General features: G+C 35.7%; 7 protein-coding genes across 11 annotated transcripts in view; 5 read left to right on the top strand and 2 right to left on the bottom strand.

The window, feature by feature from the left end:
- LOC107865670 (extensin-2) overlaps positions 1 to 290 on the bottom strand; it is a 4,479-nt gene extending 4,189 nt beyond the window's left edge. The window contains exon 1 of the mRNA XM_047408821.1: positions 1 to 290. This exon is cut by the window's left edge and continues 359 nt beyond it. Within this exon, the coding sequence (XP_047264777.1) occupies positions 1 to 157 (157 nt within the window). The 5' untranslated portion in view covers positions 158 to 290.
- Positions 291 to 11,750: 11,460 nt separating this feature from the next.
- On the top strand, positions 11,751 to 22,371 carry LOC107864408 (CMP-sialic acid transporter 2). 2 transcript variants are annotated; one of them, XM_016710760.2, is made up of 17 exons: positions 11,751 to 12,229; positions 12,469 to 12,552; positions 13,616 to 13,822; positions 14,156 to 14,272; positions 14,359 to 14,415; positions 15,435 to 15,512; positions 16,546 to 16,590; positions 18,536 to 18,595; positions 18,692 to 18,814; positions 18,943 to 19,020; positions 19,657 to 19,726; positions 20,395 to 20,502; positions 20,670 to 20,803; positions 20,944 to 21,023; positions 21,166 to 21,214; positions 21,305 to 21,368; positions 22,008 to 22,371. In XM_016710760.2, the coding sequence occupies exons 3-16, from the start codon at positions 13,655 to 13,657 to the stop codon at positions 21,353 to 21,355; spliced, it is 1,218 nt and encodes a 405-aa protein (XP_016566246.1). In that variant the 5' UTR covers positions 11,751 to 12,229; positions 12,469 to 12,552; positions 13,616 to 13,654; the 3' UTR covers positions 21,356 to 21,368; positions 22,008 to 22,371. The 2 variants fall into 2 exon arrangements, with proteins under 2 accessions (XP_016566246.1, XP_016566247.1); XM_016710761.2 differs by lacking the exon at positions 12,469 to 12,552 and having other exon boundaries at positions 11,871 to 12,229.
- Positions 22,372 to 22,617: 246 nt separating this feature from the next.
- On the top strand, positions 22,618 to 32,242 carry LOC107864407. 3 transcript variants are annotated; one of them, XR_001672638.2, is made up of 8 exons: positions 22,618 to 23,821; positions 24,392 to 24,447; positions 26,823 to 26,932; positions 27,021 to 27,180; positions 29,737 to 29,829; positions 30,198 to 30,329; positions 31,828 to 32,044; positions 32,125 to 32,242. XR_001672638.2 is itself a non-coding variant. In XM_016710759.2 (7 exons), the coding sequence occupies exons 1-7, from the start codon at positions 23,080 to 23,082 to the stop codon at positions 31,876 to 31,878; spliced, it is 1,344 nt and encodes a 447-aa protein (XP_016566245.1). In that variant the 5' UTR covers positions 22,618 to 23,079; the 3' UTR covers positions 31,879 to 32,085. The 3 variants fall into 3 exon arrangements, 1 of the variants encoding a protein (XP_016566245.1); XR_007053270.1 differs by having other exon boundaries at positions 22,818 to 23,821; positions 30,198 to 30,908; positions 30,992 to 32,044; XM_016710759.2 differs by lacking the exon at positions 32,125 to 32,242 and having other exon boundaries at positions 31,828 to 32,085.
- A 344-nt stretch (positions 32,243 to 32,586) lies between these two features.
- Positions 32,587 to 34,484, bottom strand: LOC107864409 (chitinase-like protein 1). The gene is made up of 4 exons (XM_016710762.2): positions 34,208 to 34,484; positions 33,692 to 34,097; positions 33,438 to 33,597; positions 32,587 to 33,119 (listed from the first exon to the last, which is right to left on the bottom strand). Exons 1-4 carry the CDS (start codon positions 34,262 to 34,264, stop codon positions 32,705 to 32,707), a joined length of 1,038 nt encoding a protein of 345 aa, XP_016566248.1. The 5' UTR covers positions 34,265 to 34,484; the 3' UTR covers positions 32,587 to 32,704.
- A 6,339-nt stretch (positions 34,485 to 40,823) lies between these two features.
- On the top strand, positions 40,824 to 50,087 carry LOC107864406 (plant UBX domain-containing protein 11). The gene is made up of 10 exons (XM_016710757.2): positions 40,824 to 41,144; positions 42,002 to 42,101; positions 42,832 to 42,884; positions 43,214 to 43,295; positions 44,208 to 44,273; positions 44,393 to 44,460; positions 46,648 to 46,854; positions 46,931 to 47,426; positions 48,474 to 48,734; positions 49,630 to 50,087. The coding sequence occupies exons 2-10, from the start codon at positions 42,002 to 42,004 to the stop codon at positions 49,851 to 49,853; spliced, it is 1,557 nt and encodes a 518-aa protein (XP_016566243.1). The 5' UTR covers positions 40,824 to 41,144; the 3' UTR covers positions 49,854 to 50,087.
- A 909-nt stretch (positions 50,088 to 50,996) lies between these two features.
- Positions 50,997 to 56,633, top strand: LOC107864405. Its single transcript, XM_016710756.2, has 4 exons — positions 50,997 to 51,793; positions 54,002 to 54,248; positions 55,558 to 55,735; positions 55,985 to 56,633. The coding sequence occupies exons 1-4, from the start codon at positions 51,265 to 51,267 to the stop codon at positions 56,483 to 56,485; spliced, it is 1,455 nt and encodes a 484-aa protein (XP_016566242.1). The 5' UTR covers positions 50,997 to 51,264; the 3' UTR covers positions 56,486 to 56,633.
- Positions 56,634 to 57,472: 839 nt separating this feature from the next.
- LOC107864403 (PTI1-like tyrosine-protein kinase 1) lies at positions 57,473 to 68,428 on the top strand. 2 transcript variants are annotated; one of them, XM_016710753.2, is made up of 8 exons: positions 57,473 to 57,728; positions 58,242 to 58,416; positions 63,032 to 63,285; positions 63,381 to 63,507; positions 63,604 to 63,877; positions 67,569 to 67,701; positions 67,830 to 67,913; positions 68,136 to 68,428. In XM_016710753.2, exons 1-8 carry the CDS (start codon positions 57,696 to 57,698, stop codon positions 68,253 to 68,255), a joined length of 1,200 nt encoding a protein of 399 aa, XP_016566239.1. In that variant the 5' UTR covers positions 57,473 to 57,695; the 3' UTR covers positions 68,256 to 68,428. The 2 variants fall into 2 exon arrangements, with proteins under 2 accessions (XP_016566239.1, XP_016566240.1); XM_016710754.2 differs by having other exon boundaries at positions 57,474 to 57,728; positions 67,830 to 67,956; positions 68,136 to 68,267.
- Positions 68,429 to 70,234: the final 1,806 nt, after the last annotated feature.

Raw genomic sequence — 70,234 nt, 5'->3', positions numbered from 1 at the left:
GGGGTGGCGACTTGTACTCGTAAGGTGGTGGAGGTGGAGAAGCATATACATAAGGATCAGCAGAAACAACATTAGCAACAGCCAAAATGGCCGCCAATGCCACTAAGATATGTGGCAAATGACGACCCCTACCGGGGCCGCCACCAAGAAGCCTCATTGCTAGCTGGAAAATTGCACCACCAGCTCCTCAAAGATGGCTATAGATCAGACTCTTTCGACTAGTAGTTAGTCAGAAAGTAAAGAGGAAGAGAAATTAGTGGTTTAGTTAGAGAGGTGATGACTTAATTCGCAGCAATGAGCAAAGTATTTATAGTAACACTCTTAGTATAAAGCAGTCGTTGGTGTGGAGCTGTCAATTGCCACCAATTCAGTTTGTCTGATTGTGAATAAAGACTTTTCAAAAAATGAACTCTATACAGCTGGACTTAATCAAAAACTTTTTAAAAAAAACATTTCCATTACTTAATCATTCTGCAATTTCCATTGTCTTACAAGTGGTTACCTGCTACATATATGTATATACTATTAGATTTACAAAAAGAACATAACAATATGTACAGAGACGCATGCTATAATTGTGAAAGGGAAACGGAGCGTCTTTAATTTTAACTAACATTTTCACTCTTCAATATACATGCTATTACTCAATAATTTGTGTTGTCTCTATATTAAAGTCTAATAATGAACATACTGAGATCATAGAATTTGGTCTTTATTAATTGTTGTCTTCAATTTCCTAGCAGCCATGGTGGGGTTGGAGTTGGAGGTGGGGGTCCTATGGAATAAGGGTTGGTGGAGTTGCCTTTAATTTGGATATATTTTCCCATTTCTTGTTCAAAGGGTTCAATAATCAAACCTTACTTATTCATGTAATCATTTTATCTTCAAAGAGACATTAAAAAAGTTCAATTCTCTCAAACAGTTGAGTATCATCGCCAGCAGTTGATAGATTGAGAATTCGAGTCATCTCAAAAAGTAATTAAGTGAAAACACTACTAATTCTCCCTAAATTAAAGTCAAATTCTCACTTAAAAAAGCCAATGAACAAAAATCTTATCTTCTTTCTTTTTTTGGTTTCTTACCCGATGTCCGGTACCCACATTAGAGCCTCCACTAATCCGGATCGCGGACTGCAGGCCCATTCTAGGATTGATGCTCCCAACATAATTTTCTCCATACCAAGGACTCGAAGTCGAAACCTCTGATTAAAGATGGAATAATCCTACCACTACACCACAACTCATATTAGTTATCTTCTCCTTCTATATTTGCACGTGGTACCTCAAATATGGTTACATAGATTAACTCATTAAAGTTAAAATACATCAAATTTACCCTTTCTTTAACTTTAAGAATATTGAACAAGAGATTATTTCAGATTTTTAGGCAGTAACATTTTAAAACTCAAATCATTGAAGTTGAGGGACTCTACAGTATCACATTTAACTCGGTGAATTAGAGAAAAATATTTACTCCATCTTCACGACAAAACAATAAATATGCATGCTTCGTTCATGTGATATACGTACATACGTTTCACTATATTGATCGATTTGTAACTTAACGATTAAATTATTTATTAACTTGATGTATACACTAATTAAGATCGAATAGATATTTTCTTGAAAAAGAGCACCAAGCTGGGGCCGGTGTGTATTTTCTTGATCATAGCTTCAATAAAAAGTAACCCTTAACTATGGAAAATGCATATATAGTTCGAAAGTTATGTTTAATTTGTTGAATTAATATCGATGCATGCTATTGAAAATTATTTCTTTGCCAACTGGAAATATGGAAATAGTCCACAAGAAACCTTTGAAGGGGACATTTTGTTTGACATTAAAACCTCAACAATTCCAAATGGAACTCTCTTATTGTTTTCGTACATACATGATGAATAAATAATAGTAAATAGAAGTTAGAAATATTATTTTTATTGTTGTTTCTTCATTATCAATTAACTAAAGAATTAGCATTTTGTCTACTTGAGACATTACTGAAAATTTAATATACATGAAATTAAAATATTATAATAACTTGTTTATGGAGACTTGGTATGCACTAATACTACTAATTCAAAATTTATAATACCACGTTTATTATGTAATGTGAAAGTTCCTTTTTCATGGTATAGTATATATCATTGGTGAATGGTGGTGTATATATACATAAAGAAATTATGCTGAAAATGTATTTTTTTATTTTTTTTTGGTTTTTCTCTTCATTTTTGTATAGTATCAGAAAGAGAATGACTGGGTATAACCAACTACTATTACTAATTCCAAATATACAAGCCGACACAATGTTAATACTTAATTAATTACTAATTAGTTGACTTTATTTTGCTTCTATATTCCGTTACGCCACCTTTTTTACAAATATTTTAAAAGATCTATAAACCAATGATACTTTCCTTTCAGAAAATTTCATTTTCTATCCCTCCATTTTCTAATAATACAAATTACTAGAAATCTTCCTTTAGTTAAAAGTTTAATCCAAATATACCATTTATTTGATGTTTGCAGTAGTGTTAACTGTTAACACAGTCTGAGCAAAACAGATATAGTACATTTAATTATTTCTTGGTGTAAGTCCTTGTAAAACTAAAACAATAGAAAACCTTTAAATAATTAATTAATATGATGCCTTTTGTAAGCCCTCAAAGTAGACAGATTCGAGTTGGAATTTGGGAGAAGTTGACTCAGTTGATAACGTTCTCTTTCCAACCGTTTAATTCAAATTTTCACCCAGAGATAAATTCAATATTTTAAATCTTCACCCATAATTTAAAATAATTAGTTAATTAGTGTGATCTAATTCTATGTGTACATGATTTCTTCTATTGAATCAAAACTTTGATCATTCAATTTTACTGCTTCCAAAAGATGAATCATGTCACTTGAAATTTAAGAAATTAAAGTGAATTATCTAAAAACAAATTGTTAGTTTAGTTTATTTTCTTGTATTGACTCAAAAGCAATAATGGATATGGTTGAATTAACTTACCAAACTTGTTCTAGATCCACATCTATTATTTTGAACCGATTCGATCACTTTTTAAGAAATTTTTACATGGTTACTAACTTATAGGATTCATTCAAAAGGGATCTTAGGTGTAATTTATAGGGCATGTGAACTCATGCTTTTTCCGTAAAACTAAATATTATATGTATATATTTTCTAGAATTAATCTAATATCACCTGTTGGCACGCACCCAAGCTACTAAAAGACTTGACGGTGCATTAAGTTAAAGCTTAGTATAATCATTTACCAAGAGGACTAAAGATCAATCCCCCCTTCTTCGTTTTTTAGTAGTACACTTATAATTTAGAAATTCTAAAATCGCCTCATTAGTACCTATACATACTTTAAAATATATTTACCAAGAATCCGATTCGTATATAGATATTTAATTAATAAATCAAGAATCATACAAGCCTTTGTGATCCACTACTACTCCACTGTGAAAGACTTGTTAATTAGGATACATAGTTTTCTTTTCCATATATGTATAATGTATATTTCAAACAATATAGTGATATGCAATTTTTTGGTCCTGCATGTGAAGGCAATTCATTATTTTTTAAATTATGTTCAATGGTGATCGATCTAAGTGTCGAACAGCAAAGAAATATGTAAACACACACTCAACAATTAATAACATGATAGAAAGAGGTAACAAAAAGGGCATTTTATACGTAGCTTTTTTGTTGTTCGATCGTTTTCAAATAAAAAAAATCCTGCCTAGTTTCTTAAGTCCCCCACTCATCATTGTGAGAATTATTCGTATAATGCTTGCAAGCAATCCCTCAATACTAAAAATTTAAGCGTAGTAATATGAACTGCGTACACTCAATTCTCTCGCGTTGCTGGTATGATTTCAAAATTATAATGAACTAATAAACAATATTTCTACGTCACCATCAAAGGATGTGGTGCAGTGAATGAAACTGCTCCTCCCTTAACCGGAGGTTTCGGGTTCGAGCCCTGGGTATGGAAAAATCTTTGGTAGAGAATGCTTCCTCCGAATAGGCCCTACGCGGTACGAATCTGAATTAGTCGGGCTCCAATACGGATATCGAACACCAAATGAAAAATCAAAAAAAATATTTCTACGTCTAAGGAGAAGAAGAGTAGAAAGTATATCCGTGAGGGAGAGATAAGGTTGGATCTAATGAATCCTAATAAGAAATGAGTTTGAATTTGAAAAAGAATATTTGAATCTTGAAATTATATTTACACAATAATTTTGTTCTAAAGAAATTAAATTGAAATTTTGTAAAATTTAATACACACATATATAATAGTATTTTTTACTTGATCATAATAAACTATATTGTTTGAGGTAACGGTTACTGGTTTTCACGTTCCCCAAGCAAATTACATACTATTTCTTTAATGTGTAACTTCTTTCGATAAAACAGAATACGATACAGTACTTTATTCATAATGTAAATCAAAATGCTTTTCATTTTTAAATCCTTAACCAGAGATAATTATATTAGCACTTCTCTTTATGTTCCCATATTTACTAGAGAGCAGCAATCTATACGATCCAATTGAAATAATTTGGTGACATGTGAAAATTGATAAAGCAAATTTTTGGATGATAGTAAATCAGATAACGTAACAAAGAGAAATATATCAAAGTGATGACATAATAAAATAATGTGGATTGATCAATTGACATTCATATTAGCAATTTCATGATAAAAAAAAGTGTAAAAAATATTTAGAGAAAATTCTCCTCCTAAAAAAATTTTTCCAACGCTAAAAGAACTACATATCATTTTTTTTTCCATTAAAAAAAAAAAAAGCCAAAAGGTAAGAAAATGATAACATTTCATTAACATTTGTATCCAAATAAAATGTTCAAATTTAAAGCATATACGATATTTTGATATTGACTCCCTTCAATATATTGATTTAATTTTAATATGGAGATCAGGGTGTGCTAGAATAATGCCTCAACACACATTGCCCACCTCTATGATTTTCAAGAGAAATTTGCATAAATATATAAAGTTTATTTCAAGTATAATTGACAATATAATCACATGGAGGATCATGGTTTACCAATTATTATATTATCATCTTCGTAGAAGGTATGTCTCATTATATTATATGTATTGTTCGTCAACGTATCTTATATGGTTACAAATAAATAAACATGATCTACTTGTTTCGTTTGTAATTTTTTTTTTTTTTTTTTGGTCAAATTTGTAATCTGTTTTAGCTTGTCGTCTAGACTTCTTCAATAATTTTTTTAAAATAAGAGGGAAATAAAAATTAAATACAGACAATCAATAAATCTGCATCTTACAATCAAAATAAAAAGAAACATTTTGGAGTACTATAATGTGTATGAGCTTTTGCTAAACATTTTGAAACTTTTCTCTATTTCAATCATGTAAATAATATCGTAGTGTCACCAGGTTTGTGATGGAGTGGTATGCATTCTTAATTAGAAGTTTCGTGCTGAAGCCCTGGACATAAAGTTGTATTTTTTAGGAAATGCCGTTTATCTCTCATTCCGGTGCAAGGTTGAATTTAGTCGATCCAGAATATAAGTATTACAGAATATAAGTATTAGACACCGAGTGAGAGAGCAAGAAAACAAATATTTCAACAAGTTCCTAAACATATGAGAGGATAATTATCTTAATTTACGAAATAAAATACTCTTTCTCTTTCAATTTGGATGTTCAAAAAATAAAAAGTAAAAAGAATTGTACATCGACATCCAAAATTTGCATCTTCAAAAAAATTTTATGTAAAATTTTTGGTCAACGTAAATTGTCCAATTATTGAAAAGGAATTATACATTATTATATCCCATCTGGTTTTGAAGGGATAATGAAGGTAATATTTTTAAAACAACCTATTATTCATACAACTAACATTAACCTACAAATTGATATCTCAATTAAAGAAAAATTGATCTAGAATAATCGGTAATGTTCATTTTATTTTTCTCCTTCCATCATGGTCCAATTCTTTTGTCACATAGTACAATGCTTCAAATTAACAAAAAAAAAAAAACATTTAAAAAGAGAAAGAAAAGAAAGAACATTTTTTGCTGAAAATTGAGTGGACCTAATTCATGTGGAAAATATTTGTGTAGTATATTATGGATTTGACAATGATAGTAGTTAGTACAAAATCACATGGTATTGTAATTTTTTTTCTTCTCTTAATTATAACAACTCATAATAGGCTTGAAAAAGGACTTGTAAAGCTAATAGTCTTGTTTAAAAAGTATTTAAGAATCTTAATAATATGTAGAGGTGTCCCTTAACACGACATTGACTAAATTTTGTTGGGGTGGGTGGATTCTTTTTCAAGGTCAATAAATGACAGAAAGAAAGAATAATAGTAGTAATTTGCGATCAAATTAGTTTTAGAATAAGCTTATTCCATGTTTATTTGAAATAAAATAAATGATATAACTTATCTCAAAATTATAATTATTATTTTTGTCCCATCTTGAGGGTGAGATAACTTGTTTCCCAGAACAACTCGTAAAAGTTATAGTATACTCCATCCATCCCAATTTATGTGTTACTTTCTGATTTCAAGATAAATTGTCATGTAATGTAACTAGCATCCAATGCTAGCTGAACAGTATAAAACCTAAAGAATGTATTGGTGTGGGAAATTTTAATAGCTCAATCAGTTGACTATATATATTCGAATTATTACTTTATTGGTGAGAGTTCGATTTTTCACCTTGTAATTCCCTCTCTCATTTCCCCATTCCCGACCCCTAATTTGTTTTTATTTTTTAAAAGAAACTCAATCTTTTTAATTAGACGAGTTAGACGGATACATTTTTTTTATATGTGTATATGTATATGTATATATGTGTGTATGTACATATGATACTGTAACAACTATATTTTGTATGCATTGAACATTTACTTTTTGTCACTACTATAAATATAAATTTTTTTCCGTCGCGAATAAATGAAAAATTTATGTTATAAAATATAGTTTTTCCACCCTATTTTTACCTAACCGGCTCACTGGAAAAATACATGATGGAAATAGATTCTCATCGAAATATAAAAAGCTTTCCAATTTTTTCTATGTAAAAATTAATTAGATGATCAAACTATATATCATTAACCTCTATGAATATAATATCTAACATGATAAGATGATTAAATCCACTCCCCAAACCAAGGGGTGGGGGAGGGGGGGGGGGAGGCGAGATACATATGAATGGATGGAAGCCATCAGCTTTCAGTTATCACCTAACACTCTTCCTATTGCCTTTGTTTCCAAGTGGCCTTAATTAATTATATTAGTCATATAAAATTAATTAATATTTTGAAATAATAATAAAAAATAGAATATTTTTCAGTTAAAAAATTTATAAGAAAAAAAATAATATTTTTAGAAAAGGACCGAATGATTCAAGTTGGAAACTATATCAGTATTGTATATGAACTGTATCAATATGATATATCGACTGTATCTGAACTACATGGACCAACATGACCCAAATTAGGAAACAATTATAATGTGAAAATAAAATAGTCGACTGACTATTTTTTGACAAAATATCAAACTTGAACAATTTGTTTTAAAAATGACCATGCAATATATTTTTCCCTAAAATTAATCAGGTAGTCCTTTTTCTTCTTGTTTTAACCCTTTAAGTTTTGCCTTTTGATTGGATCATTAAGCATTATTATTATATTATATGACTTGACTGGAACCTAGCTAGCTAATTGATCTCCCACAAAAAAACGTTTTTGTTGAAAATTGGCATGCATATATGTATGCTTCTGTTTCACCAACCTAAAAGAGAATAATTCTGTATGTAGCTAGGATTAATTATTATAATTATGAAATGACCCTAGAGATTAAACTGCATCCTACAATCATGAATAATGTTATAGGAGTATATAGTTTTCTAATTTATTAAGCTCATGAATGAATGTATCCTAAAGGTGGGACTACCAAGGGGGGAAATTAAGCTTATAATGTACTACTACTATATATTTAGGGATGGAAGTTTGGTATTCGGTTCGATATTTTAAAAGTTGGAATTTGATAATTAGGTAATTGGTATTTGAACATAGATACCGCATACCATACTTATAAACATCGGTTCGATAATCGGTAAATTAAACTTCGGTTCAGTACGGTATTTGGTAATACCATATTATAGTTGGAGATGTGCAAATGTACATTTAAACTTCAAAGAGTACATTTAATAGAAACCCTATTTAGTATTCTTTTGTTGCTTTTTACGAATATATTACCAAGGTTCAAGAGATTCTTTAGGATAACTAATACTATTGGATTGGGTTAGACACACACACACATATATATATATATATATTCGATATTCGATAAATACCGAATACCAAAACGATATTAATATCATGGACCAAATTCTGATCTCGAATACCAAAATATTGAAATTTAACTCTCGAATATCATACCAAATACCAAATTACCGAATACCAATTACCAAATTTTTCGATTCAATTCGGTAATTTGATTTTCAATATTTTATACTCAGCCCTATATATATCAGTGTTCATCTCAAATATATATGCTACCAATCCATCTCAATCACTAATCACAATTGTTATTTCTAAATTCTTTTAATTCATGTAACGTTGTTTTTTTATGTTGATATGCATGTTTGCATATATATTTTTAAAAGAAAACTCTGAATTATATCTTACTATTCTTCTTGTCCTTGTCATCAATATTGTTTATTGCCAATTGATTTTAAAGCAGTTAAGTTTTGAATTTTTCTCCTCCTTTTTACTCGATCAAATCGGTAGTTAAAACGTAATACTTAACGTGTAATTATTAACTAACTGTGATGCAAGCTGACTTACTTTTACAGACAATTAATTACTACTTATATTTTCTTTCTCCAATCTACTAAGAAAATATATATTACTTATCTCGTGTACGTGTTTTCTTTTTCTTTTTATACTATACTACTCGAGAAAAAACAAAAAAAAGTTGGAATTAATTAATTACAATGTGAAGTTCTTAAAAGATTATCAATTAGCTGGGTACCATAAAATTTGGACTCGAGATTTGGCTTTTCCCTTTTTGTTCTTAAAATTAAAATTTCACAATTAAAAGATGTGCAGTGAATTGATTAACTAATTAAAAATCAAATCACTAACTTCATTTTCAATCTAAAAGAACACCGAAAAAGGGAAAGACGTTTTCATGATATGATATACTACTATTTATTTTTCTTCGTTAAACATATACTGTCAAGTAAAAGTTACGTACTGAAAGAAAATAAATTATTATTGATTGGTTGATAACTTTTAGGAGCCGTAAAATTAATGAACTTATTGATTAGATAGTATTCTTTCGGTCCATTTCTACTCGACTATTATTGACTTGACTCACCTCGTAAAAACCAATAAATATACTGACAATTTCACTATATCACCATATAATAATAATAATAGATGGAGGGAGTAGTAAACTTAACCAATTTAGAAAGAAAAAAGAAAGTGGATCTAAGTACTACTTGTATATATTGGCATGAAATTATTGGTTAGTAATAAGAAACGACCTGAATTAAGCATGGTTAAATTTAGAGTTTTTATTACTTAATCATGATTAATTAATATATATTTTACTTGATTTAATTGCTTAATTATGGTAAAAAACATTAATTTGATTTGATGCATATACTGGATGCGTGTAAGGTTTTTACCATTAAGCACCCTCTAATTTGATAAATTATCCTCTTATTTTTAGCATAAAAGTGACAAGGACCTCCCAACTAATACTACATATTTAGCTTCTAGAACAAGAGATCAGACTTATTATATTAATTATATTTCTTTTTCTTAACAAAACAGTCAATGTCATTTGATTTAATTTTGTTGCAAGAAAGTCATGTATTAATCTTTAAAATTAAGACTTCGAAGAACAATTTGTTATAAATAGGAGTATTTTTTTTCCCTTTTCAAAATCAACCTTTGGTTTAATTTTGAAAAGCAGTTAAAACAAACACATTGGACTTCTGTTTTAAAAGTATAACGAATTAAATATAGATACAATGTAGATAAATTCAACGTATACACTATTAAGTTAAATTGAAAGCTCATTACATAACCCGCACTTAAGATTATACATAGTTAGTTCATGACGTAATTATCATAATTACTGACGAAATTAAATAAATCAATAGATATAAAATATATCAGTGCATGGAACTTAAATAATTTATTTTTCTAAGTAAAATGGTTTCACAATCGAAAAGTTGTTTGTTTATTTTTAAGATAGATATGATTATGAAAATATATTTTCCTCATCAATCTCCATCCCTGTATGGTCTACAAAATAATACAAAATCCAAAACCTATCTCATCAAAACTATTTACATGCATATTCGAATGAATTATTAGTATATATCTTAAGCTAAGTAATATCTTGTTGATCCTTCTAATCAACCGTTTTCTTTTTGGAAATAATTTATACTTTAAATTATTTAAATCATGGAAAATCAAAGCCAACAATATCAAAAGGCACATTATACTATACTATGTATCATCCATGTGGAGAAGCGTGACAACCTTATTTCTTTTGGCGTCTAAACTGTCTAAACAAGAATTCTTGAATGGTGCACAACCAGGAACAACCAGTTCAGATATTCACGATCAAGAAATAATGAATTCTCTTTCGAATAGGAAGCCTGGAATGCCAACAGGCGTCTATTATTGAATTCACCCGACCCCCTGACTTGTTCAACATGAATGAGTGAATTTATTTGCCATTTGATAAGTTTATTTAAAATACTAGAATCTATTTAGTTTTTTTTTTTTTTTTCTCTTTTCAACTTCACCAATTGTTTTACATGTTAATAGTGTAGGAAAAAAGAAAAAATAAGATAAACATACATCTTAACTTATCATATTTATACAAATCTGCATCCTTACAAAGTAATTAAAAAAATCTCAACTAATTATGTATCTTCATTGGATGTATTAGGAGTTAATTATGTATCTCAACATACTCAAAATCGAAATAAAATATATATTTGTTGGATATATTATGTATCTCGATAGACCTAAAACGAAAAAAATGTATCAAAAGCTAATTATGTATTTCGACAGTCCCAAAATAAAAGTGGGAGGGCCTTTGGATTCTGCACATGCACAGATTGTGGATCCAAGTTCTGTTCTTTCCTTCCTTTTACCCAAACTATGAAAGAAGGAAAAGCCCAATAAAGAAACTTAAGACAGAAATGGGCTAGTCCACAAAGGGCCCAAGAAAGAAATTTAATACAGAAAGGGGCTAGTCCAACCACAATGGGCCTTATGAACTTCTCCCAATAGAGCTACTTTCTTATTTTGGCCCAACTCATTTTAATCAAGATCCATAGCAGATTGCTACATGGACATACTTAATTATCTCCATATTGTATGGTACAAGATTAATTTGATAGTATTTAAAATTATGCCAAAATATTATTACATGATCATCTTTTTCCTCTAAGCATGATTTTATAAGTTAAATAATCACATTGTTATTGTACGAGATACTTCGAATTATTGAGTTTACCAAACTACAAAATTTAGAAGATAAACGTATTTATATTTATTTGAACATCCTGCTTTGCGTTTTTGCTACAAAAGTTGATTATTTGAGAGTGACTTTCTATGCAACTTGCAATTCACATATCTAAGGACTGATTTATTTGCCGCTTTATATTATATCTTCTTTATGAAATTTTGATTGATGAATTTCCCATATTTTATTTCGTCATCATATACATTTCATAGTTTTAGTTTTGTGAAAGAAAACTGAATTGCCCTGCTACTACTAACTACTCTTTACGTGACAAGAACTTCACACCTGTTATGTTTTACCATGGAAGCAAAGTGACACACAAACTTAACACCAAATAAATTGCAACTCCCTTTAGTATTATAAAAATATTATTATAATATAGTAAGCAATTAAATATAAATAAAGTAAATAAAATTAGCTCTTTCCCAACTCACTCATATCCCCAGCCCCCTTCTGCATCAAAGAAAAAAGGAGAGTTCAATTCCTTCATATTGGATTTGCCCTAAATCTCCAATTATTACTAAATCTACTACAATTGTTGTTACTTGTCTCAGCTCAACTTAATTCCGTCGGTCGGAGTTATCTGGATCTGGCCGGAATATTCTGTCCATTTCCCGCCAACATATATTTATTCGTTAAGTAATTAATTCACAGGTTAGTTTTTTTTTAATTATGGGAATTCTTTCTGTTAAATGTAAGATTGACATGTAGATCTATTTGATGTTACATTTTTGTTAATCAAAATGATTGATCTGTGTTCAATTCAATATTTTCTGGATGTGAATTAGTTGTTGTCATCCCAAAAAGATTTGATTTTTGTTGGTTTTATTTATACTGAGATCTATGCTTTATGAATTTTGCATTTGGATGATCTCTGCTTTTGTTCATGTTAGGGAGAGAGGTGAAGTGACCTTTTTATACTGCTCAATAACTGCAGCTGCTGTAACAATTGAAAAAAGAATAAGTGCATTTGTTCAGTAAGTTACTTATTCAGCAATGTCTTTTATATATAGTACTACGTGTATGCAGATGGTGTTGTGCATTTGTAATAGTGATGTTTCATTTTTGAGCAACTATACACAATAGGTGTGTGCATACTATTACTGATATGTCATGTTGGCAGTGCATTAAGCTAAGTTGCTCGGACTCGGGTGCGGGTATTTGAGACGGGTGCGGATCCGAGAGTCGGATTCGGCAAAATTTAAATTTTAAATTCAGGGGTGCGAATTCGAGTATGGATACAGGTGCAGGGATTCGGCTAAAAAAATTAAAATAATATAAAAATAGAGTTCTAAAGATATTCTAGGTTAAGCTCTTATGTTACTTTACTCTTTTTAGCTACTTTTGCAATTAGTTTTACTTTTTCAACCAGGAGTACTATTAGGAGTTACGTTGTTTTGGAAAAAGTACGGCGTAAGAATTTGAATCTCAATTTTCCCCCTCAAATGTGCTCTATTTGGTCAAGGTATCCGGATTCATTTGACTGAATCTGAGACACAAGAAGCACCCACACCCGCGTCAGCGTCGCGTCGAGACGGGTTCGGGCACAAAATCGGAGAGTCCACGCAACATAGGCATTAAGTGCCATACTCACGTTACACCCATTTGACATGGGTGTGTCTAGGGAATGAATGAATGAATGAGATATGCAATATAGATCGTTATGCTGCAGATGTGGTTTGGGTTGATGGTAGTTACATAACAGGGTGGAGAAAATGTAGGATTTGGGTGACCTGTGCATGTATCTCACTTGATTTGTTTAAGCTGTTTGAACTGACTATTATAATGTGCCATTAAATGGTATATGGAATAGTCTTGAAATGATGCGAATGAGCTATATAATTCTGTTAAATTATAGTATTTGACAAGTACACTACCAGAACTTTCTCTTACTCTGTCACCTTACTTTGTTTGTTTATTTATTCCTCTTCATCAAAAGGAAAAAAAAGAAGAAGAAGAAAACTTTGTTTGTTTACTTGTTTTCTCTTTCATTTTTTTGTTCTAATAAATGGTTGTACTCACCATGTTTCTTTCATTTAGCTGAATTTTCTCTAGAGCTGAAATCCTAAGCTGTCGCTGATGAAGAACGGTATGGCAGAATGCGCTGTCTGCCATTCCAGGCTGGTTTCTCCAACTGTAAAGACTATTTCAAGGGCATATGATCGACACAGAAGCAAGATTTCATCAAAACAACGTGCCCTTAATGTCCTATTGGTTGTAGGAGATTGTATGCTGGTTGGCTTACAGGTAGCGGTCTTTTTCAGATGTTCTAACTGTTTACTTGTCTTCTTCTCAGTTCTCGTAAGAGAAGTTATTTATTTTTGCATGGAAATGATAATATCCTACCAGTAAAGTGTATATACTTACGAAGCTTCTTGATGTCGTGTGGATTGTGCTCTTTCCCTAACAATCACCATTTGTTTTGGTTCTTGTTAAAATTTTCTGCTTTCTATTGAATATTGTTAATTATAGCTGTCACCACATATCTTTTGCCAGTTGCATCTATCAGCAAAGCATTTAAATTTGCTGCTTAAAAATGAGAAAGACATGCTTGACCAAGCATTTTATTTTCCGTTTCAGCCTGTTTTAGTATTTATGTCGAAAGTGGATGGAAAATTCAAGTTTAGTCCTGTAAGTGTCAACTTCTTGACGGAGGCGACAAAAGTTGTCTTTGCAATAATAATGCTTTTAATCCAGGTACACTATTTTTATGTTTTTGATTTTACTCTTACAATTTTCTTTTCGATAGCTCAAACATGTTTCTTTTTGGATTGTTTCTGCAGGCCAGGCATCAAAAGGTTGGAGAAAAACCACTTCTTTCAATATCCACATTTGTACAGGTAAAATGCAAAAGACATGCTGAACATTGATATATTTTGAACCGACCTTGGAAGTTAGAACCTTCTCATATTTCTACATAGTGTTGAACTGCAAGTTTTGTCTTGCCTGAGATTTCGTGGACCGAGCATGGAAGTCGGACCCTCTTCATATTTCCACTGTTATTTCTCACATATATGTAATGCTAAGCTGCCAAGTTTTGTTGCAGATGAGTTTTGTCTTCTCCATATAGACAATTCAAGTTTGCACTTGGCCAGAAAAAGAAAACTTCACGCTTTTTACCTAGCTTTGCTCCTTTTCTTTCAATTGTCAGTTCGTCTGATGTGAAATGGGAACATCATTTAAGTGACTAATTGATGCTTGCAAATAACTGGGTTTCCTCTTCTGAAGCTTCTAATGTGACCTAAGGTCCATAAACAACAAGACTAAGTCAGCGGGGGTTGGGGAGGGAAAAAAAGGGTAAGTGTAGCGTATTTATTGTAAGAGCTCCAGTTGTAGTCACTCAGCAAATGAAAAAGATGGATCTCCAGTTGTTGCCGTTCGCAGTTGTGTATGTGGTTGGCAACCTGATAAATGCCAGTAAATAGCTCCGGCCGAGTCATGAAACAATTGATACATATTTTTGACGCCTGCTTGGTATCTAGTTATGAATATTTGACTTACAAAAAAGATTCAAAAGACTTCTGATACCTAGTGGATTGTTGACTGCACAAGAGCTTCCACTTTTCTTTATTGCGCTGTTTGATCCATTTAAAAATCGACTAATTCTTATCTGCATCCTGGTTTACTTTTTGTCGTCACCAATCTATTTTGGCTTCTTAGAGAATTGATGTGTCCGTCATGTATAGATTTCAGATTCTGTGTTGATTGACAGCTGTTCTGTGTGACTGAGATCTTACAGTCTCGACATGCATTGTTTAGTTAGTTTCCATTGTATTGTTGTGCAAACATGCTGCCAAGTCATTTAACAGGCTTGCTAGTACTTGATAATTTTACCTGACCATCTTTTATTTTTCTTCAGGCTGCACGAAACAATGTGCTTCTTGCTGTACCAGCACTACTCTATGCCATAAATAACTACCTAAAGTTCATAATGCAGGTACTATTTGTTGAGCTTTTCTGTGCTTTTCAGTTCTCTGAGCGACAATTTTGGTAGTTTTGTTATTTCATCCAGCATTGTACATTTTGGCTCTGCATTTTTACTTGTACTGTACATAAAATAAAGTTGGAACATTGTCTAGTTGCATCCATGGTATAAATAGAGAATTACTGGTCTTCCATGAGATAAGATACTCTCAAACTTTACCTGTCTGTGTCAAAAGTTGGGATATAGCCAGTGCTAGTTTCTAAGGTTACATATAGACTTCTGAACTAGGCAGTTGGATTTATACCTCAAAATAAGAAATCTGAATGCTGCTTTAGTACATAGAGTGATGATTCCTAATCTCTAAGGAATCACCACTCTATGTACTAAAGCAACATTCAGAACTTAGCCGGGGGTCTATCGGAAACAGCTTCTCTACCTCACTTCTGAGGTAGTGGCATGGACTGCGTACATTCTACCCTCCCTATACCCCACTGTGTGGGAATATACTGGGTATGTTGTAGCTAATAACAAACTTCTATCTCTGGCGTCAGTGGACACAATATTTCCTGCTGGCTATCGCATAGTCCTTAGCACGCCGAAAAATTCTAAAGAAGGGGGGCTTCTGAATAACTAATTACCTTGTTACCACATATCCCTGGATGAACGTCTGGCATGTGTAGACATGCCATGTCATGGTGTTGTAGGAAACAAGTGATGGCTTGACTCTTTCCTCTCATGGCTAAGATGTAAATGGAGAACTAAATTCATCTTTCATAACGCTGTATTGGTTTATGGAGTCTCTTCTTTATGTCTCCATTCGCTGTAACAGTTAGTGAGACACCTCTATCAAATTTGTGTCATGTTTGGCTTTGAATTTACCGAGTCATGTATACATATGTTATTGGATGTTCTATTACTATTAAGATCTTTTCACTGTCCAATATAATCTTTAAGTCACAGCTTGCTAGCTACCAGACTATACACTCTGGTTCTCTTTTACCGCTTCTCCTTTTTCTCACATTTTCCCTCAAATATTTTTGTACAGTTATATTTCAACCCAGCAACAGTGAAGATGCTGAGCAATCTGAAGGTAACTGCTATATTTGACCACTGCTACAATATATCATCTGATTGTTTTTGCTGATTTTCTGCCGAATTCTTCAATTGTTTTATTGACTCTGGTTCCTCTTCTTTCTTTTGCATTATCTGCTACATTTTGTTTTTTCCACATTAGTAAGTCGGTTCAAGAATGATTCAGGTAAATTCTAGTATCAATTGACAGGTGTTCCGTTGTCATCTTTTTATTTCTGTATTAATAATATCAGCATTAGTTGTGGAAATTTCGGTGCTATTTCACCACCTTAGTATGGAATATCAATACGTGTACTAGCAATGCATGTGTTAAGAGTACAGAGAACTGTATAAAAATAGACTCACATGGGCTATATGGGTCCAGTGTAGTGTAACCCCCTGAACGGGCCCCGATGCGTGTAGCCGTACGAATCGGAGATACCATAGGAGTAGGGGATTCTCGAATACCCTTCGTTCTCTATGATACATATGTACAAGTGTACTTAGGGGATTCCCGTGTACCCCGTAAGTATCATAAATGGTCGCCATGACCAATTCTCATGTCGGCAAACATGAGTTTCTAGTGTCCGTCCATTGGACTCACACCTTCACGGTTTTACTATTCCCTCGGTCTCACAAAGTGGGATCTGAGAGGGTAGGAATTTTAAAGTTAAGTTGTTCTTAACCGTAGAAAGGTAATGTTCCTTTTTTGGGATGCACTGAGAAGGAAAATGTGCCTCATAAATTGGCACATAAATTCGGTTGGAGGGAGTGTTATTTTTTTGTTAACACTCTTTGTTTGTTCGCAACGATGTTCGTTTAAAATTATAAGTAAGCGGTTAAAGTAAATTTCCAAAAAATAAAAATAAAAATGCAGGATTAATTATTTGTATCATATTTGTGTATATCTCACTGTTACTTTTACCTTAGAATTGTCTTTTAGCTGAGCTTTTAAAAGCAGTTACAATTATAACTGTCTTTTAATTATATTAATCTAATTATATTAATTACAAATGTGACAAATTAATATTAGATTGAACAAAGCGATGTAATATAGGCCAAGGGTACTCGAACAAATCTTTGTCCAACTTAAACTACACACACATTTTAGACAATAGACGATGTGTTTCACCTCCATAGTTTGATACAATAAACCAAAAGAGTAACAATTAAAAATGATATCATTGTATGATAATAATTGCTGCGTAACTTTTCAATGAACCAAATGACCCCTAAAGTTATTAGCCTGAAACTGTTGTTAATCAGATAATTTTTTTGGGTGGATATAATCCAAATTCATCAATGTTCAATCTTGTAAAAGAGGTGCTGAGTTTAAATCTGATCCAACGATACTTCTTTCCTATATCAAGAGCTCATCTGAATTCAAAATTAACATTTGGTTGTGATTGAGTTTTGTATGAATCATTGTTCATGGATTCGCTGTGTGCAATGGGTGATGCCAAAGAATGTGAAATATCTATTGATTTGTTGCCAGAATCAGAAAGTCGGGAAAAATAAAAAGCAAATCGGGAAAACGATATCTCTTTGCATCTTTTGGACCATTTGGTTGGAAAAGATAAAGAGATATTTTGAGAATTGGAAGAATCATTTAGCTAGTGTTAAGAATAGTTGCCGTCATAATCTTTACTTGTGGTGTAGGTAAGTATGGCAGAAGACTTAGATCAGTACATGAATTTTATAGAAGCTTTGCGAATGTAGCAGGTGCAGTTGCATTGTAGTTTGCATGCTTTTAGAACCGTCTTGTTATTTTATTGATGAAATTTACCTTATAAAAAAAGGCGATTATTTCTTTTCAATACCTGAGACTCTACATATCAGTTGATGAGCTTTTCGATTTCACTATTATATACCAGCACGAAGGATATCTTTCAGAATACTTTCTTGGATATTATGCTATGGTAGTGCTTTTCTTTAATATTTGCTTCTTTGTTGTCAAAGTGCAGGTTTTGGTTATTGCTATGCTGTTGAAACTTATCATGAAACGGCGATTTTCCGTAATACAGGTTAGTTTTTTCGATCTAGTAAAATAAGCTGGTGGTGCAATATTGATCTTGCAGGGGAAGTTGTATACCCATATAATAGGACTTATTGTGTTACAGTGGGAGGCTCTTGCTCTGTTGCTAATTGGGATCAGCATTAATCAACTTCGATCCCTTCCTGAAGGCGCCACTTCATTGGCTCTTCCAGTCACCACAATTGCGTACATCTACACACTGGTTTTTGTAAGTAATTTAAACAACCTACTACCGGTTCTATTCTGTTTGTTATTTGAGAAGGCCTTAGTAAATGCCCGGACAGCATTTAAAGTACTAGTTTATTACTGGCTAAGGGAAGTTTTTTCTTTACGCAGGTCACTGTGCCTTCTATGGCCTCAGTATTCAATGAGTATGCTTTGAAGAGTCAGTATGACACTAGCATTTATCTCCAGGTAAGTTCACCATGGATGATTAGCATTTTTCTTATTTTGTATCATCAGAATGTTGTGTGGTTAGATTGGCTCATTATTTTCCTCTGCCTTCTTTCACGGGACGTTTGTTACTTTTGAATGTATGTACCATTTTTATGTTCCTATACTTGAGGTACTTAACAGTGCCAGTTTACTGCAACATTTGATTCTTTGGAGACTTAGCACATTTAAGATCTGTCCAAGAACATTAGCCAATGGTAAATTCTGACTTCAAATGCCTTCTAAAAGGGAATAAGAAAAAATGTAACAAAGTAATTAGTTAAGATTCAATATGATTCTTATGATAAACATGTAACATTGTAATTTAGTTATAATTCCATATGGAATACTTCTTAGGTATGATGAACATAAGAAAAGGTTTTCTTTCAGTTTCACTGTTTGTGCTGGCTTTTTCCTTTGCCTTATTTTCTTATCCGACTTGTACTAGGATCTTTTCCTAGAGCAGCATCACTTGTCCAGTTGTAGGACTTCAGATCTTGTCTCTCTAGCAACAGCGATGATGCTAATTTCTCCATTCATAGAGAGTGGGTGACTGAGTGTGACTTTCATCAGTACTCTCTTCCTGAACCATCTGATATATTACTGTTTAATTTGCAGAACTTATTTCTGTACGGATATGGCGCTATATTCAACTTTCTAGCCATTCTTGGGATTGCTGTATTTAAAGGTAATGGGTTGATTCTGAGGCTTTTCCTATAATTCACAATTTGGTACTTGACAATGCAAAAATAACAATTGACTAAATACCTGCACTGGACTTTACTGATTTCACAGTTTTGTGAAAAGAATGACATTTTTAATTTACTATCTTAATATCATTATAGTTCTTAGATCTTTGCTTTCATGAAACATCTTCAAGTTAACTGTTATAGTTATAAATACCACACTATTACACCTGCCCTGGATTGTACCGCCAGGAGAAAACATACAAAATTGCAAATGACATCACTTCTCCCTCTGAGTGTAAATCGTGTTACTGTAACGTCATAGTGGTCCAAATCTTATCAAAAATCATAGTATCTCTTAATGGTAAAATACAAATGTTTTATAGTTTGGGAAGCAACCCGTTGTATATGTATCTTCTCTATAAGAGTGGAGTGGTTATAGGGAACCCTCATGAAGAAATGTATGTGTATGCTTGTACCCTGTGCAAAAGCTGTGTCTTTGTTTTGAAAAGCTTCTCCGTCGTGGTAATTGAAGTTGCAACATATGAGATCACGGATCAAAACGATCCTACTTCAGTTTATCAATCAAAAAAATGATTTTACTTCAGAGTAAGGCCTTTGTCGGACAATATTCCTCCAGGCGCTGTAACGTTTCTTCTGAATTTTTCAGGTCCTGGTAGTTTGGATATTTTTCAGGGGCATTCGAAGGCAACCATGCTTCTAATTGTTAACAATGCGGCGCAAGGAATTCTTTCATCCTTCTTTTTCAAATATGCTGGTTAGATTATTACTCAATTTGCTCCACCTTTTTTTGCTCTTCATATGCTCTATTAATGGGGTTGTTATATGTTTCTACTTGGTGCTTCTGTGTAACCCATAACAGTTTTAACAAGAACATTTTTCCTTTATGATATTCTACTTTATGACACAATTTGTTTGTACCAGATACGATTCTGAAGAAGTACTCTTCGACCGTCGCAACAATATTTACAGGCATAGCATCTGCTTTGTTGTTTGGTCATAGACTGACTGCAAACTTTCTTCTTGGGATTTCTGTTGTTTTTATCTCAATGCACCAGGTATTAAAATTGAGATAATTGTCCCTCTGGTATTTCCCATTTTCTCTTAAAATTGAGATAATTGTCGAAAATTGAGATAATTGTCCCTCTGGTATTTCCAATTTTCTCTTTGGACTGACCATACAACTTTCATACTTCAGTTCTTTTCACCTCTTGCAAAAGTTAAAGATGACCAGCAAAACGGGTCATTGGAGCTGATTGATGCCCGGGAGAACCATCGGTATTTACTTTACTTGTTAATATTGAAAGCTGTACATCACTGAGATGCATGTTCACTCCTGCCAATCCCTCCTTTTGACCCCTACTCACTCCTAAAGTTTAAAAAGATGCATATGTTACAACTTCCATTTTATTATTTTCAGCTCAAAAGATTCATCCTTCGTAAATATAGCAGCAGGGGCAAATGAGGAGGTATGGATCTTTCTTATCAGGAATTTATAGATACTGTTTTTCTGTATTTCCTACTTAACTTGACGGATTTCATGCAAATTTCTTTTCCAGGCTAGTCATCGAGTAGGGCCTGATGAAAGACAGCCACTTCTTCCAAGATGACTTTATTTGAACTGTAAGTCTGCTTATGTTTCTATACTTTCTGATCCAATTTGTTAAACTTAGATACACATAAATTAAGACCATGCTCAAACGTTTTATTGTTTATGGATATATTTCTTGGTTGCACCACTTATTCATGGACAACATGTGGGTGGACTGAAAAGAAGATTAGCATAGTTCAGTTGGCACCTTGGGCATCTAATGGGAATGTTCATCATGTCCTGTTTCTCCTTTTATTCTGATTTGTACGAAAAGAACTAATCAAGAAGAATATATTATTTCACCACCAACAGATGCAATTAATTTGTTTTATTTTCACTTATTAAAGAACTTTTTTACATCAAGTAGTTTCTAAATCTGAAGGTGAGTACAGTAAGTTATGCTATTTTCAGTTAGCCATGTTATGAGATATAGATATAGACACCAAGAAGCTAAGTTAATGTCGTTGGCGTTGTCAGATTCCAACTATGTCGAATGATTTACAACTAAAATGCATCTTCTACCACCAGATTGACGTGAGAACTTTATCCTGCATGTCTTAGTATTTGTTGGTCTTGAAAACTCTGTTCCTGGATATGGTATTTGTTTATTGTAATTAGACCTTTTTTCCTTCTGTAAATACAATTTGCTTACCGGAGAATTGTTATTGTAGTTCATCTCTAGCGTATTTGGTGGTGAGCATTTACGGGGAGAGTAGAATACAAGGTTATTCAGTGTAATATCCAGAACAAATAAGGGAAGAAACAGTCGTGATGTTTCTCTTTTCTTCTCTCCAAAAGTTGGTCAATCCTTCTGCTTCCGGGATTGTTCGTCTGGACAGAAAGATGTGTTGATGGATGAGTTTTAGGTAGACAACAGGAGTATAGTTGTCATGCAATACATATACAAGCTACCAATGTTGTATAAGTTACATACCATTTACAAAGAGACATGTGTAGTGTTATACATTGATTTTGTTGTAAACAGTTATCAATTCTTTCATATATTCTTGTAATCAAGTGAATTTTGATGACGTAGACCTGTGCGATAGAATTTGTTGATGTTTATTTACAAGGAGATGTTGGTTTATCCTGGTCTAAAAAAAAGGATGGCTCAAAAATATTGATTGTTATCCTATAACGTACTGAAGGATGTCATCATCTCTTTGCATAAAAGATGGCACATTGTACAACAAAATACTAGATATTTGGCTGTTCCTGTACTTTTAAAACTCTTGTTAAATTAATCTATATATGAAGTTAATGGACACAGTAGACTATACTCAGCGTAGAAAACCTATACGTTTACTTCTCCTTGCTACTCCGATTTCAATTTATTCTATGTTCTTTCTCCGTCGACCTCTTCATTTTTTATCAACTTTTTAATTGCAACTTTTCATCTGATCTTCTTATGACTATAATAAATCATAAATGGGTGGAATAACAACTCAGAGAGTATTAGTTTGGAGAATGGTTATTCACACGAATGGTCTAGAATCGATCTTCGGCTATGACAGAGATCTGTCTCAATATTTTTCGAATCGAGCATGTCGCATGCCTACTTGCCATAATGTCTTCCGGATCGAGCTGAGGCTATGATAGTGTTCACGAGTTATCATGGTGTATAAAAAAAAAAAAAAAAAAAAAGAGGCGTAGTGTATTTATTTTTTGTCTCGTGTACTTATCTGCTGTTGGTCGTCGTAGTAACAATGAAAAGAGTTGAGATTTTCATCTGACACAAATGCCATGAACCTCTCTCTCTATAGTATCATCTCTCTCTCTCCCTCCATCCCAAAACGATGTCGTTATTGCCTTCTCATTTCTCGCCGACTCTCCTCCTCTCCTCCCCGTCGCCGCCACTTCCGCCGCCGTCTCCTCCATAAAAAGTTCACCATTGAAGAAGCTCCACCGTCCGATCAAAATCTCCAATTCATCCTTACCGTCGATAATTTGCCTACCAAATCCTTATACTCATTCAAGGACCTTCTTCACTCCAAGCTCGATGAATTCGTCCACTCAGGCCGAGCTGCCATTGACGACTTGCAAACTCTCATCCGTATTGATAGTAATGACGGCAGACTTCTCTTCTCCTGCAGAAGGACCACTGTTAAATTCGTAGGAACTCTATTACTCACCAGTTTCTTAGTTATTTTCACTCTTAGAACTATTTTTAAGCTAGTGCTGGGGTTACGACACAACACCCGAAACAACAATGTTGAATTAGTGTATAAAAGAGACCGTAGTTTGGGTGGAAGAGAAGTACTTGTTGCTAAAAATGAGATCACGGTTGATAGGAAGAAACCTAATGTGTTGGATGGTGATGACGTGAACAGTAATTGGGGTTGGGCCAGTCGAATTAGGAGGCGAAAGAAGAAGAGTTCGGTGGAGCAGTTGCCGAAATGGTGGCCTGTTTCGAGTTCTGGTTCGGATCAAGTTGGGGCAGAGAATCAAGAAGAGTATCAGAGAATGGCCAATAGATTGATTCGAGGTAATTTTATTTTCCAGGCTATTCTTAGGTGTGCTCCTGTTCTTTCGTATCTGAATTATCATATTGTTTAATCCCTTGAACTAGAACTCCTAGTATGATAATCATTACTAGAAGCTTTAACTAGAACTAGAACCCTGGGCACACTCTCCAATGCATATAATAGCTGTAAAAGAGTGAACTTTAACACAAAGGGTCCCTTAGTTTGGGGGCTGGTCTATCTTGATCCTTCAAGTATAAAGTTAAGCAAATCTGTAATGTCTGCACAACTTGTTTATTTTCTCGTTTGGAGGTAATAGCTTGTCCTAGTGGCTTCTTAGTCTGTTACCACACCCTTATCAAAAAGGTCTGTTACACATTCTGGAGAGTGAATTTAAAATGCATTTTTTCTGCTGCAACATAGTTAACATATAATTGGATTTTAGATTCAATTGAATTATATGTCATATATGTAGCTATTGCGTTTTGTGTTTCATATTGGAAAATGTATGATCTTGAGGTTTTCAAACTTCCACGTTGATTGTTTAGTTATGCATTTCCTTTTAAATCACAGTTTACAAATTTGCTTTCCAGCCATCTTGGACAATAGAATGACAGGGAGGGACATTTTGGCGGATGACATTATTCAAGTCAGTATGTTAATGGCTTCTCTGTTTTCACTATCTTTATTTTTATACAAGTGTAAATTGTTTGCATACTTGTTTAGTTGTTTGCTTTAGTTTACAGTCCCCTTTATATTTAATGAATTTGTCACTAGACCATTTGCTCCAAGCAGCATCTCGAACTTGCAAATTTGCAATTATATACATAAATATATGGGAATGTGAGCTCCATTTCAGGAAAGGAAATTTTAAGAATGAAGTAACCACATTATCAAAGTCTTTTAACAATGCCACAGCCACACTAAACTCAATCTTTCTTGTCCTCCCTTTTATTTTCTTTTTGAACTTTCTGTTGTAGGAGAAGCCAGCAGGTATAGTAGTCGACAATTGGGAAGTGGAGTATAGCATTTTATTAACTCATCCCATTTTGCTCGCCCAAATTCAACCCAACCCCCGCTCATTTGACACTAAGTTTTATGGAAGTACCTTTTTTTTTTGGTTTTATTTAGTTGGAATAGCGGACCTTTCTGTTCAATGTGCTTAGTTTGGTTAGTCTTTTTATGCTTTGTGGATGCATAATAGAGTGTTATGTTATGATGGACTCCATGGTTGTTGTTTTTCTAATCAAGTAAAAGATTTCAGTGATAATGATAAGGTAACTCCGTGGTTGTCATGATGGCAAGAACTAGTAGAAATTAAAATGTTGATGCAAAGCTAATAGGCATAAGAAAAAAACAAAAATTCGTTAGTCCCAGACTAGTTAGGACCTATGAATGAAAGAATGTTTACCTGATCACAAAAAAAAAAGTTTTCCTCCGCTCCAAACACACCCTTAAGCTCAAGCCATGTCGTTATCATACCAAACAAAATAAATTAAACAGATACAGATAATAGTAATACTATTACAAGTTCCTAACAAGACTAGAACTTGTTCCCGACTAGTACATATCACCTATATAGACATTTTTCTCCATTGTGCACTTATCTTTAACCGAGTCTGATTAATGCCAAGAATTTGTAGGCTTTTCAGCTTTTCGAGACAAAATTCCCTCCATGTGGTTTTAGGTCTATCCATCCCGTTTTGACACTTTCATTCACCATGGTTTCACACCTATGGACTGGTGCATCTTTAAATTGTTGCAGGACATGCCATACCATCTTTATGGGTCTTTCCTCATTTATCCTCAATGCATGCAACTTACACATTTTGTCCGATGTGGTTATTTTGAATCATATTTAATCTTGCATGACTGCATACCATCTTAGCATTTTCAACGCTCGTCTATCATTTCATTTTCTAGAAAAATGAGCCTATATATCAAAACTGTTTGCAATGCACCTATTCTGTCTTACCTCTACTTATCATAAAACCCTTACTTGCTAAGGTGGTTCATGATAGTTCATGCTTTTGGTCGAGACCGTAGTTCATGCTTTTGGTCGAGACCGTCACTAAATTTGTCTATTAACAGTACACAATACCATTAGCAAATAACATGCGCTACCAGACCTCATCTTCTATTGTGTTGGTTAGCTCATACATAACCAGGGTAAAAAAATAGGGGCTCAATGCCTATCCGTGGTGTAGACCCATTGTTGTGAGATACTACCAGTTTCGTGCTAATGATAGCTTCTTCAGACATGTCCTTTATGACGTTTATATATTTAATATCATATGCTTTCTCTAGATCAATGGACATCACATATAGATCTTTCTTCCTTTTGTGATAAATTTACATCATAAGGAATTTTTTCTAATAAGTGCGTTGAGATTTTTTATTTTTTTTTGCGAACTGAGGTATTCCCTAGGGATAGTGGGAGAGTGGAGCTGGTGGAAGCACCCAGTGGATACATTTTCTTTTCAGAGAACATAGATCTTTAAACTGGGATGGTTTCAGTTTAGTCTGTCGATCGAAAGACTTAACAAGTCAAAATAGTGATCTAGGACCCATGCTACTTTCTGTTGCAGTGTGGTAGGGCAACCAGGAAAGCATGAGGGGTGTGGTTTATTTTACCTGTATAATGTTGTCCTTGCCAATTTCCATGCTTTCTGAACCTTGAAATTACAGTGGTATTACATGTTACATGGCCTTTTTTATTTGGAAGGCAGTGTGGTACGGGAATCCAGAAAAGGCAAGAGTGTGTGTATGTGTGTGTGTGTATATGTGAATGCTTTTCCTGTATATAGCTGTCTTTACCGATCTTTCAAACAACTTTGGTGAAACTACAAGTTAGATAGCCTCTTTATTTTGCGTGGTACTGTCTCAGTTCCTCTTTTTCTTTTTAAAAATCTGTCACTTAACTGGAGAAAACGATTAAAGAATTGTTCAACTTCATTATGATATTTTATTTTCCAAGGCATAAGTTATGCTCTAATTTATGCTAACATGCTGGTCCATTTGTAGTTACGGCGCATAGGGAGGATATCAAACGTGAAAGTTTCATTTGATACTGAGAATGCACGTGATACCCTTTATCGCGTGGCAGTCGACTTTGTTCTTAATTATTGTGAAAGGTAGTCCATTTAGCTTGATGGCTGATTGCTAAATCTGCTTTTGCATCTTTTTACCCTCTTAAACTTCCTCTACTTTGCTCTTCTGCAGCACTGCAAGTCAGTCAGCTTTTGTTCTAATTGATGGCGAGGAAGCACAAAAGTTCGTTGCTGGGCTTGCTGATAATGTTGGACTTGAGAGTACTCGGGCTGCAAGAATGGTGTCTGCAGCTGTTGCCGCACGTACTAGGTCAAGGTTCTTGCAAGCTTGGGTAACGTTTTTCTACTACATTGAATTAAGTTCATATTTGCACTTGGACTTCTTACCCCACTTTCTGGGAATATACTGGGTATGTTGTTGTTGTTGTATTTGCACTTGGACTTCTTGAAGCAAGTTATCTGTTAAAAGTCCTAATCCATCCACAGTGTATTGCATTAATCCGATTTGAAGCTAGCACCACTTCTTTAACGATATGGTTGGGAGAATTTTTAAGCTTAGGAGGAATGACAGAAGTTATCACCACTTCTTTAACAGTATGGCAGATGTGACCCAACGGGATTATTTTAAAAAGTGCTTACTTGGTTCCAGGTGGTGTCAGGACTTAAAATTAATTTAATGACGTGTGAGATTATACCCGTCAGGGAGGAGGGCGTTCGATCGCTTGATCAGGTTTTGAGTTGCAGGGGGGTTCTCCCAACTGTTGATCTTGGATTACCTTTAGGTGCTTCGACAGAAAGATATTTGTCCAAAGGTGGCAAGGAAGTGCTTATCAAGAGCACATTATCGAGTATTCCCACCTATTTCTTGTCTTTTGTTCATGCTCCATCTTCAGTCACAGGAAAGCTGGAAAGGATCCAAAAACAAATTTCTTTGGGACGTGGCGGGAGGGGCAAGGAAATGTCACTTGGTGCGGGTAGAGACTGTCACATCTCCTAAAACATGGGGAGCGCTTGGTATTAAAGACTTAAAGGTGTTTAAGAAAACCTTGCTGGGTAATTAGTTGGAGAGATTTGAGATGGGGGTAAATGCTTCTTGGAGAGGGATAATAGTCGATAAATATGGGGCTATAGAAAGGGGTGGAGATCTAGAGATTTGTCTATGCATTTTAGGTGTGGGTAGCGGAGGAACATCATTAAGGGATAGTACCATTACCGAGTAATGTCTCATTAAGGTTTGAAATGGAGGAAAGTTAACTTTTGGGATCATACGTGGAGTTGGAATAATTTATTGAAAGAAGAGTTTTCAAGCCTATACAGAATATCTTGCCAGAGAGACTTGATAATACAACAAATTAGGAGGACACAAGGTGGAAAGACTTTTTAGCACTTGAGATTTAGGAGAGACTACCGTGATTGCGAGGTGATTGTGTTTTAAAAAATGTTGGCTCTACTCCATAACCAAGTTACAGCAGTAGATAATCTCGATGCTTTGTGATAGGGTTTGAGAAAGAATGTTCTCCGTCAAGTCCTTTTACGAGAAACTTTTGGTTGGGGAAGAGGAAGTTTTCCTTTGCAGCGCAATGTGGATACCAAAGGTGCTGAGGATGGTGTGTATTTTCACTGATCTAGCTACTAGAGAGGTGATCTTGATGGCAGAAAATCTTAGAAAGTGGAAGGTTGACTGCGTCAATTGGTGTTATATGTGCTAGCGAACTAGGATGTGGATCATCTTCTTCTACATTGTGGTCTTACCACGAGGCTATGGTGGGATATGTTTATGTGGTTTGGTACTTCTGGGCTATGCCAAGAACTGTGAAAGAGCATATTCAGTTGGAAGAGGAGGAGGAGGAGAAGACACAGTGCTTGGAAATGTGATTCCACTCCCGCTAATGCATGTGCTGTGGAGAGAGAAATAGGAGAACTTTTGAGGGTGTAGAGTTGAGCTTTGCTCAATTGAGGAGTAGCCTCCAATCCCTTATTTGCTTTTGGTGCAGCCACAGAGTTCCCAATTGTATAGAAGATTGGGTGGAGTTTATAGAGAATCATTTCTTTTAGTAGATTCTTTACCTTTTGGTATACTCTTTGCATACTGTCAGTTTTCTGGCCATATTTATGAATGAAAATATATTTACTTGATTAAAAAAATTAAATAGAGATCTGTTGAAACCGAATTTGTTAGTAAGCTCTCCTAATTAGAAATTTTGTAATACCCTGAAATCTAAGCTATTGGTAATTATCATTGCTGGCGATCTAAGCTAGAGTAAAGAGTATGCAATGACTGCTTTGCCTGTCATACTACCAAATAAACAGTTGACAGTCTTTGCAATCTTTCTCTTTGACTTTAATAAGGATGAACTTAGGTCTTTCACAAAAATAAAAACCTCCAAGATAACGGGCAGCCGGGAGTACAAAGCATCTGACATTAACAGGTCCAGGGAAGGGCCGCAACCCATGGGGTGTGATAAAACAGTCTTAACCTAATGCAATTATTGGCTGCTTCCATGGCTTGGACCCGTGACCTATAGGTCACACAGACACAACTTTACTGTTCCTTCAAAATGAGCTAATAAATTAAGACATCAGTTATGAAGCCCCTATAGATAAATATGCAAGAGTAAGGAAACTAAACAACTATTTTAGGTTCTTATAATTCAAACCATTCTTTCAACTACCTCTGGTAGGCTGAATGAATCAGCCAGTGAAGTTAGTTATATATATTTGGCTGTGGATTTGGTGATATAGAGAATTATTGTCTTGGAAAAAAAGAAAAATTGTCTTCCATCCTTGGTGTTCCTCTAAATAAACTGTTGGCATGATGAACTAATGGATGGTCAAGAATGCAATATATTTTGCTTGAACTGATACTACTATGATCTTTTAATTTTCAGGCCTTGGAAATACAAGGAAAACATTCTGAAGCTGTGGTGGAACTGTTTAAAGTCTGTGTCATTCACCAGATATTTCCTCCTGAAGAGTTTTCGGTTCGTATTTCTTCATTTTGCCTACTTCTGTTAGTTTGTCTGATTTATGCTCTGTTTGTGTATCTCATGGTGTGTTCTGTTTTAATTCTTTTGGAAGCGTCTTAGCGTTGAGCCATTGATATCTTTCAAAAATAAAAGAATCCAGGAAAAATAATTAATAGTATAACTTATTCTTGATCCCAATTTCTGATGGAGTATAATTTACTATCAGAAGAAAACAGCTAGCGATCATCCTAGATTATGGACTATATTTACCCTTTGTAGTAATTTTTCTAGTTGTCTCTATTTCAAGGTGCCGTTGGACTTAATTTACACCACAGTTTCACACTATTTCATGCTATTTATTGTTTTATTGGCTGTCTCTACAGCCTGAGATGGAGATGGTGGCTCGTGGACTTGAGAAACATTTAAAACTAGACCAACGGGAGTTCCTAATGAACACTCTTCTGCGTGTGTGTGGTGATGAGACCAGGAGAAGTGTGGCAGAAGCATTGGGTCTGGTATGCCTAGTTTATTACTCCCCTTCCCTATCTAGTAGATCTTGAATTTGTTGTTCATTGTTGTTGTGCTTAGACGTGAGTGACGTTTCCAATCTCGAAGTGGCAACTCCTGTCAATTTCACCTGTTCTTGTGCTATGCGAGAGAATTTTTCCTAGAGCTGTGTAAAATAGATCTTAACAAGCAGTGTGGAGAAGCATCAATTCTATCCTCAGTTTGTACTCTGTGCTCTTGTAGATTCCAAGAAAATTAACCTGCTCTAATTTGGGCCTCTTATCAAAAATAATTTTCTACTCTCTTCAGTCCTCTCCTTGAGGCTTGAGCAAGAAAATGTGGAAGTTTTTCTTTCCCAGTTGGTTTTGGTGTTTAGTTGCACATTACTAATAGTTGGAAAAGAGTTCGATTCTGGATGTGACGGTGTCTTGTGGCTTGTGGCGTGGCTGTTGAGAAGTGGTGGAGCCTTCTTATGCTAAGGGGTGTCAATTGACACTCCTTCCTCAGAAAATTATGCTGTTTTTTTTACATGTCTACCGTTTATATTTTGACATCGCTCAACAAAATTCTTTGCTCCGCTACTGCTGGTGGGTAATTCTAACTCTGGTCTCCCTTTTAATCATTTACGTTGGTTGGTGGAAGTTATTAATCCTAGGATAATCTCCTGCAGGAAGCATTGTAGTTACTGTAATAAAAAGAGTGATCATTTAGAAGAATATCCAACTGATCTGCACACTTAATCTCACTCTATTTTCTGAGGAGAAGAATGAATCAACCAAATGTCGGAGGCTCTTATTCTGGTGAACTTCCAGAAAATATTTCCTTGGGACTAAAATGAGTATTTTCTGAGATTTCAAAATTCAAAGAAAAGACTGAACATTTTAGCAAATACTAGAGAGTTTAAGGAATGGAAAACTACAAAGGCCCTGAAGATTACGTTTACACTCGAGTTAGAGCTCCAAAGAGCTATGGATCTTTTCACATTATGCAAGTGACTTGGTAGATTCATGGAAGCATCATTCCTTTTGTGTCTACTCCCATGTCTTTTTGTTCTTTTCAAGCAACCGGAGTTCATAAAGAGTCCTAAATTCTTAAATCAACACAGATTTCATCCACACTTCCCCAATCTCTGGGAAGTTCCTTCATTCTATTATCCCCAACGCCAGCAGCGCGATAAAGCATCTTATTACCATGGATATTGGAGTACTGTTGGATCTTCTGTGAGAGTTTGTAGACATATCTGAGCCAAGTCCAGCTAGAGCTGGGACAGTCTTGGGCTACTGATCTTGATTGTGCAATGCTTATTGCCAGGGTTATCTGCTATTATAATTGCTCGCGTTATCCTTTAAAATATAATGTGGTCTTATTTAACCTCATGGTACTAATTATATCTGCCATTTACTTGCTTCGCAGATTTGTAAATTGATATTGCAGTTTCTCCCTTGCCCTTTATTTGTTGTTTTTTCTGGTTCTTGATGATTTATTTTCACTTGTTCTCTTCTGCAGATGTACTTGAAGGATAACATCGTTCATCAACAAGAGAACAAATATACGTAGATCAGAAACTGAATTGTGTACTATTGCTGCGTACAGGAATTGATTTTTAAAGATGAATAAAGTTTCATACTCAAAAGGACATTGGTCTACAACTAGTACTACCTGTATCCAGTTAACCTTCCAAAATGCTTCGAGTGGATTAATTATTGAATGTATCATGTAAAAGGTAATGCCATCTGCTAGAAGAAAGGTCAAATACATTCTATACTTGCCTCGAAAAGTTATTTACTTGCTTAAATTTTGCAGATGAGCCCTAAGAAGAACTTATATTCTCTTAGAGAATCTCCGATTTATGTTGGCCGGTGTTGTACACGAGCACGATAGGTTTATAAAATCACTTGAACTACTATTTACCTATTTTTAACCTTTCGTTCTCTTTATTTCACCAGTAGTAGTCTAGTATATCCCTGCACGTTTTCACCATCTTTTGTGAGTATATAGCAATGGATGAAAGCCGACATGATTCCTTCATTTCGGATCTTTAATTTCACGTCAGAAACATTTTGTTAGTTGAAAACAAAAAGAACAATGGCTCAAAGCAAAAGGCCCCAAAACAATGATTCTTACGCACCTTGGAACAAAGTGGCAACAGGTCATAAATGGTAATCATGGGATGAACACTTTCACAAATTACAATCTAAGGGCTTCACAGTATATCAAACAATAAAGTAGAACAAAAAAAAATGAAGTTCAAAAAATTACATGATAGACAACAACAACAAGGGCAACATCCTCACATTATGATTCAAGCGTCATACATATATCACTTCACTTATTGTATGCTTCTTTCGGGCTAAAAGTAACAATATGAGATTTTTTTTAAGTCTCAAGAAGCAGCAGTAGGGGCAGCAGTTGGGTTAAAAGCTTTTTGATCTCCGCAGGTGAGTACTTCGTGAGGTCCTGCTTCCTCGCGACCAACGCCCATCAAGTCAAGGTAATACTGGTAATGGGAGATGATGTTGTTCATGCCATCAATATCACCTTGGCCACAAACACTATCACCATAGAGAATGTTCATGGTGGTGCCGAAACCAGGAAGTCGATTCGACAAAGTATCGTTCTTTGTGGGCTTCCAGTTGCCAACAAAGGCATCATGAGCTGAAGGCTGACCCTTCTTCACTGAGTTCATCCACCTCCAAATAGCAGCCTGGAAAGCCATGGTAGCATTTTGTTCAATGTATTCGGGATGGTCCAACAGATTTAGCTTCAGGGCTTCACCAATAGCTCCATAATTGTAGTTCCTACGATAGGATTGGATTGTGTTATGAACGGACAGCAATAAGCAAGAGGAAAAACAAGATGAACACAAACAGATTTACATGGAAACCCAACAGAGGAGGAGGAATTCACCATAATGGAGAGGAGAGGAGTACAAGGAGGGGACGAAAGTCTCAATGACGTATCCGTCCAAAACAACCCAACCCAACCCATGCAGGGCCGGATCAACAAAATTTGGAGATTGGATTACCACCAATTAATACCTCTCAATGCTATATAGTTGAATACGAATCAAAGTATATGCTAAAATATCAAGAAATGGGAGTCAAATTCCTACGAACCAGTATATAGGCAAAGCGCCACGACCATAATATCGAGCACCAGGAGTGCAGGGGTAGGTTAATTTGAAGTAATCATCACAGTAATCTTTGCTGGGACTCATTTCCTTGTTATAGCAGAGACCCCAAGCCAATGGTCCACCCGTAGCCACTCCATAACCACCTGTTAGTTAGTTCACATAGCAGAGCAGCTCAGTTATTATTCATTCATAACAAAACTTACAAGATCCATTGAATAAAATGTGAAGAAGACTTACAAGAAGTTTTGCTACCGACATGCCCAAAGAAAGCAGCGACTTCCTTCATCTGCATTTTTTTACCACCAGTGGTACCAAAACCAAGAGGCTGGAAAAGGGCAGCAGCCTTAATGAAAGAATCATAATCCCAGAAATCCACAGCATGAGCCACAGGTGTGTTCCTCTTAGCAAAAAGGAGCTCAAATTGATAGGTATCTAGATAATCTGTTATCGTCAAATTACAACAAAATCTTGACAATTTGTTGCACTCCCAATCCTTAACACACATCTTCACACCCTTCACCGTCTTCACTATTGTCGGTTTCTTCTTGAATGACTCATTCTCATCTCCATTCACAATTGAAACCATCAAAACTATCAGCAACAATACCAAAATCCTCATCTTCAAGATCCCCATTCTATTCTTCTGCAGAGAAACAATACAGCAGATCCTGAGATGATGATGATGATGATGATACTAGTTTAGTTGGCACATTTATTATTAATTTAAAGAGTGAAAATGAAAAGACAACTTACAGTACAATACAATACTTGCAATGCAAAAGAGAAGAAAGAAAAAGAGAGACTTAGCATGATGAACGGTGGAAATTGGTTGTGATGTGGGAATGAACGGTGCAGATTGAGGGAGACAGGCTGGATTTGGCATCAAGCAAAGCTGTGGAAGGTGAAGGCTGACCTACTTGAGCTAATGCCACTCCACCGACAGCTTACCATTTCTCATTTTCCCTTTTTCTTTTTTTTGGAGAAATATAAAACAAAAATGTGTCTGCATGGTAGGCTTCCAAGTGGACCCAAATGAAATTAATTTTTTTTGTGCTCCTAATATATAAATAATAGTTCATCAAAATAAAATAAAGTAAAAAATACAATATAATAATAATTTAGGGATTGTTTCATAACAGAGATAAAATAATTAATTTTGAAATTAATTTAAAAGAGAAATTTATCCTATTTTGGTTGGGCAAAATGCATGAGATAACCAATTCCGAATTTACAGTGTTTTTTTTATCACTTCTTGAAGGTGGGATAAGTAATTCGAATAGCTGATTTCGAAATTAATAATTTTGAGATAATTTGTTTTCCCGCCAAACGACCCTTTAGTATATATTCGCCTAAAAAAATAATTTTAAAAGTAATAAAACTATGAAATTGCAGGTGTGGACACATAAAATTTACTAGATCAATTCATATAAAATTTAAATTTGAATCACATTTTATTGGGTTTAAACTTATTTTGGGCTTAAAAAAATAATAAGCCTATTGTATTCCTCATCAAGGTTCATCTCACCTTGAAGCCCAAACTCATCAAGTGATGTGGTATCCCAGCCAAATCCAAGACCAATGAGACGTCGCAACATGTACAAATGATGTGGAAATCTCATTCAAATTCAACAACCAGTCAAAAGGCGCCAAGTGGCAAAGTGACATGTTTCGGTCAATTACAAGCAACTAGGTCTACCCCTACAACTATAAATAGGGGAGTAACATAACATTCTAAAGGGAAGAAGAGAAAAAAGAGGACATTCTGTAAGTATTGGAGGAAGTTTCTGCATTGACTACATAGCTCTTCAACGAATTGACTAACAGAGTTCTGCCCGGAGATCAACTCGACAAGATGAAGTGTTGTTAGATAATTCCTGGAGATCCAAACACATTTCTAAGAGGCTCAAATCATCCTACATTCGAGAATCACGCTGCAAAGGCCCTCGAATCACGAAAAAACTTAGGAGAAAAGAATCAAGAGAATAACGGAATTGTACCCACAAAATTCATTTATATAAAATTATTCTTTTTGTTTATTTTATTTTTGCTTGCAATTAATTTTCAGCCACCAACGAAAATTTGTTGCGAACAAATTGGCACGCCTAATGGGACCAGTTCTGCTCTTCATCTCTTCCTCCTACAAGCCAAAGGAAATCACATATTCAACTACTACAATGGACTTCAGAAAAATCAATGAAGTTTCATGCAAGAAGTCTACTACTGTCACGTCTATTGAGATCAAACTTGTTGGCCCCATCAATCGACGCAATCTCAACGCTTGTGCTTTGGATGGATCCCAATACTTCACCATTTTGGAGATGACAAAAAGGAGAAAATCTAATTTCGGCAGTAACTACAACCCCTAGGGGCAACTTTGCATCTATTTTATCAGACGAACCGTCTGAAACTGGCTGCAACTTTGGAGAATCTAAAAACTTAATGAATTCTCCAACTTCAACGAAAGTCAACACCTTCATGGTTGATGCAATTGACTTGGATGAGAAGTTTGCAATGATGGAGCAAACCATTGAAGCCTTGAAGAAGTCCGTTGATGAGAAAGATCAACAAATCACCCGACTTATAAGCAAGTTAGATCTCTACAATCCTAGAGAGTCAAATTATAATCTAACACCGTGAGAAAAAGTTGATGATGAATCTCTTATCAAGACAAGTGACAATTATTGCGATGATCGATCCGCTTCAATGGCTACTTTAACAGTTCAACAACTGCAAGATATGATTGCAAACACCATCAAGGCACAATATGGCGGTCCGTCACAAAGTTTTGTAGGACACTTAAAGCCGTATTCTAAGCAAATCGAGGGTTTATCAATGCCAATTGGATATCGACCGCCAAAGTTTCAACAATTTGATTGAAAGGGAAATCCAAGGCAACACATTGCTCATTTCGTTGAGACTTGTAGCAGTGCTGGTACACATGGCGATCTTCTCGTCAAGCAATTTGTTCGCTCCTTGAAAGGCAACGCTTTTGATTGGTACACAGACTTGGAGTCTGGATCAAATGATTGTTGGGAGCAACTAGAAAGTTAGTTTCTAAATTATTTCTATAGTACCCTTCGTATGGTCAGCATGATGGAGTTGACAAACACAAGACAAAGTAAAGATGAGCCTGTACTGGATTACATAAATCGTTGGCGAACGTTGAGCTTTGATTGCAAGGATTAGCTTTCTAACACTTCCACGGTTGAAGTTCGCATTCAAGGGATGCGTTGAGGCCTTGTGTATATCCTCCAAGGAATTAAGCCTCAAACTTTTGAAGAATTAGCTACGCACGCTCGTGACATGGAGCTAAGTATTGCAAGTTATAGAATGGAGTCACCTGTTTTTTATCCTAGGAAGAAAGTCGCGAAATTCGAAGACTCATTTGAAAATCAAATTGGGGAATCTATGACGACAATTGTGAGTTTTACGAAGTCCCCTGCAAGACAAAAGTTAAAAGAGGAAGCTCCAAAACAACAAATGCGATAGGTGAAAAACCAATCAACCTTGAAAGAGTTACAAGCAAGGGTAAATCCTTTTCCCGACTCTGATCTTCCTGAAATTCTTGACGAGTTATTAGCCAAAGAAGTCATTGAACTTCCTAAGTTAAAGAGACCCGAAGAATCAAACAAAGACGATGATTCTAAATACTGCAAATTTCACTGCATTGTTGGTCATCACACCACAAAATACTTCATCTTGAAGGGAAAGATCATGACATTAATGCAAGAGGGAAAGATCATCATTGATGAAGGTGATACAGTAGACATAAATCATGTTAGCGCCAAAATACACCATATGAAAGGTTCAATTTCAAAAGCTCTACAAGCCATGCGTTCTGTGGAATCACCAAAAGTTGTAGAAATCACCATGTTACAATTTGGGAGCTTTGACCCATTTGGGGTTCCAGCCTTGAAGAAAACAACGAAAAAATCCATGCAAAATAACTTCTCCAATAGCAAGAAGGGTAATACTTGGACATTGATCACTTGCAAAAGAAGAAAATGTCAAAGGACTTCTAAACTACAACTTTCAAAAGTCGACACAAGATCAAGTGCAAATCTGCTTCAACCAGTGGGCGCAATAAATACCAAACTGAAGTGCAACAATACTCCATTACAAAGGGTTGGAAGGAAAGTTACATTACAAGAATTCCTCCCCAAAATGCTCCTCGATGCACAAGCCTAAACTGCAAGTCAAGACGCTCCTCGACGCACGAGCCTAAACTGCAAGTCAAAACGCTTGTTAAGGCACAAGCTTAAACTGTATGTCACTCCTGGCCCGCATGAGTCTAAACTGTGAATGGCTCTTACGAAAAAAAAAGAAAGTAAAAGTATGAAGCTTGAATGCATATTTACAGTCCTTTGAAGATGTCGTCTTAAAGCAAAATAATTTTTCATTATCTCCCAAGCAATAAAGTCTTCTCGATAAAAAAAGACTTGTGGTACTTTGAATATTGCTCGAGTCTAGCCTTCAACATATTGCGAAAGTGATACGACCCAAAACTTGAAATAGATGATGAAATTCATGAAGTATCCAAAATCTGAGGAGAAATAGAATATCACAAGATTTAGGCTGCAATATTGGAAAAGTACCTGAGAAAATATAAAGGTTATATGCTGATGGATTTTACTCTTAATGTAGATCTGTGAGTCTACTTTCCAATTCAAAAAACGGAACCTAATTCCGATACTTCCACGTCAAGATATGGAATTTATCGTGATGCTGCGCAAAGCTGAAATAACCAGCGAACCAAGATTAGAAAGCTATTTTTGGAGCAATATCTGGGACGATTTGGATGCAACCTAATTGTGGTTTTACACGAGACGCAGATATGTGAGTCTACTTTCCAATGCAAAAAATGAAACCTGATTCCGATACTTTCACGTCAAGATATGGAATTTATCGTGACGCTGCGCAAAGTTGAAATAACCAGCAAACCAAGATTAGAAGGCAGATTTTGGAGCAATATCTGGGATGATTTAGATGCAATCTAATTCTGGTTTCCGTGTGAGACATATCTCTGTGAATCTACTTTCCAATGCAAAAAATAAAACCTGATTCCAATACTTTCACATCAAGATATGAAATTTATCGTGAAGCTGCGCAAAACTAAAATAACCAGCGAACCAAGATTAGAAGACTATTTTTGGAGCAATATCTGGGATGATTCGGATACAAGCTAATTATGGTTTCTGCGTGACATGTAGCTTTGCAAGTCTACTTTCCAATGTAAAAAACAGAACCTGATTCCAATACTTTCACGTCAAGATATGAAATTTATCGTGACGCTGCGCAAAGCTGAAATAACCGGCGAACCAAGATTAGAAGACTGTTTTTTGAGCAATATTTGGGACGATTCGGATGCAATCTGATTGCGATTCCCGCGTAAGACGTAGCTCTACGAGTCTAGTTTCTAATGCAAAAAATAATGGCTTCTGATTTCGATACTCCTACATCAAAATACGGAATTTATCGTGACGCTGCGCAAAACTGCTTAAATCGGACATTGAATTTCATTTTTTATGAATCAAACAACTCATATTTTTGTTCTCCCATCGGAGAATAAATATTTTTGTGGACGTGTGCCTAGTACTTGCTCACTAAAGTCAGAAAAAGCTACTCCCTATGTCAATATTATCAAGCTGGATGGCACTACTTACGTACTTTTTGAAAAGAATGTGATGCTCTTACTCAAAACCTCTTTATCGCCGAGCCCCACGAATGAGATGCACCACATGCTTGCTTTGCAACGATGGACTGCAGACACTCAGAACTTCATCATCACAAGTTCGTAAGAATGACACCAAGTACATGCTCACTGAAGCTAAAATGAAAAACTTTCAGTGTCGTCAAGGATAAAATCAGATCATTCCAAGTCACTTTCTTATCAAGCAGTAGTGAAGTAGTGCACTAAATGGCTCAACATCAATCATGTCGACTTTTTTGGTCTGACATCAAGACCATTTGCTTAAACCTGCACAAAAAAAATGAAGATGTAACACATCTACAGTGTTGATCGGATGAAGCTTCTCAGTTATATGCGGATTGATGCCAACTACGTGAAACTTCAATCTGGCGATAAGTGTTGGTACCAAACGCACGATACTTCAATTTGACATGATCAACATTGGGAGAAACAAATACTTTTGAAATCACGAGAATTAAAACACATTCATGAGTAATCCCTATAATAATTTAGGGATTGTTTAATAAGAGAGATAAAAATAATTAATTTTGAAATTAATTTAAAAGAGAAATTTATCCTATTTTGGCGGGGCAAAATGCATGAGACAACTAATTTCGAGATTATAGTGTTTTTCTTATCACTTCTTGAAGGTGGGGTAAGTAATTCGAATAGCTGATTTCGAAATTAATAATTTTGAGATAACTTGTTTTTCCACCAAAACAACCCCTTAGTATATATTCGCCTGAAAAAATAATTTTAAAAGTAATAAAACTATGAAATTGCAGGTGTGGACACATAAAATTTATTAGATCAATTCATATAAAATTTAAATTCAATCCATATTTTATTGAGTTTAAACTTATTTTGGGCTTAAAAAAATAATAAGCCTATTGTATTCCTCGTCAAGGTTCATCTCACCTTGAAGCCCAAACTCATCAAGTGACGTGGCATCCTAGACAAATCTAAGACCAATGAGACGCCGCCACATGTACAAATGATGTGGAAATCTCATTCAAATTCAACAACCAGTCAAAAGGCGCCAAGTGGCAAAGTGACATGTTTCGGCCAATCACAAGCACTACTAGACCTACCCCTACAACTATAAATAGGGGAGTAATATAACATTCTAAAGGGAATAACAGATAAAGGAGGGCATTTTGCAAGCATTGGAGGAAACTCGACTAGACGAAGTGCTGTCAGACAATTCATGGAGATCTAAACACATTTCTAGGAGGCTCAAATCATCCTACATTCAAGAATCACGCTGCCAAGGCCCTCGAATCACGGAAAAACTTAGGAGATCCAAACACATTTCTAGGAGGCTCAAATCATCCTACATTTGAGAATCACGCTGCAAAGGCTCTCGAATCACGAAAAAAATTAGGAGAGAAGAATTGAGAGAATGACAGAATTATACTTGCAAAATTCATTTATATAAAATTATTCTTTCTGTTTATTTTATTTTTGATTGTAGTTAATTTTCAGCCACCAACGAAAAATTATTGCGAACAGTAGGTCAATTGAAATTCTTTAATTAAATTTTGACAAATTTATGTACTAATACTTTCAAACGAACTTAGATAATTATGAATTCATTTTTTTTAATTTTGATATATCAAAAGAAGACATAAGTTATGATTAAACTTCGAAAAATAAAACTTACCAAAAGTGCTTCGAATTATAATAAAACTTACATTTTATCCTCGTTCAATTTCATATGTTTATGACGCGAGTTAGGATGACCATCTTCCATTCTTCATAATTATCTAATTTATGGACATAATTTATTAAGTGTAGTCAAAAGAAAAAAAAAACAAACCACTATTTTTACAGTAATTCCTTTTTTTACGGGGAACATAACACAAGTAATCAAAATAGGGCGTTGACCCGTTTGAATAGTTTACGGGTTTTCCCTTTTGTTTGTAAACCTAAACCCCTGCAATTGACTAAACCCCTGGGCGAATTTCGATTGATTTTGTTTGGACGAAAGCCAATCAAGCTGTAAGTTTACCTCAATTTTCGATACTCAAACCATCAATCGCCTTTTCATTTTGTTTACGTAGTGTTTGTTGAAACCGGAAAATTGAGAGTTTTTTTTAATTTTCTCCTCTTAGTTATGTTATGTTATATACTAAGTAGGTAGTAGTAAAAGAGAATACTAAAGCATTGGATGGGAGAAAATAATATGGGTATCTGTGCGGAGGACATGATCCTTGATACAAAGGCGTGGTGGACGTGAATTACGATAGAGGGTTAGTGGATGGGAGTGCATCCGTAGTAATAGAGAGGAGTGCGTTGTTTGTATCTGTGTCTGTAGTTTCGTGTAGTTTCATGTTTGTAGTGTTCTGGGGATGTTTGTGATCTCGAATACATAATTTATAGCATTACTCTGACCATGTCTTATTTCTTTTATCATCTAGCAGTGTGTGATCCCATTTTTTTTTTTTTTTTTTAATGTTTTTTGTGGTTATACTATTATCTGTCTTGAGCCGCGTCTATCGAAAACAGCCTCCACCCCCAAAGTGGGAATACACTAGGTGTGTTGTTGTTGTTGGATGGGAGAAAACATTACATCCCTGATTAGTTAAGCGTATTTGAATTGTTAATGAGTGTCACTGTTGTGTAGCATCTATTTAACATCCCAAAATATAACATATATATTGGGTGTAATGCCTGTTCTACGGAGTTAAGTGTATTTGAATTGTTATAACTCGTTAAAATACGCACCATTCTTCAATAGACTGTGAGGTAGAGACAAAGGTCAAAATGTGATATATTTTAACTCACAAGTCTGATTTTGTTTAAGATTAATCAAATCATAAATGAATGCTGAAGTCTATATTTCCCTCTTTTAATAGATGGAGCAACATGTATCTTCTCTTGTGTTCAATGGTTCTATAATAGAAGCCATCACTGAAGCCAAGCGGCAGAAGAAGCTTTTTGTAGTTTTTGTTTCAGGTAAATGGTTTCTAATTTTCTCAATTTTATTTATGCTATAATTTCCATTAATGTGTCCTAAATGAACCTGATGTAAGATAGATTTGGGTGATGTTGCACCAAGGTTAATAACATAGAATGGCAGTAGGTTCTCACGTAGCTCGGCTGGACTTGGGGGTAACTGAGAGTGGTTAGATTCAAGAGGTGTGTTCTTGACTGACCTGGGGAAGCATATTCTCCCGCTCAATCAAAAAAAGAAGCGTATTATTACAACTTAGACCGTTCACCCGGAACAATATGTATTGTATATATTATATGCTGGTAGAAGGATAGAAGAAATTCAGTTGGGATAGGTTGCTTTAGTTACACCCTCTAAAGACATCACTGAAGCCTTTTCTTAATTTTGAAAGGATTTCTTCAGTATGCACACACACACACACAAAAAAAAGGCAGCCTGTTGCACAATACATCCCACATTAGTAGGGTTTGGGGAAGGGTTGCAAATTTGATTTTGCAAGAATCATCATAAGAATTTAGTAACTAATTTGTCCTTTCCTGTTTTTCTGCTCTATCCTCAGCATATGTTTCTGCAAATATTTTTGTATTTCTTACTTTACCGTTTTTCTTTATGCTTTTCTTGTTTCATGAGGGAGGGGAATTGGGCATATGAGAGATCACGTTGATGCTTAGGAAATGGAGGAGTATTTAGACTTGTCATCCTAATTGTATTTCTTTCAAATTTGTGTCCTAGGTTGCAATATGGAATCAAACCAATTGGAAACATCAATTTGGCTGGATCCAAGAGTAGGTTTATCCTTACATGTCCTTGAATGTTATTCTCTCCATCCCAATTTATGTGGCGACATTGACTTGGCACAAAGTTTAAGAAAAAGGGGAAAACTTTTGAAATTTGTGGTCTAAAATACTCCTTGTGTGGCTATAAATCACTTCATTAAGGGTAAAAGAGGAATTTTAAAGTCAAACTGTTTCTAAGTATAGAAAGGTACATTCTTTTTGGTACGGACTTAAAAAGGATGCGTGCTACATAAATTGGGATGGTGGAAGTATTAGGTTTGATGTTTTCGGCTCTTTGGTAGTGAGTTCACTTTCTCATCTTTCTTCTAACTGCTCAGGTTGCTGATTCTATATCAAAGTACTGCATTTTGTTGCACATCGTGGAAGGAAGTACTGATGCCACAAACTTCTCAGCATTGTGTATCCTTTACCCTGTAGCATAACACCCCCCTCCCCCCTCGCCCTGCTTCAATCCTTGCTAGACTCTATTCCTCGTCTTATTTCTTTTGTTTTTACTTTTTCTACACATCCCTCTCTCTGTCATTGTAGACACAACTCTATGAAGAACATCAAGGAACGGTTACTTTTATTCTGTTTTTTGGTGCAAACAGAATTTCATTAGTGAAGCTGAAGAAGTGATTGACTTGATAGGATCTCTCTCGGAATGGACAACACATAATTTTGCTCTTGTCCTGTAAATAATTTTGATTACACCTCTTAATAGTACAATTATCCATTCTAAAAGAGAAACAATTGATGCAAGAACATTGAAAGAGCAATTGATGATTTGTATTCTAAAGCATTTTGATAATTCTTTCTCCTGTGTGCTAACTTGGGTGGGCATTTTGCATGAGGCCTGGTAGATAAAACTTCAGGTGAATGAATGTAGAAGTTATTCCTGTAACAGGGCATAATGGACTTCTCTATCTATTTACCTTATTTTTGTATTTATATTCAAATGCATCTGTGTCCAGTGTGGAATGATTTTTAGTTTCCAGGGACTAGTTTAAATTCTTCAGTTGGACTTTCAGCATTCAAACTTCTAAGGGGAGAAGTAGAAAAAATGTTGAAGCATGCTGTGTTTCCAAAGTGCAAGTACTGCAACATGTATTAGGAATGCTCCTCTCTTGATAAATGTAAAACCTGCTTTAGTATGAAAGCTGAGGAGTTCAATAGTTACTGAGGTCTACTATGGGAATTTTTCCGAAGCTATTCAAAACTTTGTGAATTCTTTCTTCGTTCATGAGTCCTTAAATTGGGAAATCTTGCCGTCAATTTCATGTTGTCGATATGCACTTTTCATGTAGATATACCCTTACATGAGCTACATAGATCCACAGAAGGCTGCCCCTTGTATTACAGCTATTGGATATAATGGTGTTCAACTATGGCAACATGGTATGATCAGCTTAATCTAATCTTTGGTAATAAAAAAAGCATGGTATGATTAGTTGTTTGAGATGTAACTGAGTTGTTGCATCTCTTTCTTGTTTCTTAATTATGTATCTAATTTGCAGGGGGTTTTGTTTCTGTTGATAATCTTGCATCTAGTCTTGAGAAGGCGTGGTTAAGTCTTCATGTTCAGGTATGTCTGATGCATGTTCTCCATGGAATTTTATTTCAGTGCCGGAGATATGATTGATTTTCCTGATTTTGTTCCCAGTAGTCGCGACGGATAGTTTTGGTAGGAAGACTACTAGCTTTATGCTGAGCAAATTGCAGGGGATCACTTGTTTTGAGCTGTTCTTTTAGACTATTTAGACCACTCTAGACTCTGCATTGCGATTGTGAGAAACTGATAGAATTGTGACTTGCGTCAGATTACAACATACCGAGTGTAGTCCCACAAGTGAGGTTTGGGGAGGATGAGATTACACAGACCTTATCCCTACCTTTGCGGGGTAGAGAGACTCTTTCTGATAAACCCTCAGCTCAAAAGGGAAATACATCCTCCACAGCTGTGGAGGATATATATTTGTATCCAAGGGTGTGGCCTAGTGGTTCAATGAAGTTGGGATGAGCCCATGAGGTCTCAGGTTCAATTCCCAGCAGAGATAAACACTAGGTGTTTTCTTCCCATTTGTTTTAGCCTTGGTGGACAGGGTTACGTGGTACCTGTTGCGAGGGGAGGTGGCAGGTATCCCGTGGATTTAGTCGAGGTGCTCGAAGCTGGCCCGGACACCACGGTTATCCAAAAAAAAAAGGGGAGATAGCTAAAGCAGGGTTCTAAGAAAATTATGGCAACAAAATATCAAGATACAAAGCAAATGAAGCAACATATACTAGACCACTTGTAGAATAGAAACTACGCGATTACTAAATATTACTGCTATTAAGGCTGCAAGAAGATGGGGCTATACCACAGCCTCCCCCCTCCTTTAAAGGGCGACAACATTGGACTATCTACTAGAGAAAAAAGATCCGCTTTAAATGGTATAGGTAAAGAAAATTTCGTGCGCCAACCAGAGTGGATTCTATATGTGAAAGTTCTTTTACCGCTCTGCATATTATTTTGTTGCTGCTTTTTTTCATTGTATGCCCAGTGACGACATTAAAGTCTCCATAAAATACCGAATATTCACCAGATCCTTACCTCCTCTAACAACAACCACCTCATCCCAGATGTCCAAAAAATTTCAGGGACAATCTAGTTGGACAAAGTAATGCGTTGAAGCATATAAATGAAATTTTCAGCAACTAGTTGGTCAAAGTAAATGTGTTGAATAACAAGAGTAATATTGTTCTTATTAACATTCTTTTCTTTTGTAGGCAAAGTTATTCCCATCTCATGGGTAAATTATTTGTTTCATAATGAAGTAAGGTTGTGGGTTCAAGTTACCGAGGAAGCAAATTACCTTGTTAAAAAAAGTCATGTGCATCATATGAAGTAATAGTAGCATATAGAGTAGGCAGTATGGCTTGTGGCCACCATGGAAGTCGAGAGTCTAGAGTTGATTTATTCTACAACTTTGGTTGCACCTTGGTCCTTCACGAGGCTTTCAATAGATAATTATTTTGTGTCTATTTTAGTTACAATTTCAATTAACAAATACTCTTCACTCCAAGAGCTTCAGTTTGTACATTTTTTTACCATCCATGTGCCACACTGTATAGCCTTATAACTGTGGCCAAATCAAGTCATTTCCTTGATTCAAAACCCACAAAGCTCTTGTCCACCAATCAAGTATTGCAATATAACAGAACTTTCTGTAACGGTTGAATTTTCTTGAAAGATAATTTCCCTCCTTTACTTATAGCTTTCTTCAATCAGCTACAAAGACATCTAAAACCAGCCTCTATATTGCTACTTTTCTCCCTGCTAAACCAAAAGCAAATAAACCCCCATCACTGTCTTACCACAGTATTCCTGTATCTCTTGTTTATCCTTGTCCCATTTGCTGCTGTAATTGGTTTGACATATCAGGTCAACCATTGTTGGCAAGATGGAGATACTCTTGCCTAAGTTTCTCTGTGCCATTTTTCACTACTCTGCCCAGTAATCTGAAGAAAATGTGAAGGTTGGATGTTTTTTTGCCAGCAGTTCATTTTTACATCGCATTACTTCATAAACCTTGTATTAGCATAATATATTCAATATGAGGCTGAAATAATCCGTTCAGATATGGGTTTAAGCTCATGGATTTGCTGTTTAGTATGTTAAGAAGCACTGTTTATTATTTTGGGCTGATTCACTTAGTTTATTGTGTTGGTCCTTGAATTGTTTCACTCTCACCCTTGGTTCTTTGTATCAATTATTTATGTTTAACTGCAGGAGACCACGGCCACTTTCTTGACTGCTGCACTTGCTTCGAAGAAAGGGCTAGTATCTGGAACTTCTTCTGTAACATCTGAAGTAGGGAGTTCTTCAAGTGCTCAAGTTTCACCAGCTCAGGCGGGGACACAGATACAATCTCCAATGGCTATACCGTCTAACAACTCTCAGATAGTAGAGGGAGAGGACCGTGGACATGCTGTTACAGTAAATCCCATTTACTGATATTCAGACCTTTGTTCGCTCTTGTCCAGCATAATATTTAAATTTAACTACTTTGCAGGAGATAGACTCCTCGGTGATTGACATGGCTTCTCCTGGATTAGCAAATGCTTTGGGATCTAGTATTGGTGAATTCAACGAGTCTACCACTGTGAACGCAACAGAAGAAAAGCCACTTGTTCTTGTAGAGGTGGATTCAACCAAGGGTAAAGATGAATGTTCAATGTCAAAAGAGAATCCTGATTTGTGTGATCAACAGTTGGACCCTAAAGATGAAGCTTCTGGAGAGATTGCCAATAAAGCAAGGAAGGTTCCTGAGATAAATATAGTTGAAGACTCAGCTGCTGAGAAAGCTGATTTTTCAGATGCTTCGTCGAATACATTTCACGATGTTTATTTAAACATTAGATTACCTGACGGTTCGAGTTTACAAGTGAAATTTCTCGTTATGGATACTTTAAGGATGGTCAAGCACTATGTTGATGAAAACCAAACGAGCAGCATTGGTTATTATGATCTAGCAGTTCCTTATCCTCGTAAGGTTTTCGGTGATGAAGGTAATAGAGTATTCGTTTGTCTTTCTTGTTATGATCCTTATCCTTTTTGTCCTTGTTTTGGGTGGCAATACATCCTCCACAGCTGCCTCAAGACAAGGGAATGCAACTAAACAATTTGAAACTTTGAGTTGTTGCTGCAGGGGTGGAGCCAGGTTGGGCCGAACCCCCTTTGGTGGAAAATTACATCGTTCATGCGTGGTTAAAATTATTTTTTATGTATATATAGTATATTGAGATTTTACTGGGTATGTTGTTGTATTTATAGTAGATGTTGAATCTCCGTTGGCTTCTTCGGGTGTTTACTTCTTCATATTTTGAACCCCCTTAGTGGAAATTCTGGCTCCGCCACTGGCTGGTGCATCAATGTTCCACTTTTTATATTTGGCAGAGACTTTCTCCTTTGGTCAACATACATCTTAAGATTTCCAAATGTTAGTTTACAGTAGTTGGGAAATGTGCCAGAAGATGTGGTTTTGCCCGAATAGTTTTGTTGTTTGGCTACAAATAGTCTTGTTTTGATTTTTATCCAATAGTGCGATTTCAAATTCTTACAACGAGTCTCAACTAGTCTCTAGTGAAGTCTTGATTGAGCAATAAATGTTTTAACGATAGGAAAGAAAACATACTTCATGTTAAATCTAAATATTTGAAAAGTCTCAATTTATGCTGTCAGAAGAATATTATCTGGTATGAACTCTATGTTAGATCTTTTGTATTCCTTCAACATGTAGGGAAATTTTCTAGTTTGTATTCTTTCTTGTACCGTCTTGGTACTCTTTAATGAGATCTATTACCTTTTTCATCAAAAAAGTGTATATCTGTTACTACTAGTTCATATATTCCACATGCTAGCTGCTATAGCATCTTCTTTAGAACCTTTGCATGGTTTTGTTGGATTCCAGCATATGATCCATGTACCGCTGTCAAACATAGTTTTTTATGGTGCTTGCTGCTATTAATACCATTTTCTTACCTCATCCTTTAGAGAGAGCAATTAAATTACTATTTTGCCTAACAAATATCTTTTTTTCTTAAACATGTCAACAGATCTAGATAGAACATTGTCAGATTTGGGTTTACACAATAGGCAAGCACTGATAATCGTTCCTCGTAACAAAGTGAATGTTACATCATTGCATGGTCAAAACAATTCCGCTGAGAGTAACCATACGGCAATTGAAGGCGATGCAGGCTATTTTGCTATGATCAGAAAATTCTTTTCATATATAAATCCTTTATCTTATCTTGGTGGAAGTTCTAACACATCAAACACTGCTCAGCATTCTCAAGATAGCATATGGCAATACGGTAATTTCCTTTCTTTCTTCTTGACCTCCGTGACAGCTTTCACTGCTAGAGAACTAAAAATTAAGGATGTGTTCAGCCGATTGTATCACTTGCACTTTCTTAGATCAGCTTTTCTATTGCTTCAATATTTTTTATAAGAATTGCATTAACAGACCTTTCATTACACCATCATATTTTGGTAATACAACAGTATAAGTTCCAAACATGTAGGGGTTGTCTATATGAATCATTGCTAGCTAGTTTTCTCCATTTAAATTCATCCAAGGCCAAGATCATGCAAAATTAAAATAAAAACACGAGAAGTTCTTTTTATTTTCTCTAGTATTATCTGAAAACAACTTTTTCCCGATTTTGTGCCAGACTTTTGACTTTGTCAGGTGTACGTGCTTCCTCCATGTGCTAATATTGTACTATACAAGAGAATGTTTACAAATTAAATAAAATGGTTTGTAGCTGAGCTTTTCGAGATCCACTTCAGGTTTCTGGAACTAAGTTTTTTGGGGCTTTATTATTATGATGCAAAATGTTCTGTTTATAAATGGATGAGATCAGGGGCGGAACCAGGTAGGAGGAAATTGAACCCATTTCATTGAAAAACTATAGAAGCCAAATAAAGTGAAAACAAATTTTTATGCTATACATGTATTGTTGAATACCCCTGACATAAGGAGATTTCTGTGAAGTGGCAAAGACGTTCAAAAAGTGCTTTTGGTCACATGTTCAAATCTTAGGCATGACATTCTATTTTCTTTAACCTTTTTATAAATTTTGGGTTCGTCGTTGGATAAGATGCTGATATATTCATGTGTTGACTGCTAGTCTGTCATGTTAATATATTTTTGCTTAGATCTGGATAATTTGGTAGTGTTCTCACTTCATTGCCTTTGACATATAGGTCCAAACCCCACACCTCAAAATAATCAGACCTTGGAACGTAAGCCATTTCAAACCCCCACAACTACCACAACCAATAACAGAGGTAGAAAGCCAGCTTCATCTCGCTTTGGGAGCAACATCCACACACTGAAACATGATGAAGATGAGAAGCAGTTTGGTGACAAAAACACGTTCTGGAATGGTAATTCTACTCAGTTCGGTGGAGATGACAATAGTAAATAAGATTCCATTGCACTTTCTTGTATATTGACGGGTCTATAAATAGCGTAGTGGCCACAGTGGTGTATATTCTTCGCGGTGATTGTTTTAATAAGTTTTGGATTGAAGGCTGTTCCTTCAATATTTACAATGACTGGCTTAGCGTAAACTGCGGTTGCAAGAGTCCTTTTGGAAGGTAAGTTTAGTATCTGTAAACTCCGTGATGCATTTTATGGTCAGTGAAACTGTTGCAGGTGATGTGTCTGATCGCAAAAATGATTTCTGTGCAACACGAGAGTTAGAAAAGCCATCTGCATGTTTTAGTTGATTAATTCCTGTGTTTGACTGGCATGTTTTGGGTATTCGCCAACAAAACTTACCGCGTTGGATAAGAGTTGTTGACACTACCACGTGTGCGACTTATGGAAATATTAGAGGTAAAATTTAGCTCAAAGACTATAAACACAACTTATGCTCCATAGACAATACTATACATGATACAAGGGGATTACTAAACCAATCGATTGGATGAGAGACCATAACTAATATATATAGCGGCAATGCGTTATAAGTTTGTACATTCCGAGTAGAGCTTGTCAAAATGATCCCAAAAACAAATGATCCGTCCAAAATTTTACGGGTTAGGCTTTTTTAAAATGATCACCAACTTCAACCTGCTTCGCTGTCTTTGCTAATAATTACTCCTATCTTCTTGCTAAAGATGAGATGTCTTTTATACTTTATAGTAAAGTTAATTTAAAGTTACGTTCGGATCAGGATTGAGATCGAAATCGTGGTTGGGATCGAGAGTTGAATCTTAAATCAAGGTCAGGGTCTAGGGGTTGGATATTGGGTTGAGAGTATGGATCAGAATCGGGTCTTGGCTCAGGGTTGGAAGTCGAGAGTCGAGTCGAGTCTTGTATTACGTCAAGAGTCGGGTCTTGGGTCAGGTTTGGAGGTTGAGAGTCGAGTCAAGTCTCGATGGAAGTTGTTTCTCTTAAATTGGAGAAAAATATTTTTAAGATATTTAACTCAATCAAACATGAAAAAAATGAAAAATATTTTCATTCATACCAAACGCACCCTATGAGATTATTAAAATCTTTCCTATTGTGAATTACATCCAAGTATATATGTCTTTCTTTCGTCTCTAGATTGAACCGATCAAATTAGGTTTGGTCATGACCCAACCCATTTTCAGTCGGGTTGGACCAAGAGTGTTCACTGTGTGTAAACTTAAAGGACCAAAATAGACTTTGAGGATAGATAGGGGTAGTATTCTGTTTATTTTTCTGAAAGAAGTTAGTAGGTTGGCGGCGTTGCTATGGAGTATATATATATATATATATAGATAACCCATGAAAATGCCAAAACCCCAAACGCTCCAATTTACTTTTACCGCTTTTTCTCTCTCGAATTCCAATCATAATACATCATGGCCGACGGTTTCGATTCTGATGCTGTTGAGTTGTCCAACGCCAAAGCAGCTCCAACCGATTCCGTAAAGATGAAAGATGATGAGATAAGCTCAATCTCTAAGAAGCTCAATGTTACTGCTCATGATGAATCCGAAGAGAATAATGGGTGTGTGAGTAGGTGTTCCCTCAAGATTCAAGTAGTTGATGATACTGCTATGATTGATATTTCTCAACTTGGAAACAACAACAACCCTGCTTCTGCTTTTCATGATGCCAAATCTGCTTTAACGAGGAGGAGAAGAAGAAATACCAAGAAAAAGAATATGCCAAATCATCATCATCAAGTGGAAAATGGAAAAATGGTTGCCAATTCTGACAAGAAAAGGGTTTATTCAAGAAAGGAGCTGGAGAATTTGAGGTTTGTTGGAATGGAACAACAGAAGAAAATGTGGGTTGAAGTCTACTGTGGTCTTTCTCATACCGTGCGAAAGGAGTATGATGCCCTCCGCCGACACCTTGGAAAAGAAAATGCCCCTCTCAATTCTGGTGCGTCAATTTTCTACTTTCTTCAATTGTGTTTCTTGATAGTATAATTTAGTACTATATGATGCCTGATAGAAATAGTTATCTTGTCAACTTTAGCTAGTCCAATCTTTGTCAAATAGTGTTCATTATCTGTCAGCATGTGCTTCCTCTTTAATGGATTGTATCTTTTCTTTCTCTCTTTTTCATTTTTGATCCAGTTTTTAAATAGGAAAATTATATACTCCTATAAGAAATAAATTGTATCATATGGTGATACAGGATTCATGAAAAAATATGAGAAAATGCAAACCCAAATTGTATCAAGTTGCAATACTGGAAGAATTATACAGTATTATCTTTTGTCCAAGATAATAGGAAATCTTCTTTGTATACATTAAATATCTTCTTACACTTTGTTGATTTGCTTTTATTCAAATTTTGATCTTTCATTAACTGGACCTGTAAAAGATTACTTAGGGGTGTGCTTTTTGGCCTGTTATGCAGTGAGCTCTTTAGAGTTTCTAGGTAATCGTAATACTAAAAAAGATTAAGAAAATCAGTACATCCATGTATTCCATTGTAGTTTGGAGGGTGCACTGTTTCGCAGTTAGTTGTGTGAAGTGCACAAGCAATTAATTGGAGTTTTGTTTTTGAAGGGGAAGGAATTTTAGAACATTTGAAGGCAAATTTGAAAATGTAATAAGCGTAGGTGCATACTTTTGGGTAGCTTTTTGGTGCAAGATGGAAATTGTAAATGAAGTTGAAGCCATACTTGATTTCATCGGCAAACTGCAACATGTAAATCCTTGGCGTATTTTGCACCAGCATTTTTTTAAAATCATCTAAAAATGCTATACTTGGTCGTGGTTGATGCTTGACTTCTTTATATAAATATATATATATATATATATATATAGAGAGAGAGAGAGAGAGAGAGAGAGAGAAAGAGAGAGAGAGAGAGAGAGAGACACCCACCCACATACTTTGTTGCATATTAGTAGCGATATCTCACTCTCTCTGTCTGCTGAACATATAAGCCTGTGTGCAAAGTGAATATTAGTTTTAGAAGCCATCTGATCTTCACCTTTAAAATTGTTAGTTGCTCCTTAATTAAGGTCATGGTTTTATCTTTTCTGTCATTCCACGCTGGCACTATTACTGGATATATTAAGAATGCCAGAGAATAAAATGTAATTTCTCAAATGCCTTTCTTTACATTAAGTTTTGTTTAACACTTTGGGTGAAAGAGGATTCAAAGAGTGGTTCATTCACCCCAAAAAGGGAGGAGAAAAGGACACAGCTTGTTCAGCTGAGAATTGTGATCCAACCACATTCTCTATCACTAACTTACCCCATTTTCAGGAAGATGCAAGCTTAAATGTAACCTGGGTGATATTGTAGATTATATACTCTTGACATCATGATATGCTACACCTTTCATGTCAAAAATTTTACTCTATTTCTTGCCTTTTTGTATTGTTTGCTTCTCCACACATTCTGTTGTGGTTGTGTCAATTTGATGGGTTCCTAAGTTTCTGTTGGCACAGGTGTTTTGGCAGCAAAAGAACGAGGAAAACATATGAAAGTTTATACACAAAGAGGCATGACATATATGAATCTGCAGAACACTTTGTGTTTACCTGGCCATTAGGTCTTTAGTACTGTACCCAGTTCGAGATAAAGGGTTGAAGGAAAAAGCATTTCTAACCATTGTCCAATACCTCTGCTGTACAAAAAAGTGTTTGAGATGAGCATTGATTTCTTATTTGCTCATATCTTACCACAGTGATGAATCTGGTTGTAGATAGATAACTCTTGTAAATGGATCACTAATACAGTGGTAGATAGAGTGATGTTGTGTTTAGAGAAGTGTTTGGATGAGCATTGATTTCTTATTTTCTGTGGTTGCCACTGATGAATCTGATTGTAGATAGCTAGCTCTTGTAAATGTATCACTGATACAGTGCTAGATAGACTTACGATGTGTTTACCTGTATCGTTCATGTAAGTGGAATGAAGTACACTGGAAAATAGACTGCTGATATAAATGTATGGTCTACTTGTGTTGTAAAGTGACTGATTGATGAATTTCATTTGCATTTGAATTGAATAAACCTCTCAATCTGAAATTTGCTTGAGGATGATATATTAGTTGCTTTTGTGGATTTTCTCCGATATCTGTATTGGAAGTAGCTGTGTGTGTGTGTGAGTAATATTTATGCCTTTCAGGTAATGACCATTCAGAGCACTTGTATGATCAAGAAGGGAATATAGATACTAGAAATTATCCTTTGGCATTTCCTCTTACTGGGGATGATGACATCTCTTATGAGAGAGAAAACAATGTTTATGAAGAAAGTGATGATAGCGATGATGATTATAGTAGCATTCAAAGACCTGCCTTTAGAGTTACAGGAGAGCCTGATTTTGATTCTGGTCCTCCTGAAGATGGGCTTGAGTATCTTAGGCGTGTCAGGTACCATTTTTCTATCCGTGTCTAAAAGAGTTGCTCTAAGCCTATGGTCGAATAATGTTATGGATGTTGCCAAAATAAAAATGAAGGCGTTATAGTAGATCTAAAATGATAGTTGTGTGTGAAGCTTTTGCACAGACCTTGCCCCCTACATTGGCAGGTAGAACCTGAAGCCCCTCTACCTTATCATAAAAAATATAAAGGGATAGCTTGGTATGCCATTAAATAACTAAGCCATACTACTACAACCTCTCCAAGACACTTCCAAACCTTTAGACTACATGCTTTTTAATGCGTATTTCTTTCATGGCATCCCTTACATTTGACGGCTTAATTCTACCAGTGTAGGAGCGAGACTCCAGTAGATTTTTGTTATAACAAGTTACAAATTATGTTCTTGCTCTTATGTGTAGCAGATCAGCTATATTTTAAGAAAATTTTGTGCTTGCTTACATTAATGATGTTTCAGGGTTTCACAATTACTTGTTATGGTCGCAAGAGATGTAAATGATTTTCTATTGCTAAATAAAAAGGGAAGTAAAGGACTTTTTAGTTTTCCCAATGTCCAATTATGAGTTGAATAAGCTAATGTGGAAGCCAATAAACCCTCCACTATCAATTTCATGCCTTCCCATTTTCTAACTGAACAAGCAAAATAGGCATCAACAGTCCTGTAACCGCTCATCTTCCCTCGCCCCCCCCCCCCCCCCCCCCCCCACACACACACACACACAAAAACCCCAACCCCAAAATAAATAAATAAATAAAAAACACTGATGAGCTTGCCTATGACCAGTCTGGTACTTTTCTGATTTCAGCTCTGCTGCCAAATTAATCCTGCATGCTTTCCTCTGCCACAGTAGGAGACATTTTTATTGTCCTGCAGAGAAGACATAGTATTATTATTCGCACCCTCCAACTTTTTTTCCAGTCTTAATTTCTTGGTCACCAGTAATGTACCTGATGTAACAGCTAAGTTGCACAGACTCTTCACTTTCGATGCCGCACTGGTGTCGGATTCTCCGAAAATACACTACTTTTGGAGAATCCGACACACACCTGTTGACATTTTTGAAGAGTCCGAGCAACACAGTGTATTGTACACTTATGCCTGTGCATAATGAACCTCTAATTCAAGTTAAAACTCATGATAGCATTTGTCAGATAAATTTTAAACACATTTGGGACTTGGTGGATTTTTTACGAGTTAGCTAGATGTCGTATTCAAAATTTCCTCATTTTCTGTAACCTGTTCGACTGGCCATGCCATGAAATTTGTGCTGAAATGATATGGATGCCGAATTTGTCCTAGGTGGGAAGCTTTACGGTTGCCCAAAGTGAAGATCGCAGCGGTTCAAGGCAGTAAACTAAACAAAGAACAGACGTCTTACATGCCCCAAATTCCTGATATTGCTAGCTGTCCAGAGCACTTGTTGCCTCTCAAGGAGTGGGAGGAAGCATTTCTTGCTGATTTTTCCGAGCTAAGACTGGTATTTTCTCCTTATTTGCATTGAAGTACTTTTAGAATTGGAGGTGCTATAGCTTGAGTGCTCAAAGTATCCTATTACGAGTTCTGCTCTTTTCCCCTGAAAATATGATCAGAACTTAAAGTTGCATGATGGATGTGAGTTGGTGTCATTACTGGTTACTCATGACCCGAATTTGAGAAGTTTTGAGGCAGGTAGTGCTCGTGATGCTTTACCTATGTTTCTTATGAAGGAATTTGTGTTTTGTTTCAGGCTTTATCACGTTTGGAAGGTAAAACTTCTAGCCAGCTGCATTCTGCTGCCTTTGTTGATCAACAACACCCTTCAGATCAGCTTCCTGAAGACATTGTTTTGGATAAGTTTGATGGTTTGATATCTGGAGAAGACGATTCTTCCCTATCTGATGATCCTGTCCTAGGGAATTCCCTACCAAAGTCATCTCCATTCAATAGTCGTCCTACCTTGTCTGTTATCTTACAAATGGATGCTGTAGCTCGAATTTCAATGTTAAGGAAGCGAATTACAGCTGTGCAAAGCATGGGCACTCTTCCAAGGGACGACTGCTTGTGGCTGTTTGCTCTGTGCGCTGCAGTTGATGCCCCTGTCGATGCCGATACATGTGCAGCGCTACGGTCATTACTCCGAAAATGTGCAAGCTTGAGAGCTAACAAGTCCGAACTCGATGATGAAGTTATTATGCTTAATATGTTGGTCACAATATCTGGCAGATACTTTGGACAGTCCGAACAATGAAAATCTTTCTACTTCATCAAAGAGCCTTGGTTTTTGTGGACTTGAACAAAATGTGTACTCTCCTCCAATCCAATTTTATTTATTTTATCACTTGTGTTCCCGTGATAATTTATACTCGAAAAATAGAGTTAGTTGTATGTTGTATTCATATTTATGCTAACTCGTGTACTGACTCCGCGATTCCATCTTTATGTAGAGTAACGCGCCCCGCATGTACTCTAATCTTACTCTGACGGGTTGTTTGGTTGAAAAACAAGTTATCTCGGGATTAGAAAGAACTTACTGTTCTTGCAATGAGTTATCTCATGCATTTTGTCCCAATCAAACATGGGTTAAGCTTCTCTTTTAAATTGATCCCGGGATTAGTTATCCTTATTCTTCCTTCCTACCAAACGATCGATGAGCTTGTTTAAGATCACACCAGTGTTGGATTCTTAAAAAATATACTACTTTTGACGGATCCTGCAGGCTACATAGAATTAGACTAATTGACAATATGATGTTGCTCAAAGTGGGTTCGAAATTTAGAGGGAGCGGTATACGAGTTGGGTTAGATGGATTTTTAATACTGGATGGGTCGGATTTTCACAAGAACTGGGTTGGGCTGAAATTTAAATAGAAAATAAATTCTTATCTTGACATAGATGTATCTATGTAGGTGATAACGAAAAATAAAGGGTAAAACAGAGGCAAATGTAACCCTTTTTCCCTATTATAAAATAAATTAGTATACTACATATACCCAATTGTAAATTTGTAAGTACTACATATAAATTGCCCCAAATGCAGTTGTACGCGTTACTTTTAATCTACACAAATTCTTTGCTCTCTCATTGCTTTTGCTTACCTGTTCTTCCCCTTTAATCGAACCACCAAAGAAAACCCCAAATACATAAATAAATTAATTTATTCAAAAAAATTAATCAAAAACCCACAAAGCCGTTTGCTTCTGTTGTGTGTCGAAGAAGAAAAAGGACCAGGTAAAGTAATTATAACAAAAAGAATATACTAATATTATATCTAAAGAAAAAAAACTTTATGAATTTCGGTTGCTTTTCCTTTTCCTTTTCCTTTTATTTAGGATTATGATATATATATATATATATATTCTGAATGAGTTGTGTTTTTCTCATTTTCCAATTGCTTTTGGATCTGGGGTTTTCAAGATTTTGGTTTTGGTTAATTATATTTGTTCATTATTGGATTTGCAATGGATGACAATTTCCATAGGCAAGGATTAGGGGTAAGATTTTTGAGCTACTTTTTTCGACATAATTATTTGGATTCGGAAATAATGTTGAATTTGTTTGGATAGGGTATCATATTTATTTGGATTAGGAAATAATGTTGAATTTGTTTGGATAGGGTATCATAGTTTTTTATGGATTTGCAATCAGTTCTGTGTCTTTTTCTCTCCTTGTGCTGAGATGTTTAGGTACTTCTGTACAAGGAAATATTATTAACATGTGTTTCTGCTCTTTTTGGCTGAGAAAATATGTTTTCTTGTTGCTGGTTCTGGTTCCATTTGTTATTGGCAAAAGTGTATATTTTTAGAGCAAGAATGCTGTCTGTTTAGCCATTGAAATGAACATCATTCAACTTTATCTTTGATCATAACTGTTTATGGTTTTGGTAATTTAAAGAGCTGGTTTGCAGTTTCCATGTGGAAATATCTTGGAATCAATTGCTAAGGCATGCATGCTTTGATAACACTGTATTACTACTGGTCTATTCCGATGTTTGACTTACTTCGCAGGCACATGCACCTCCTGGTTATTTTGTACGCTTGGAGAACGGAAGGACTAAAGACGATCTTTATTTGAGTAAGAGAGTAAGGATGAGAAGGTGGTTCTGTTGCACCTGCAAAGCAGAGGAGTCTGACCCATCACATGAAAACGAGCTCCACAAAAGCCCTAAGAACACTGCTGATGGTATGTTAATCTTTTCTGTGCTTATGCTACATCAGACAAAACAGAAATTTGTCTCCTTTTCTTGTCTATAATGGTCTTTTGGCTCATTAGTCCCATTAGATATTGCTAATAGTTGTAATCGTAAGCTAACTATCTGCCTTTTGGGTACTAGAGGATAATTTGCAATACTTTGGAGATTCAGTTAGTCCTATGATTATCCCATGTCGTTATTCTCTTATCAGTGTCCTTATTAGTACTAAAAGCAGTATTTTACGGGGATGTGTTCTCTGCAATGATGATTCCCATTTATTGGTCAGTCTCTTTATATATCCAGTCTTCTGTTATAAGTTCTTTCCTAGCCATTATGTGCTGTAGTGGGAGTATAAATTTTCAATTTTATAATAATAACAAGGTATTAATATAAATTCAGTACCAAGCTGGCACCGAGTCAAAGAACGACAAAGCTAGATAGGAATCCTTTTAAAGCTATAAGATGGTGAAGCTTGTGACTTAAGTCAACGACTCTTCATGTTTTAGTTCCCAAGATATCTCACTCGATAGTGAATCTTGTGATGGAAAGTTCGAGGGCATAAGAAGTTACAAACATGGAGAAGATGGAAGCTTCCATCCACTGAAGTTGAGGACGAAAATGGAAAAGACATTAATTATGGCGTTTTTGATTGTGAGATTACTAAGACTTATGAATGAAAGTTTTCACGCATGCGAGTGTTCTCTTTGGTCCTACAAGTTGAGCTTCCAAAAAGGGTGCTTGCAGGTGTAGCTCAATGAAATGTGGTTTCAATTCCCATTATGCCTCATCCTTGTAGGTGGCTTCCCTCATCCTCCACTTTCATTTCTTGTTAAGCTTCCTCCATTTGTGGGATTAACTGATTGGATACAGAGACCTATAAAGGCAAGTCTCATCCCATGGGCACACCTTGACCATGAAAAGCAGAGAAATGGATCACGCCTAAAAGCTTCCATTTCTATTAAATATGATACCGCATCTGATTTAATTGAACTCATGGATCCAATTGCCAAGGAAAGGCCTAATGCTTATGATGAGTATTGGTAGTCATCTCGGACAGTGAAAGCAATTTTTTAGAAAGTAACATAGATTGCTAATGTGAAAACAACCATTTTTTTTTCCTGATGATTACAGCCACATTGAAAGTAAATCCCAATGGACTCTCCACAAGATATTTTGATGCTTCCCGGTATGAAGAGGGATGTACAATTTAATAGCGAATTAAAACACACCGAAGCAATATGGGTCAGATAATAGAAGTGAAAGAATATCCATTTGAAGTTCATGGAGAATCCAATAAACCTTAAATCTTTATGCTGGAGTGTGTAGGGTATTTATGGTAGAGATAAGAGTAAAAGGGAAGACCAGTGCTGAGTGCATAAAACATCCCGTGTTAGTATGGTTCGAGGAAGGGCCGTACCCTAAGAGGTGTGATATAGGATGGCTAAATTGGGGATAAAAGATGGAATGCAAATTTTTGTTTGCCTCTTCGAAACCGAAATGAATGATATGAACCATTATTTTATTTAGGCGATTAGTGGGTGGAGTTCCTCTATAGCCATAAGAAAGGTCAAAAGGTGCAAAGTGGTATGGTCTCTGAATCTACTTAAGACCTACGAGAGCGCTATGAAATTTCCAGCTTTCTAATAAACTCTGTATATCTCCATGCATTTTTTTATCAAGAAAAATATTTCATTAATAATAACAAGACCAAACTAGCCGTGTACATGAGATATACCCAAAAAAAGGAGAAACCTACAAATATGGTTCTCTCCAAAAGACACCAAATCCTCTATACAAACATGAACAATATGGGTGTACTAAAAGAAAATAAAGGATCAGAGACTACTTCTCAATTGAGCAAAGCTCAAGTCCACTCCTTCAAAAGCTCTCTTATTTGTCTCCTTCCAAATGACCCACATTAAAGCAATAAGAGTGACATTCCAAGCCTTGTGCTTTCTTCATTGATCTTGGATTTGCCCGAGAAAAACCAAACCATCTAAAGATATTCCACCATAACCTCGTGGCTATTTTGCAATGTAGTAAATATGATTTATGTCCTCACCTGCCTCTTTATTTGGGAAACACTAACTTATGAAAAAACCTTTCGTTTCTTAAGATTCTCTGCTGTCAAATCACCCCTCTAGTAGCTAACCATGAGAAGAAGTACACCTTACTCGACACCTTAGGTATCCGGACTAGATCATACGAAAAGCTCTCATCCGTCCTAGCCAAAAGCTTCTCATGGAAGGATTTGATAGGAAACACTTTGTTACTCCCAATTCCCAACTCAAACCATCGGGATTGTCGACTGAATCACATCGGTTGAGAAGTAAAGCTAATAGTCTCTAAAGCTTGGCTACCTTCCGTTCCTTTATTGTGAAGGTTTTGGGATATGTGACCTGATGCTTCCTCTAGACCTATCCTAAATGAGTAGGACGAGTCAGTTTTCTTGGAAGATCGAGGACCAAGGAGGATCCTATCCGAGTAGAAGGAGTTAATTTTCTTTGAAGATCAAGGAAGATAGTGAATCATTGAAATTCCTCTTGAACGTCAAATCTCAAAAGGTCTCACCCCCTTGTGTCCCCCTAACTTGTTGAATAGATAATTCCCTTTGGCAATAGATGTATACAAAATGAAAAATCATTCTTTAGCACCAAACCTCCACACTACTTATGACTCCAAAAGCTAACTCTACGCCCGTCCCAAACCTTTTCTTTTGTAAAGTAATAAGTTTCACAATACAAGGGCAAAAACTTGCCCGTATACCCATATTACAATATTAAATGAAATCAAACCAAAAGTCAAACCTGAGCCCTTAGTCAAAATTGTAACTTTACTTCATTTCCATGTTATCCATGCTCCCATGAGTTCAAATCTACAATCAATTTCAAAATTCGATAACAAATCAATCTTCAATTTGTCAATTTATACTCTCTTAAAAACCCAGGCCATAGTGTCCAAATCTCCATCTAAAACCTACAAATTTAGGCGTTAAAATCAACAGATAATTGACTTAATCACTGAAAATCAAGTTTGGAACACTTGCACAATAATTTATGATGATTTTCCACCTTTGGATCACCCCAAAAATGAGCCTCTAACTCCCAAAAGTGTTGAATATCTTAGAATCCCGAACTGTCCAAATTTATACTGCCAGAGGTCCTTATACGCGAAAATGAGAGAAAGGGGCACCACAAAGAACACTTGGCAAGACTCTCTACGCGTTCACTACCAGTCACACACGATTACAAATAGGGCACATTCAGCTACTATCTTCATAGGATGTATATTCTGGATTCAATTGTGTTGGCGGGGGTGTTTGGACCATGGGATAGAAGAGGAAGGAAGGAGTTTGCTGCTATATATGGTTTCATTTGTGTTCCATTGTCTGAGTGGAGATTTTAATTTAACCCTGCCAGGTTACTCTAACTGCTTTTTGGTACACCCATGAAGTTTCTTTATGTACAGAATTGAGTGTCGGCTGTTGAAAAATCATGTCTTTTTGTAGATATTCTATTTTTGGTGTATATCTACACATGTATTTGCTTAATTTTAATAAAACTTCATTATTTTAGAAGAAAAATGCACCGTAGGTTAATGAGTGGTTTAGATGATTACTCTACTTAGTACCTTAGTACTGTAAAAAGCAAAAGTCTTTAAAATCAACAACAACAACAACAAACCCAGTATATTCCCACCTAGTGGGGTCTGGGAAGGGTAAAATGTATGCAGTCCATACCACTACCTCCAGAGAAGTAGAGAGGCTGTTTCCGATAGACCCCTGGCTCAAGACAAAAGGAAAACAAGACAAAAAAAAACGTCGAAAACGAGCAACAGGAACAAAATAACACACCAATAAAATACACTAACAGGCAAAGGGAACCCGTTCCCCATCCCTAGAATTACCAACCAAGCTACACCAAACCCTCCTAACAACGGACTACGACTCGACCACCCGCCTTAGCCCTCCACCCTAATACTTTTCCTCCATACTTTCCTATCAAGGGTCATGGATATATATATACCCAGATATGGTGATCACATTTGTTTCGTTTCTAATCTTTAAGAGTCTTTTCTAGAAATCTTTCTGACACAATAATTTGGGCATCATAAATATTTGTTTGTGAGCTTCAATTCCTTGCTGCTAGAAATCACTTCTACAATTGTATGCCTTACTGGAAAAATCTAGTTGGTGCTCCAAGTTGAAAAAAGTAAAAGAGTTGTCATTGGTACCACAACGAGAAAAAGGTCTAGTTGGTATGGCAACCGTACTAGGATTCTTCCAAAATGTTCTTTGCAATATCTTGTTTGCAATATCTCATTTACCCAACAACTCTGACATGAAAAATAGATTATGCAAGTACAGCAGCACAAGTCCACAAATTTGTTCGAGCATATGTTATAAAACTAAAATCTTCTTTAATCTTCCCCATTACATTTAGCTATCAGGTATGCATGTTAGACCAATCAAAAGGGGCGATTCATATTGACTATCCCAACTTGTTTGGGACTGAGGCGCAGTTGTTGTATACTTATGAAATGTGTCCTACTGTTATAATGGGCCAGTTTATAGGTTATAATACTTTCTCTTGGTATGTACATCAGGATATCAGAAAGGGACAAAAGCATCAGTTCCTCCAAAGGCTGAATCGCAAAAAGCAATACCAACTATAGAGGTCCCTGCATTGTCTTTGGATGAACTGAAAGAGGAAACTGACAATTTTGGATCGAAAGCATTAGTCGGTGAAGGATCTTACGGAAGAGTATACTATGCCAATCTAAACAATGGAAATGCTGTGGCTGTGAAAAAGCTTGATGTTTCATCTGAGCCTGAGACAAATGTTGATTTCCTGAGCCAGGTAACTGTATTGTCTTCATGTAAAGTTTTCCTTGCTGATTCAATGTCCTATCATACACAAACCTCACTGATATTTATTTTCTTTTTCTTCTTAAGGTCTCTATGGTTTCAAGATTGAAGCATGAAAATCTGGTGGAGTTGCTTGGTTACTGTGTGGAAGGGAACCTTCGTGTATTAGCGTATGAGTTTGCAACAATGGGTTCCTTGCATGATATTCTGCATGGTATCGGAATATTTCATTTGAGTGAGATAGAAAATTAGTAGATTAATGAGAAGGTGGATATATGATATATATGCTTTGGGATATGTACACTTGCAGGCAGGAAAGGAGTACAAGGGGCACAACCTGGACCCACACTTGATTGGATGCAACGGGTAAAAATTGCTGTTGATGCTGCAAGGGGTCTTGAGTATTTGCATGAGAAGGTCCAGCCTCCAATAATACACAGGGATATTAGATCAAGCAATGTCCTTCTCTTTGAGGACTACAAAGCAAAAATTGCTGATTTTAATCTGTCAAATCAGTCTCCTGACATGGCTGCTCGTCTACATTCTACACGAGTTTTGGGAACATTTGGTTATCATGCACCAGAGTAATGCCTTGCACCTTACTGTTCTTTGATTAATCTTATTTATCGAATTGGTCCTCTGTCTTCTTACACATCAGTACACATTTAGTTTAGTTTCTAATGTTTATGTATTCTTGAATAATTCTAATCTCATCTTTTTTCGTGCAACATGCTACTGAATCTATATTCTTTTTAGGTATCTAGATTAAATTTCTTTCCAATAGGCATATCCTGGACCATAAAAAGATCCAATTTAGATGTGAAATTGGGAAAACAAACTAGGAGGAATGAGTTGATCTGAAGGATTATGATGGCGAAACTCTATGGCAAAGATTATATGTTTTGTATCTTTAGCCAAGTATTTGAAACTGTAGTTCTGTAGGATAAATTATAAGATGTCAGATTGCTTTAGATATAAATTCCTTATATACACATAGACACACACACAAAAATACATTTTATGTGTTAATTATGTGGGAGGTCTTGGCGTCATGGTGTATTTGTTAAAGATTATAGATTCAATTTACAGCTGCCAAAAGTCTTCAGGAATAAGAATATGATGTCTAATAGTGGTCATGCCGCCATCTATATCTCTCATTTAAAATAATTAAAAGACTCATTATGGTGTTGTTCTCCAAGCTATCTTCTTTCCCTCTCAATCTTCGTTCATGACCACAAGGAGAAAACTAATGTATATACTTAGTTATTTAGTGGTAGAATCACATGTACACTTAATAAAGCTCTCTATGTTCATTTTTTACCTGGGGTATGTAACTGTCATCTGCTGTAAACTTGAAGGCATTGACATGCAGTGTCCTAAAAGGAGCCTTAGTGCACTTCTTTGGTGTAAGCACCAAGAATTGTGGAATGAGAATATGGTGGGAAGAGTGCAATAAAAATAAAGTTTCAGCCCCAAACAAGTCGGGGTTGACTATATGAATCCTCATTGACCTAAAAATAAAAATAAAAAGTAATAGAAGCTCTCTGTAAAAGACTCATACAAAGCAAAGCATAGTACTGTGTGTAAACATACTAATGTGACTAAATCATATCCCAGCTACTTGGTATCACCTATATAGATCCTTCTTTTAAATCAAGCCTAATTTTTTGTCAAATCTACATGGATTCTACGAGACTTTAGCACTTCTGCGACAACTTCTTATACACTGTTGCATTTGGCGGTCAATGCAAGACATAACCAAATCATCTGAAGCGACCTTCTCGCTATTTATCCTAAGTATATGTGCTACTTGCACCGTCTGGAAAATGTGCTTGTTTTTAATCTTTTCTAGTCTTGTATAATCACGTAATCACGTATCCATCTTAGTATCTCAGCGACACTCTTGTGATGTGTTGGGGTTTATCAGCCCAACATTCACTTTCATGTATCATTGATGGTCTTACAATGGTTTTGTAGAACTTACCTTTTACTTAGGTAGGCAATCTTCAATTGCATAATACTGCACAATGCTTCTCCATTTCAATCATCCTATTTTGATTCTGTGTGAAACATTTTCATCTAATCATTCTATTCTACTCTTGGAATAATGTACATAACTATCAGGCGGTTGTTACATTATCTTAAACTCATTCAATTTTGAATTGGTCTTTTCTCCATCACAAATATTTTGAAGAGGCATCTAAAATAATTAGTCTGGACAATTTATTTGTGAAAATGTATGAATAGCCAAAAATGCCCCCTTCTTTGATAAGGAAGGAAACAAAATAATCTCAATTTTACGACAAATTTGGTCTGATGGCTGTTCTTCACTAACCACAAGGATATAGGGACTCTTTATTTCATCTTCGGTGCCATTTCATCTTCACTAACCACATTCTTATCAAATCTCACCTCAAAGTCACTCAAAGTCACTCTTATACTGACTATACTTGTTATCCATAAATTGTAAATTGTAAATAATACTTATCACATAAAGCTCTGATCTCTGGAGAGGTTCTCCATAATTCAAGCTTTATGTTGAAAACCTCGTTGGTTTCGTCAATTAGCACAATTTTGTTAGCAAATAGCATAAGAGGTTCTCCATAGTTCAAGCTTTCAGGTGACAACCGGTTTCATCAATTAGTGCAATTTTGTTAGCAAATAGTTATTGCAATTCTGAATGTCACCCTGTTTTTGTACTATGGAATCATGTACTCCATCACCACGCTTTAGACATCTTCCCATCCTGAAAATGCCGTTAAACAACTCTGGCAGCCACTCCATACCTGCCCCACCAATGCACTTCCAAAAATACCCGGAATCTCATTAGGCCCAGTCGCTCTAACCTTATGCATCAGGCGAATAGCACCCTTAACCTCCCCAACCCTAATGTGCCTACAATAACCATAGTCACGACTTCTCTCCGAGTGCTTCAAATCCCCCAAGACAATGCTAATATCCCTCTTGTCAGTCAAGAGTTTATGGAAGTAAGATTGTCATCTCCTCCTAATAAGAACCTTATCCGCCAAAACAGTGTTGTTCTCATCCTTTATGCATTTCACTCGGTCAAGTCCTCGATCCCTCCTCTCCCAAACCTTGACAAGTCTGTACAACTTGTTATCTCCACTTTTATCTTCCAACGACGCATACAAGCTTTCGAAAGCTGCAGTCTTAGTCATTGTAGCCTAACTTAGCCACTTTTCAAACTGTCTTATACTTCTCCCTATTCTTCCGCTTCTCCTTCTCATCTTTACTCTCCACCCAATTTGCGTAAACCCTCTTCTTCGCCTCCACCTTCCCATTTACCTCTCCATTCCACCATTCCACCACAGTCCGCTGGGTGCTTTCCAGAGAGGTGCACCTCTCTAGCCGTCTACCTGATGCAACTAGCAATCGTATCCCACATACTACCTACATCTCCTTTACTCTGCCAAGCCCTCTTAGCCACCAACTTCTCCCTTATCTCGAGAGCACTGGCTATCGTCAAGCTACCCCATTTAATCCTCGGTCGGTCATCCACACCCCTCCTCTTCCTCTCCTTCTTGATCTCCAAGTCCATCACCAAAAGCCTATGTTGGGTCGAAAGATTCACGAGGTATAACCTTACAGTCTCTACAAAGATCTTCATCACCCTTCCTAAGGAGCAAAAAATCAATCCGAGTCTTAGCCACTGAATTACATAAGGTAACCAAGTGATCCTCCTTCTCCGGGAAGCTTGAATTAGCAACCATCAACCCAAAGGCCCGGGAAAAATCCTAAAGTGAGGCACCTCCTTCATTCCTCTTGCCGAAACCAAATCATCCATGCACATCTTCATAGCCCCTTGGAGATGCCCCAATGTGCATACAAAAAATGCTAGTAAACCTTGTTGAGATTAGTGGTGGGATGTTCGGATATGCTTTTGTGCAAAATACACACAAGCATAATGAATCTTTATCAAGCTTTTATTTTCTCATCTTTCTATAGAAATACCAGGTTTATTAGGTTCTGTTCTATGTCCTTGATTCTGTTCTATGAAATTGCCTGAATTTTGACGTTTTTAGGAAGTTTGCTTCACAACAGTTGTTGTCTACCAAAAGCACCTGAAGTTTTGGTATTAAAGCTTTATGATTGATATAAGATTTTAATTTGTTGCGTGTCATCATATCCTATTTTAATCAAGTTGATGTTACTATGTGTCACATTCTTCTGCTGTTGATTGGTGGCATAATTCTCCAGATATTTGTTGTTTTGAGGAGCTTTATCTTAACCCAACTTTCTAAAAATTGTTCACAGATATGCAATGACAGGACAATTGACACAAAAGAGTGATGTATATAGCTTTGGGGTGGTTCTTCTTGAACTTTTGACGGGAAGAAAACCTGTAGATCATACCATGCCTCGTGGACAACAGAGCTTGGTTACTTGGGTGAGCATTGCATTTTGTGTGAAATGACATGTTCAGATTCTTGTATTTCTTCTCATTTGTGCCCCTTCCCCTGATTTGTTTTGGTAATGGTTATTTTCTATGCTCAACTATATCTTTGTTAAACGTAGGCTACTCCGAGACTAAGTGAAGATAAGGTTAAGCAATGCATTGATCCTAAGCTGAAAGAAGTTCCTGGAAAAGGAGTTGCTAAGGTTTCTCCGCTTCCCTTCTTCTGACATCATTTTCTTTTTGTTGGTAAAACCTCCCTCCTCCACCTTCAGTAGATAAGGTACTAATGAACCCCCACCACCACCACACACACACACACACAAAAACAAACAAAAAGAAAACACACATAGGCCACACACCTGAAAGATCATCATTAAAGTCTTAACAAATCTATTGGTATTTTTGTTCTTGTTTGCTTAATTCAGATGGCGGCTGTTGCAGCACTGTGCGTACAATATGAGGCTGAGTTCCGTCCTAATATGAGTATTGTTGTCAAAGCTCTTCAACCATTGTTAAAGGCGCCTCCTCCTGCTCCTGAGTCATAGGGCTCTAGTATCAGTTGCTCATTTCACATCCAGCTTGAGTTGAATCACACAAGGATTTCTTTTCTCCTGGATAAAAATCGTATTTTCATTTTTGTTCAGTCTATTGTGTGTCATGTTAAAAGTATGGAAATGCTTTCGATGGTTGCGGTAAAACTGGGTTCGGTTATTCTTGATATTCTTTTCTTTTCCTTTTGTGGTCTATCCCCTCTTATCAATTTGTGTATCATAATTTATTGGTTATGGAGGTGAATGGCGAATATTTAGTATGCCATGCCAAGGTACAGACTTGGTGTCCGATTTGTTTAATATCTAATCCAAACAGCATACAACATAGTATCCGAAAGAGCCCCGTGTGTGTGTGTGTCAGCTGAATCCTGAGCACTAAATAAATTAAGACCATATGACACAAGTATGTTTTGAAAATTTGTCTAGGAAAGTTGACAACAACGAACCTGAATGGAATTATCAAATCAACAATAGGTAGGTTGGCTTGACTATCACTATATAGATCGTCCAAATGAGAAATCTGAAGTCCATTTGAATTTTTTTGGCCTACAGCACGCCTTAATTCCGGGCCCACACTGATTTGGTCTGAAAATGCTTCGTTCGCGCTGTTTCGCCCGTTTGTTCACCTAAATGGCCACGAAAATTTAAACGGACCACACTGAGACGATTCCCAACCTTTCCGGCACGCCCCGGTCGATTTTTTGCCCACAGCACGCCCGGACTCCGGGCCCACCCCCAAAACTGTGGGCTAAGCACATTGATTTGACCCGAAAATGCCCCGTTCGTAGCAAGTAAAGCAAAAACACGAGGATATTTATGAAGACATAAGCAGTAACAACAGTAGCAAGTAAGAAAACAGAGGTATACGATACAACAAGCAGAAAAGAAAAATATATACTAATACTACTACCAGAAGAGACATGACGCGAAACTATTTACTACTAGCCTTCTACTAAAAATTAATAAAATATTCCACAAACAAATAACACAAGAACAATTCAAAGAACTTATCAAATCCTTCTAATAAAACAAATAATCATGGTAAATAATTTTTTTTTTTAAAAAAGAAATTACTGAATCAAGAAGTTGAAAGAGTAAGAGCCGGCAAAAGGTTGTTAGAATCTGTAGGATTCTTGTCATTTTTTCTTGAAAATGTTGCAGGTCTAGTTATTCTTTTTGGACTAATATATGGTACGAGTTCAAAGGAATTAGATGGTTTGTTAGGGGTATTTATGTCCAAAAGAAAAATATTTAAAATTTCAATGTGGCGAAAGTAGCGGGGCCGAATAAAAGTTTTTATTTATTTCTCTATTTATATTAGTGATGATAAAAAAACTTCCTATTTGTCTTTGATTGATCTATATGGTAAAGAAACAGGTAAAATAAATGCTATACCTATTATATAATAGACTAAAATGTATAAACCTTTTACAGATACTAATAATAATAATACTCAATACTTAATATCGAGACCTCAAATTTTGAGTCAAAAATTAAAACATATGGTTAACTAATAAAGAGATCTCAAATTTAATTCATTCAAATCTTTAAAGAAAGGAATTTGTCAGTTTTTGTTATTAATTACCTTAATTGCATACATACACAATTACGTAATCTCTATACCTATTTTAATTTTTAAGATGATCTTACTAATTAATAATGAGATCTCAATTTAATTAATTCCAACCTTAAGGAAACCATATATTATTAAAATTGAAACTTTTTACCTAAATTGCATTATATCTAACGTGGGAAAGGAGATAATCAATCCCTTTAAATAACTCTCCTATTCTATCTCTCACATTGATTGGATAAAATATAAGGAACTAAAAAAATTACACTAGTTTTATACACCTAGTTATTTAGAGGTAGACTAGAATTTAAGCACGACGGAATACCTTTGCCTTTAAATATACTTACTGGAAGTGCCAAAATTCGGCGTGCAACTCTTAAAACTTAATGATTATGAGAAA

The sequence above is a fragment of the Capsicum annuum genome, chromosome 3, assembly GCF_002878395.1.
Source record: "Capsicum annuum cultivar UCD-10X-F1 chromosome 3, UCD10Xv1.1, whole genome shotgun sequence".
Taxonomy (NCBI): domain Eukaryota; kingdom Viridiplantae; phylum Streptophyta; class Magnoliopsida; order Solanales; family Solanaceae; genus Capsicum; species Capsicum annuum.
This window is presented reverse-complemented; position numbering and strand designations above follow the sequence as displayed.

Excerpts from the sequence above, each read along its gene's own strand:
- LOC107864408 (XM_016710760.2), top strand. The coding sequence starts at position 13,655 with ATGAAGAACGGTATGGCAGAATGCGCTGTCTGCCATTCCAGGCTGGTT. Across the intron at positions 19,021-19,656 it reads ACACTAGCATTTATCTCCAG|AACTTATTTCTGTACGGATA; the intron begins GTAAGTTCACCA and ends TTTAATTTGCAG. Across the intron at positions 21,215-21,304 it reads CAGCAGGGGCAAATGAGGAG|GCTAGTCATCGAGTAGGGCC; the intron begins GTATGGATCTTT and ends TTTCTTTTCCAG.
- LOC107864407 (XM_016710759.2), top strand. The coding sequence starts at position 23,080 with ATGAACCTCTCTCTCTATAGTATCATCTCTCTCTCTCCCTCCATCCCA. Across the intron at positions 23,822-24,391 it reads GGCCAATAGATTGATTCGAG|CCATCTTGGACAATAGAATG; the intron begins GTAATTTTATTT and ends TTTGCTTTCCAG. Across the intron at positions 29,830-30,197 it reads TTCCTCCTGAAGAGTTTTCG|CCTGAGATGGAGATGGTGGC; the intron begins GTTCGTATTTCT and ends CTGTCTCTACAG.
- LOC107864409 (XM_016710762.2), bottom strand. The coding sequence starts at position 34,264 with ATGCTAAGTCTCTCTTTTTCTTTCTTCTCTTTTGCATTGCAAGTATTG. Across the intron at positions 33,598-33,691 it reads TGTCGGTAGCAAAACTTCTT|GTGGTTATGGAGTGGCTACG; the intron begins GTAAGTCTTCTT and ends ACTAACTAACAG. Across the intron at positions 33,120-33,437 it reads GGCGCTTTGCCTATATACTG|GAACTACAATTATGGAGCTA; the intron begins GTTCGTAGGAAT and ends ATCCTATCGTAG.
- LOC107864406 (XM_016710757.2), top strand. The coding sequence starts at position 42,002 with ATGGAGCAACATGTATCTTCTCTTGTGTTCAATGGTTCTATAATAGAA. Across the intron at positions 42,102-42,831 it reads TTTTGTAGTTTTTGTTTCAG|GTTGCAATATGGAATCAAAC; the intron begins GTAAATGGTTTC and ends TTTGTGTCCTAG. Across the intron at positions 47,427-48,473 it reads TAAGGTTTTCGGTGATGAAG|ATCTAGATAGAACATTGTCA; the intron begins GTAATAGAGTAT and ends ACATGTCAACAG.
- LOC107864405 (XM_016710756.2), top strand. The coding sequence starts at position 51,265 with ATGGCCGACGGTTTCGATTCTGATGCTGTTGAGTTGTCCAACGCCAAA. Across the intron at positions 51,794-54,001 it reads AAATGCCCCTCTCAATTCTG|GTAATGACCATTCAGAGCAC; the intron begins GTGCGTCAATTT and ends TATGCCTTTCAG. Across the intron at positions 55,736-55,984 it reads ATTTTTCCGAGCTAAGACTG|GCTTTATCACGTTTGGAAGG; the intron begins GTATTTTCTCCT and ends GTTTTGTTTCAG.
- LOC107864403 (XM_016710753.2), top strand. The coding sequence starts at position 57,696 with ATGGATGACAATTTCCATAGGCAAGGATTAGGG. Across the intron at positions 57,729-58,241 it reads TCCATAGGCAAGGATTAGGG|GCACATGCACCTCCTGGTTA; the intron begins GTAAGATTTTTG and ends CTTACTTCGCAG. Across the intron at positions 63,878-67,568 it reads TTTGGTTATCATGCACCAGA|ATATGCAATGACAGGACAAT; the intron begins GTAATGCCTTGC and ends AATTGTTCACAG.